Source organism: Ixodes scapularis, unplaced genomic scaffold, assembly GCF_016920785.2.
Source record: "Ixodes scapularis isolate PalLabHiFi unplaced genomic scaffold, ASM1692078v2 PGA_scaffold6__148_contigs__length_123643588, whole genome shotgun sequence".
Taxonomy (NCBI): domain Eukaryota; kingdom Metazoa; phylum Arthropoda; class Arachnida; order Ixodida; family Ixodidae; genus Ixodes; species Ixodes scapularis.
The window spans coordinates 21,082,444-21,154,333 of NW_024609881.1; the positions used below are offsets into that span (position 1 = coordinate 21,082,444).

General features: G+C 49.0%; 1 protein-coding gene and 1 long non-coding RNA gene across 2 annotated transcripts; both read left to right on the forward strand.

Moving 5' to 3' along the window:
- Positions 1-13,919: 13,919 nt before the first annotated feature.
- LOC115330460 lies at positions 13,920-22,550 on the forward strand. The gene is made up of 3 exons (XR_003920284.3): positions 13,920-14,068; positions 16,084-16,238; positions 22,149-22,550. It is a non-coding gene; the product is annotated as an uncharacterized LOC115330460 (long non-coding RNA).
- A 7,439-nt stretch (positions 22,551-29,989) lies between these two features.
- LOC115330461 (fatty acid synthase-like) lies at positions 29,990-47,629 on the forward strand. Its single transcript, XM_029992287.4, is given in 15 exon segments — positions 29,990-30,455; positions 31,151-31,308; positions 33,345-33,548; positions 34,201-34,530; positions 35,614-35,733; positions 35,877-36,232; positions 37,812-38,165; positions 39,068-39,311; positions 40,807-41,020; positions 41,022-41,041; positions 42,042-42,251; positions 42,990-43,231; positions 43,685-43,942; positions 44,789-45,046; positions 47,271-47,629. Coding segments are annotated over 15 exon segments (3,543 nt in total). The 5' UTR covers positions 29,990-30,102; the 3' UTR covers positions 47,493-47,629.
- The last annotated feature ends 24,261 nt before the right edge of the window (positions 47,630-71,890 follow it).

The following is a 71,890-nucleotide window of genomic DNA, read 5'->3' on the forward strand; positions in this document are numbered from 1 at the left end:
TCCACATAGATGGCGCCACAGAAAAAGAGAAAACCGAGGGGGACACAATCCGGTCGCTTATTTGGCTCTCGTTTCCCCACCTGTCTATCTTACACCCTGGAAAGAAGGCAGCAGAGAGGAGACGACCGCCATTTTTTAGCACCGCTGTCGGAGACTGGTCGGAGAAAAGCACTGCCACTGATCTCTATGACAATTGCTGGATCGCGCTTCCCCGCTTGTTCGCTGCAGCGCAAGTGAAGCCACCGGGCTTCACTCGCTTGGGATACGACTTGCCGTTTTTGCTAGCCTTTGCTGCGGTTTTCCAGCGTGCTGACGACACGTTTTCTACTCGTTCGTCGTCATTCGCCGAAGAAGTTTTTTGAAGACTCTGTGTATTGTTGAGACTTGCCGTTGTGAACACGTGGAAAATTTTACGAAAGTGCAGTGTCGCAGGAAAAAGGCACAACGCGTCGAAAGGAAGGGCTGGCGGCGTGTTCAAAGCTTCCTTGGCACGCCGAAGTGCCGTGTCTCTGTGCCTTCGCACGCTTGGATACCGACCAAGAACCGACGCCGTGTGTATGTGTTCAGCGAGTGCAATGTGCGTGAAGCTGTTCGTGCCTCTGGATCAGCGTCTTTTCCTCTCGCGGTTTAGGAACGAGCTTAATCCAGCGTCCACTAGCGACGGAAGATGGGGGAAGGTACGTCTTTTTTTCGTCCTTAGACGATTTACACAATACCGTGCACAACAGCTCCTCATCACTGATCAGTGCTGGCTTATTATCAACCTACTTAATTGCACTTGACGTTTGAGCGCGGCTCGCCTAATTGTAATTGGTCAACAGATTGCACACGACCATATCGGCCGCGCTTCAAAGATTTTCATTCTCGCCGTCTTGTACTTTTGCTTTCGAAAAACCCCCTGGCTCCACAACGTTGCCCTATTCGTGCTCCCACGGAATCTATTAGAGTAGATTTGGGACATATATGGTTAATATAGTACATAAGAACACGTACAGATCTCCCCCTTTTATTGATAGCAACTCACCGGAACAGCTGGACGATCCAGAACTCCATGGCCGATATATATAAATTATCTAAAGGCATCTACGCGCGACACACATTCAGAACTTTGGCGCGGCGTCAATTCTTGACCGGTATCCAAGCGTGCGAAGGCACAAAGATGCATCACGCGGCGTGCCAAGGAAGCTTTGATCACGCCGCGACACCGGCGACACGAAAACGTGTCGCCGGTGTCGCGGCTTCACGCACATTGCACTCGCTAAACACATTCACACGGCGTCGGTTCTTGGTCGGTATCCAAGCGCGCGAAGGCACAGAGACACGGCACTTCGGCGTGCCAAGGATGCTTTGAACACGCCGCCAGCCCTTCCTTTCGACGCGTTGTGCCTTTTTCCTGCGACACTGCACTTTCGTAAACTTTTCCACGTGTTCACAACGGCAAGTCTCAACAATACACAGAGTCTTCAAAAAACTTCTTCGGCGAATGACGACGAACGAGTAGAAAACGTGTCGTCAGCACGCTGGAAAACCGCAGCAAAGGCTAGCAAAAACGGCAAATCGTATCCCAAGCGAGTGAGGCCCGGTGGCTTCACTTGCGGGAGCGGCAAGCGCGATCCAGCAATTGTCATTGAGATCAGTGAGCACTGCTGAGCCTGCTGAGGCTACGCGTCGTCTGCTACGGGCCAACTTCTTTCTCGCCTGAATAAAAGTTTGTGGCCATACGCCGAAAAATCTTCATTTATTAGCTTGTTAACCCACCGAGGAATAACAGAATGTCATTTTCTTCCCAAGCCAGCGATATAAAAGGCAATAATCGAGATTTTGATGCCGATCCCACGCATTCCGCCGGGAGAATGATCGAAGATGGCGCCCCTCCGCACTCAGCTGGAGCTGGGAGCAAGGGCTGGGAGCAGCAGGGAGTTCACGCGCATGCGCTCATGCCTCTCGCTCTACGCCGCGTGCTGATTGGCTTCCAAAACCGACGCGCCCCACCACGGCGAAATACCGCGCATGGCACTCTGGGAACTAGTTGGCCACTTAGTTTCGGTTTCGACTGAGCAGCCTCATCTCATGCTATCACGCCGCGACCGAACGCGCTGCTTGCGTTTTCGGTTATCTGACTTTTCACCAACGTATAATACACTCATTCTCGAGCGATACAAAACGAAGACCGGGGCACTTTCCTTGGTTCCCGAAACACCGGATATTTTGCGTGCGTATGCGAACGTAGTAAGTCGTGGCTTAGTCACATCACCTCACGAGTGCATAGTACCAGTGAACTAGAGCTGAAATTTGTTCATATGGAGCCTTACACGTATTTTTTTTTTTTGCCAAACGTCCGTTTCTTGTTACTTCATTGGGCGAAAAGCAAGCCGCATCCTCACAGGGTATCAAAGTTGAGCCCAGCGTTTACGCATAAATTTTTAAAGAAACGCAATAAATTCGACCTCACTACTGCACAAAATTACTATGATGTCTTCCTCGTGTCATCATATATCTCCCACTAAAATTTTATGCTGATAGAAGATTAACTTTTTGCAAACGCTGAGATCGGCTAGCTACGACAGAGGCCCTAACAAGCATCCCCTACTCCTCGCTAAGCCTTTTTGCACGAGTTTTTACTGACGCTCAAGATCTGTGCCTGAACGGTGTGTCTGAAATTATCTCGGCATACTCAGGCAGAAAGAAAACAAACACAACCGTCAGACACGCTTTGTATTCGTTCGAGCACTTGTGTGAAGAATGTCGCACCGTGCGCCGGACGGGCGTGAACCCCTGTGCGTTGCGAATACGGGTTCATGCCCGTCCGGCGCACTTCCGGCGAACGGTGCGGCATTCTTCACACAAGTGCTCGACTTTTGCTTTCTTAAAGCGGTCTGTATGCGCGAATTTGCCTATATGATTGCAGGATAACTCTATGCGCATACGCGATGTTGAATATTAGTGGAAAGCAAGCGGGTGGGGACTTCACTTCGTGCAGTGCTGCGGGTCAGTACAGATAAGAGATAAGAAGTGTGTTAAAATTGAGCTTTTCAATGGCGCCTCCGAGGTTTACCTCACATACTCAGGCATATTAAGAAAAACAATAATTGCAAAAAGTAATATATTTCGTCTATGGATGCGCAAAACAAACAAACTTCCTGACCAACAACACTAATGTAAAGGCGCGAGTTCGATGTATGCGTACTAATTGGTTGCTATAGCTTGTTGATTCGTACACAAGCAAGATCCCCGAGCTTCGCAGCGTCGAGATTCCCAGCACTGGCTCGTCCACATACCTCGATTGGAACGCTAAGAGGAGGGCTGAAGTACAAAAATACAACAAGCATGTGTTAAGACAAGCTATACGTCTCAGGCTTGTGCTAAAGCTTCGAGGTCTGGCAATTTAGGTTAGTTTAGAGACCACAAATGAGGCTCTCGGGACCAGAAAACGATCTCTTGTCGACGTGTCGATCGAAACCGAAACCATGCCTCCCTCCTCCCTGGCCAACTAGTTCCCAGAGTGCAACGCGCGCCGTGTTGCATGCAGGGCTTTATGGAAGTAGTCTATTGGGAGGAGAGCGTTACGGCAACGAGATCATAGACTCCCCATATACGGCCATACGGCTCTGATCATCCCCCTGACGATAACGCCAGCCTCCGGACAAAAAGCGAGTTGTGCGGCAAAATCTCGATTATTGCCTTTTATATCGCTGGCTCTGGGAAGAAAATGACATACTGTTATTCCTCGGTGGGTTAACAAGCTAATAAATGAAGATTTTTCGGCGTATGGCCACAAACTTTTATTCAGGCGAAAAAGAAGTTGGCCCGTAGCAGACGACGCGTAGCCTCAGCAGTGCTCTTCTCCGACCAGTCTCCGACAGCGGTGCTAAAAAATGGCGGTCGCCTCCTCTCTGCTGCCTTCTTTCTCTTTCGCTCCTTCTGCGCTCTCCTCCCTTTCATTTACTTTTCTCCTCTCCGGCGCCTTCGTCGCTACACCCACTGGCCAAACTATGATGGGGATGAATATCGTCTCCGGGAGGAGATAAGGCTCCATCCACGCAATACGTCACTTCCGGCGCACTACGATCAACTTCCGGTCTAGCCTCCCATTGTGCCCATTGTTTTTCCATTGGGAGTGTCTACATTAGACCTGTGCGCCGGTCAGAAATCGGCGGCGGCGGCGCGCCGGTGTTTGTACCTCCGGCGGCGGCGTGTTGACGACGCGGGGATCAACGGATCGGCGGCGGCGTGGCGCGGAAGAGGGAGGGGAGGGGTGGGGGGATGGGGGAGGGGGTGTAAATTAGAGATTGAGGGGGAGAGAGAAGAGTCGTTTGAATTTGGAAAGCAAGATGCAAATACCATTAAAAGGAACACACCTTTTTATTTTATTTTTTTCTGGAGAGGTATGGACATTGCCTTCGCTGTGAAGAGTGCGTCCGTTAGAAGAATCAGGTACTTCGGCGTCTTGTTTATTCTCGTTTGTAAGAGAATATGTCGCCGGCTGGCAGCCGCGGTGCAAGATCCTCCGCAAGACGAGGACCGACGGCAACAGGCATTTTATCACCGCGTTCCGCCTCACCACGCGCTTGTCGCACGCCCCGTGCCTAACAAGTCGACCGAGCACGTCCTTCGATTTATAGAACTCGTACTCATTCGGTACGCCGCAAGCCGTCATCACCGACAACGACAGGGTCCTAACCTCTCGTTCGGCTTCGCGGTACTTCGCCGACAGGCACATTCAGAGCATCCCTAACAGTACCTTAGGCTCCCGAAGCTAACGGCTTTGTCGAACGCGCCAACGGAAAAATCCTTCCATGTCTGCGCGAAAGAAAGTCAACGGCGACATCGACCATTGGAGCGATTATCTCCAGGCAACCAGCTTTCGAGTAAACCAGCACCCGTACGCCAGACTCCAGAAATCACCGTTCGAACTCCTGTTCAACTTTGTCCCACGTCGACCAATGGAATTTTCCTCGCTTCCCGACGAGGTCGGTGACGTCCGCGCGAACTGCGACGCTGCAAACGCGAACCACGCTTACCTTCACGGCATGAAGCGTTCCTACGATGCAAAATATCGACCAGCTCCATACAGCGTCAGGGACAGGGTATGGTACACGAACGGCCTTCCTACCTCGAAACTTGGCCTGCTTTTCCACGAACACTTAAGAAGTCATCACCAACGTGAACAATCAAACCTACACCATTTCCAGGTTTACCCCGCAAGGCACACCGGATTGCCGCCAAGCTGCCGCACGATAGCTCTTTTTTTTTTTTTTTCACAAACAACCTGCAGCGATTGACGTTGATTTCAACCAACTCGCCTTGCACCGCAGCAGATCCTCCGATTACAAGCGCATCACGCCGACGCCGCCCTCCACGATGGCTAGACGCATAACAGAGGATCATGACAACATTAACAAAATGTGCGAGGGCGCAAGGATTTTGAGCTCGGGAGTGTAAGCAAACACGCTGGCGGGAAAGACCCGTAAGGAGAGCCTCCCCTACTCGACCGGATGGGAGCTCGACTTCGACCCCCGATGCTGGATCCCTGCGTGGAAACGAGAAAGAAGGACCCCTAGAAACACGACGTGACACGAACAAGCCAGGCGTGTGGATCAAAATAAAATACGTTTGAAAGAAGCCTGAAAACAGACGCGAATATAGCCCTCTTATCAAATTATCTCACAAAGTTTTCATTAAATCGTTTTACGGTCTACAAAACCGTTCAGTCCGTTATAGCACTTTAACAACACAGGCGAGCTGGTGAAGAACTTCCATACTAACGGGAGACACGAAACGATAAAAATAACGCACTAGACAACAAGGGTTAAACACGGCTTTTATACCCGTTTTCACGTCAAGAACTCTAGTAAAAAGAGTCCGACTCCTTGCGAACCACTACTAATTTCCACCTTTATGTGGAGAATTAAGATATATGTAGCTGGATTCCACTATATGTGTTATCAAGACGTACACGTTCCAGCGCCAAAATCATTGCTTCTTTCTTCGACAACCAAATCTCGTAAGACTTTGCGTCGCGTATACAAACATATCTTTGTTTCGTGTATGTGCTCTCCCCCTTTGTAATGCCTTCGGGCCCTGAGGGTACTTTAATAAATAAATAAATAAATGCTCGAAACTTCCTTTTTTCTTGAAAAAACGGATGTAGCTTATTTGAACAAGGAACGCTCCTCACCACCAAAAAAGAACTTTTAAAAAAAAGGGTATCACTATACACCCTTTTGTCCCATATAACGCACCCCAAAACTTTAGTTTGACGCACAGCGCACAGACGGCCATACATTTAACAAGGGGCTTGATAACGGAGCGATATAACTTCTGAAATAGCTAAAGTACGTATCAAAGACCACAGAAAGAAAGCACTGAGGTTTGGATTGGACTGAAGAACCCTGCTGCGATGGCAGGGTTCTTCAGTCCAATCAACAAGGACCGCACAACCGTGTCAACGTGTACATAAGTCTCGTTTAAAAAAAAAAAAAAAGAAAAATCTCGGACAACACTGAAGCAATTCACGACCCGATACGCACACCCTGTTTTTTAATAAAAAGAGAACCATCAAAGTCTACGGCAGTGGACTCAAAATGAAACTCCAGAATGCTGATAAAACTATCTACATCAATCTCAGTGGCAGACTGCAACTTCACTAGATTATCATCACACCACCTCCTGACCTTTATTAACAGCTCCGACTTATCCATAAAGTAACATAGGTCCTTGATGTCTACAGTTGTCACATCGCACCTTCTCCCATGATGTGGATTCAATATTTCAATCAATTACTCAGAGTTTTTGAGTGACAATGGACTGTTGCTCCACTTCTGTCAGGCATTTCTAGATAAAAACAGACAATACCTTCTACCAAGCTCAATTTTCGTTCACAACCATTTTAACAATTACACCAGGATGGGATTGTTACAGTTGTGCTGAAGGTGTAAGGAACGTACGTTCAATCCGGCTCCTGTGAAAAAAAAAAAAAAAAAAAAAACGGTTGTAAAGAATGTTGTGTGTGTGCCTTACTACCTTAATTGGAATCTCTCATAACTTTAAATCAGTGAGTTTTCAAAGCTCAGCACAAATTAGAAAGGTTAACCTCCTTTTCGGGTGATCCTCAGGGGTGCCAGAAAAAAACACATGCACAACACGTGCCGGAACTATTGATGGCGTCCGCCTCAGTTATCTCTCTAACAGTCTTATGTTTGTGCCTAGCGAGAACAGTGGAAGAAGCAAATAATGGTTTGCACCTGCAGTCATGCGTGGTTTCAATCGACTTTGCAGAAAAAGAGATAGTGTATTTGCGGTCCGCGGCGGGGCCACGGATTGGTTGAGATGTGGTGCGGTGACGCAGTGTGTATCTACGCTGAGGCTCTTGGATTAAATCAGTTGACAGTATCTTCCTCTGTCTAAGCCTTAAAGCGCAATCCTGTTTTCTCACGCACAATACCAACTCGCCCAACAATCAGCAATGGTAGGAGAGTTCTGAAGGAGACTATGCGTATTTTGACCTCTGGTAATTGAGTAAACACACCGTCCTTGGCACTAAACAGTGACATGAGGCGTTTTTTGTTTCTGTTTTCTAAAAATTGTAAGGGCTGTGCTGGAGCTTGAGTTCCCTGTTATTGCATGTGGCTGGTCAGCCCTCAAGCGAGGTCATCAGAGTGACTGATTGGTGTGAATCATTTAGATATGTCTGAATCATGAATCATATGGGTTCTGTCTGAGTGTCCGGCTCTCGGTGACCTAGTGAAGAGTAGGTGTTTCTTTTTTGGTGGTGAGGGTTTTGAGGTATGTGTAACAACGTTCGTTGTTCAAATAAACAACGAACAGTGTTTGAGACTTGTTGTTTTGTCCGTTCTTTTTATCGTTCCGTGTCTCCGTTTTTTATGTAACTTCTACATTAATGCGGAGGGCAAGTTCGTCATCTTCTTGCGCAGGGGGTAGCGGTGACGTCAGAACGCCGAGCCCTGATTGGCTGATCGCGACCCCCTATCTGAGCGTCGTCTGCTCCTTTGCAACGTCGTCTGCTCGCAACGTCGTCTGCATCTGTCTTACCTTTCTGCGACTTTCGGAAGCGCAGAGGCCAGATTCACGAAACGATCCTACGCCAAAAATGTGCGTAAGAGAAAACTTAAGAACAAATTCGTATTCACGAAACGAAATTTTAGTAAGTTTTGCGCAGGTTACGACGAAATCCTACGACAGCTCCGAAGCTGTCTTACGCACTACTTACGATCAAATCAGCATGGCCGACAGCGTCGCGGCCGCGACGACCCACGGACATTTATTTTTCTACGTGCGCTTCTGACACGTCCCGACTTCAAGCAGCAAGAAAAAAGTAAAAAGTACTTAAAACAGACCTCGACGAACAAGAACGCTGGATCCACAAACACCCGGGAAAAGCTCCAACGGCCAGGATTCCACTGAACGCGACCAAATGAGCTGGGCAGTTAGGCCTAGCAGGCACTCCGCGACTCGGCGACCGTCTGTCCACGACCGGCTGGCGTGCTGAATCGAATATGCCCGCGCGACCCTTGTGAACCCTTCTCGTATTATACTTTGATCGCTGACCTGAATTTTAGATTAAGTGGTCAATTTCTTCCTCTTGTTATCTCCTTGTTTCCCGAGGCAACGGTGACTCTCGCCGGTGAAAAAGCGGTGAATCTCCGACAGACGCAGGGAAGGTAAAGCAGCCATCGCTTTGACTAGCAGACGTAAAGCAGACGACGTTAACTGCGCCAACCCGCCGACGCCGTTAAAGAGTGAGGGGTCTCGCCGCACACGAATGGAGGGAAAAAGTATTTGGGAGGGAACTCGCGTACACTAACACGCTCACCTCTCGGTTCTTAGCAAACAAACCTCGGCGCCTCGGGACACCTCGCCAGTGAGTCCTTTGACTTCCCTTCTTGATGCGCGTCTGCTAGTTGTTAAACAAAAACAACGTACCGCTCGAGTTATTTCGTCTGCCCTCTCTTAAAGGCGAAGTCGAGTTCGCTCCGAAAGTCGCAGGAAAGGTAAGACAGACGCAGACGATGTTGCGAGCAGACGACACTGCAAAGGAGCAGACGACGCTGAGATAGGGGGTCGCGATCAGCCAATCAGGGCTCGGCGTTCTGACGTCACCGCTACTTCCTTTCTCATGCGCAGAAGACGAAAATGAGCCCACTTGCGAGGCGTATTGATATATTTACAGGAGTAAAAATGAAAGGCAAAAAATCTTTAATTTTTATGCATAATATAGTAAGTAAAACTCATACAGAAGCAGGGAAAAAAACACCAATACCCCCTCCCCCCCCCCCCCCCCCCCACACACACACACAAAAAAAAAAAAAAAAAAAAAAAAAAAGATGGTGGCGCCGGCGGCGCGCCGGATTTATTGTGCGGCGGCGGCGGCGGCGTGCTGGCTCTGGGGACTCCGGCGGCGGCGCAGGGCGGTGGGAGCAAAACAGGCGGCGGCGGCGGCGCGGCGCGGCGGCGCACAGGTCTAGTCTACATCCACGCGCGGGGATGTAGCCATGTCGGGAGGAGATAAGGCTCCATCCACGCACTACGTCACTTCCGGCGCCCACGTCACTTTTTTGCGTGGACGGAACCTTTTTCCGTCTTCTCTCCGTCCACGCAGCAATCAACCTACGGTCTTGTTTTGCCTTGTGCTCGGTGGCCATTGCTCCTTGCGTTCCTGCCGTGCGCGGACTGCTGTTTCTGCCTGGTCTTCCCCAAGCGGGTTTATCTGAAGTGTTGTTTTTATTTTTTTTTTTTTATTGTTTGCTTGGTCAAGAAAACTTTGCGTATTCACACGGTCGCGGTTCTGATATGCCTTCAGTTTTGGTTGCAGGGGGTTCGATGGTGAAATACTTGTCCCAGTATTTCACATCGAATAACCGGGTGGCTGTCGAAGTGCGGGTGTTTAGTAACATTAGGATCAAGGCTTTGCTTCTCAAAGTGTCTGACGACCTGCTCGATTTTGGCACAAACAACACCAGCGTTTCTGCCTGCGCGTACGTTGACAAGTACCGTCGGCTGGCCGCTCAGATTTTGGAACGCAATCCGACGACGCAGATCGCTTTTTCTTCCGAGTTGGGAGAACAGGTTCTTTTCGGTTGGAGTGTCAGCGTAGGCAGAGTGCCGATATCCAGGCGTTGAATGATCGGCACAGAGACGTGAACTGGCTCCTGCAGGAGTTCTGCCGCAAGCAGGGCTTCGTGTTCATCGGTGATCTCGTGGACGAGTGGCATCTGCGCATCGGCTACTGTCTTATTTGTCATGGAATAAACTGTTTCTGGAATCTTTTACCCAGTTTTCTCCATTGAATGCTCTCAGTATGTTTGTTATTCATGGGACTAGTGCATGTTTTCCCTTTTCTCACAATCTTTGTGTGATTGCAAGCGTGCGCGCAAGTCAAGAACGTACGAAGCGGTGGGCACGTACTTGTCCCCTTCGATACACATAAGCTCACATTGAAAGGCTTCGAACCAAGCCAACCACACACACCACGAAGCCTCTCCGCCTCGCCTCAGCAGCGATGCGCACATGGGCGAAGGCCCCGGGGGCCGCACCCGCACCGCCCGCACGCACGGATGGCACGCACGCCGCCCACACGTGTGTGTGACTCCTGGACAACATAAATATAAAGATATATATTGAACATGATTGTAAACCTGAGACTGGGGCAGAAAAGAGGACACACCAGAAGGTATAAAAAGACGAGGCAACGTCTCAATTGGTACTATTTTCATGCTGCATCATATTTGCTATTAGTCTTAGAAAACAGTAAATTATTAATGAATTGTCTAAACATTTGTAAGGTCACGTATGACATATTAACCTTAAAACAACAATGAAATATAACCTCTTTATTTTTATATCCTATATTTACTCATAAGAAGGTATAATATGTACATAAAGGCAAATTATCTCTTTATATTATAAGTCACGTGACCTTTTGCGTGGATGGAGCCTTATCTCCTCCTGCTCCTCCCGACTTGGCTACGTCCCCGCGCGTGGATGTAGCCTCGGCCTTTACTTTTCTCCTCTCCGGCGCCTTCGTCGCCACACCCACTGGCCAAACTATGATGGGGATGAATATACGGCTCTGAGCCGTCGCGGCCAACGGCGCCAAGGCGAAACAAAACCGTACCAACAGAAATTAAAAAAAATCACACAAAAACAAAAGAGAAAAATAACTTTTTTTTATATATTTTTACTTTAAAACGTCGCCTAAAAATCAACAAAATAACAAAACCGGAAGTGACGTACTTTTTTTCAGCCAATCAGCGTTTTCTAGTTTTACCGCCCAAAACGCTTGTAGCTGGTGATACCGGTGATACCCAGTGTTGCCAGATTGGGCTATATATAGCCAAATTGGGCTACACTTTTTTCTAGTTGGCGTCAAAATTTCGCTTTTGGCTATGTGGCTATTTTTGGGCTATTTCTAAGGGTGCGGCGAACTCTTGTCGAACCTCAGGTTCGACGTCGAACTTTGAGGTTCGACTAATTAATTTTCGAACTTCTAGTCAGTTTCGTAAAAAAAATGGTTTCTCTTTTGGCTAGTTGAGAAGAGAGAGAGGAAGGAGAATGGCTTCAAACTTCTACAAACTTCGGGGTTTTCACAATGCGCAGAGAAGCAGTGCTAGCAGAGTTCAAGCGGTCTCCCCACAGCGCAGTGAAGCAAATCAAACAAACAGATTGCACTGTTTTTACAGGTCCGGTAGCGCGTCTTCTACCCGGACGTAGACTGGACTCTCCCAACGCAGCTTTGGTACCCATTGCGAAAATTCTTAGGCATCGCCAACTTTAAGAAAAGAAACACAATAAAAAATAGCTTGAACCGGAACGGGGGACGCTCATATTCTATTCAAAGAAAAATAGACGGGTGGTTTATTGGTAAGAACCTTAGATATAGGGGGTGCTAGTTTAAAACTCCCAGTTCTGACTGTTCTGCTTCTACATTCTATTCTTTTACTGTATGGTTATATCTCCCGGGCTTCACAATACAGCTGTCCATGTATGTTTTCTATTTCTGAAAACCTACGAAATTTTCATCCTTCTGAAGCTTCTGAAGCCTAATGTACACAAAAAGTGGCGCATCTGAAGGTTGAAAAAGAGAATTTAACGTGTTGTTTTTTGCGCGTATGAAAACTTGTCAATAAAAGGCTTAAAAATCGTCGTTTTTAGTCTTGGCTATTTTGGGCTATATTTATTTTGTGGCTTTGGCTATATTTGGGCTATACCTCCCAGCCGTTTGGCGGTTTTTTGTTGGGACCATCTGGCAACACTGGTGATACCCGCGAATCCTCGATTTTCTGGGCAGCCATGACCGTGGAAGACGAGCTGGACTGCAGCGGAGTCTTTCCCTTGGAGAACCCGGTCGACATCGATAACTTCTCGCCGCCCTCCCTTGGATCTTCGCTGTCTTCGCCTCCTCTTGGATTTTCGGCCAGGTCTTCCCCAGGCGCCGATTCCGATAGCAGCTCGGACCTCTCCCTGCGGCCCTCGCCGTCTTCCGGCGATGGTCTCTTAGTGTCGTCTGATGAGTCCTCGTCCGGGCCTCCCCTGGCCGACGAGACGCAAGACGACTCGATCCGCCGGGTCCTAGTGTGGCTGGAGAGCTGCGATCCATCCCCTCTCATTCCGCCTCATTCCCCGGTGAGGCCGTCTCCCAGCTAAAAATTCCCATTATGCTTCGTCTCACCTTAGTATGGACTAGAGCACTATATAGCTCCTTCGGAGCAGAGTAGCGCAATCTAGAACGCCGCCTCTCGGCGACTAGCGGCGAACGCCCGGAGGTTCCAACTGCGGTCAGAAATGCATGGAGAACGTGAGAAAATCGTTGTTTCTCCAGTATTGTGGGAATGTACGGAATCGAAATCATTTTTGACATAATAATGGAACACTTTAGAATACTTTGCGCTAAGTTTTGTGCCCCGCAAGGACCTGACTTTTTTTTTAAAATTGCCTGAGCGGCATCATACAGCAGACGACACGGCGACGTCACACCATTCACGTGACCCGCTCCGGCCAACCCGAAAAGCCCATCTCCGCTGCGAGCAAAAATCGTCTGCTTCAAACGCCATTGCCTTGGAAATTGCCTTCTCAAAATTTGCACACGCATCCGATATTGTTAAAACTTTGATAAAGTGTTTAGTGCTTTACTAACTTCACGACAGACTAGTTTTGAAAAGTGTGAACTCGCCGTTCATTTTTTAATCAGCCGTGTTGTGTCGATCTCCATGTATTCTCCCATAGGGCGGGCCGCCTCCTGGAACCCTGAGTACCACGTGACTCGCGCCGAGCCGCTCTGTCGGCCATGTTGTCGGCAAAACACGGGGTTCAAAGGATTGCGTTACTCTGCTCCGTAGGAGCTATATAGTGCTCTAGTATGGACTATTGTTAGCCGCGAGTGCTAAAAGCGCGAGCTAGTCGCTTTCATCCTGGATTCCTGGTAGGCCTGCGATGGTGTTTTCTGCACAAATACTGCATTCTGCCGTGTGGTACATTCACACCTGCAGCAGAACTGCTAAGCGATTTTGCTACAGGTTAATCGCGAACAGTTGTGCTCTTCCATGTTAAAGTGACAACAAATAAGTGCCTCTCTGTTCTACTTCTCCTTTGGTATTCAACTGGTTGTATTTTCTACTACATTTTGTTCAGAAAGCCACTGCGAGGTAGGCATTATTGATGCATATTATTCAAAATAATGCTTGAGCATGAGACGAGGTAACAGAAATACTTCTATATGTGCCTGCTTTTTGTGTTTTTGCAAGAGAAGGTAACAGAAATACTTCTTTATGTGCCTGCTTTTCATGTTTTTGTCATTCACTGGCTAGACCACTCTTCTCATGGTTATTGTTTTGTTGGGTGTAAATTTTCCAGCCCAGGTCTCCGATGCTTGCGGCTGATGGCTTCTACCTACGTGCATCAAACAGCGGGCCTGCACCTTCGCCGAGACAGCAGTAAAACAGTTCTGGGTAACTGCAGCGACTGGGTCACCGATGCCGTTCCACTTCCTGCACTGCACTCCGCGTGGGTCAAAGGGCCAGCGTATGCCTTTTACGGGTTGTCGCCAGCTATAGTGAGTATGGCTTAGAATCACGTCATGCGAGTGAAATGCTTGTCACCTGAGTGACGTCAGTGGGCGGGGGGGGGGGGGGGGGGGGGCGCCACCGCCGCCGTTGGTGGGGCTATGACCGGTGGTCTGCGATCACAGACCACCGAGCACCATTGCACTGTTCCTGGATGAACTCGCCGCTCTTGAGAAAGAACAGGGTGCTTTGGGAAGAGCTATGGTGTCTGCTTTTTCACTAGCTTCACTTGTTCCCTGGACACCTCCATGTGTGGTGGCACGTGGCAGTCATTGCTTAACCTTGCTTAAAGATCAACGACTGGACTGGTCAAGGGTGGCATGCCTGAGAGTGGGACAGTAGACGGCTGTTATATACCAACTTTACACTTCATTCACCCCTTAACTGACAGGGCACTGGAGGCTACATGCTCGGTGAACCGGCCGATTGTCAGTCTTGCATCACTTATCATGCCCCTTTCTCATACAGATGTGCAGATCGGACATGAGGCAATAAAAGCTTGGCCCACCAACCGCATGGCTCCTACCGCCCTGTCAGCGTAGGGGTGAACGAAGCGTAGTGGCGGTAGAGTTGGTGGGGTCTGCCGAGTGCTTCTGGCGTAGCAGCTCGGCGGCAGTGGTGAGTTACTAGACACAAAAAGCAATACCGCACTTTACTCTCAATGCTGCGAGCCATCGGAGCCAATCGAGTGCCGAAGGTGTGTCACGTGGCCTGTCCGTTGGGTGCAACGGCACATGGAGCACAGTGTCATCTGGCAGCGACAGAGTTGGATTGGCTCCGGTGGCTCGTATCGTCGGCTGCGGTACAACACAAGGTGAAATGGAGTAGAATGTGATGGTGTGTCGCATCACAGAAGGTGAGCAAAGTAAACAGATAAAAGTTTGATTTTTAGAGTGCTTATTTTAGGTTTTTGTTGCCTCTTTCAGTGTCCTTAAGAGCCCAAAGGCCTGCCCATCCCGACATTTGTAATCCCTATATTTCCGGACTTGAGTGGAAATATAGGGACTACAGAGAGGACCAAATCAAACTGTTCCAAATCCTGAATATAGGTCTACACCCTTTTCAGTAAAAAGTTTGAGAGGAATAAAGCTATTGGTGCAGGTCCGTGACCCTGGCGGGCGCTCTCGCTCATCCAGCTGAATCACATTCAAAATGAGGAAGTTTCACCCTTGTCTCAATGACGGGCTGTTTTTGGCACAGTTGTTTGACTGGCTGCTAACACACAAGCACAGTTTTTCAGCTTGCCAAACACCATGGCAGAGACTCAATGCTGGACATGGAATTTCATTCCAACTCTAGTAGCACTACAAGCAGCAAAGGTAGCCCTAGGATTACACTTGCAAAAGTTCTCCCACAGAATGTGTCCAGGACGTTGGTGCTTGATGGGCATCCAAGCGTTCGGGGGCACGAGTCACTATGCCGTCACTTGACGAGAAGTGAAACAGGCTCTTGTTGATCGCACCACGATTCTGATCAAAGCAAGTTGCGCTGCCTCTCCACAGTCCTGCACTTCTTAAAAATTATGTCTGGATTCTCACGGGTAATAGCTTGCATTTGTAACAAGTGTCACAGAGCTTTCTGGACAAGCGGCGATAATCAAGAATGAAACGTGCCCTACAGCTAGCTATAGCTTCGAGAGTGTTGCACATCGCAGTGTCAAACGAAACGGCAGTATCAGTCAACAAGACCGAGTACCGCCTTACGACGAGACTGAGCCCGCCACCAAGTTCACACCCATCCAAAACAGCGTGAAACTGGCAAACAATATTCTAACCCTAAAATTAACTTGGGCTGTTCGTACAGAAGGAGCACGCTTCAGAGAAAGCGTCGTGTGGGCACCCTTTTGTTCCGCAAAGCGTGCCTAGCCTTCAAATTTCTTGCGTTTGCTCTGATCAAGCTTTTGCACAAACAGTTTTTTTCCAGTGTATCGTTCAACAAAAAGTTACAGCTGTTTTGTACTGAGCTGGTTACAGGAACTAATGCCATCTGTAAATATCTCTCACAGCCGAGCTGTTTGAAGTCATCACAGATATAAACTACACATTGCGGCAACTCACAATCGCATTCCTGCCTGTCATGTCGAACAGCAGAGCGCTAATTTCAGTTTGAGGTCTGCACTCTTACTACAATGCAGATGGTGACAGCATCAGGCTGCACTCGGTAAGTTAGTTTGAGACCGGTTCTTCGTGCGGCACTCCGCGAGTGCGGTGCACTCTGGGAGATGACTCGCATAATGCCAGTGCGTTTGAAACGAGCTTGCTATAAGGCCCGCTACTCATGGGATAAGTTTCTCATATAGTTTTTGGGCAGCTGATGTGTTATTCCCCTCTCCACAGCGACGCGCATTGCTGGGTTTGGGTACGACTTGAAACCGACGAGCAGCTCCGACAGCTCTAAGGTGTTTGAAGCAGCAGGAGCAGTTCAGGGACACAATATTTCCCCATGACCTCCCTTGCAGTAGTGGTGATGGTGCGTTCAGTAGCGGCTCCCTCAGCTCCGAACGGAGTAACTCGAGTTGGAGTTCTCGGTGCACCTACTGAATGTCAAAACAAGCGCAGCTCTTCAGCCGCTGAGCACGATTGCTTTGTTTGACGGCTGTATTGAAGAAGTCTCTATAAGGTTGTTAAAGGAAAAGTGAGTGTCTGTTGTGGGAGCCACAGGTTTCCCTCCCCCAAGGGGACGTAAGCTGCGGACATGCAGATGTTGCTTCTGGAGTCGTCTGGCTTTAAAGGGGCCCTGCAATCATATTTAAAGGGACAATGAAGGCAATTTTGGAGATCTTTTTGGCGATTGAACTGGGTTCCAGGCACGTCTCGGACCACGTTGCCCAAATTTCAGCCGAAACCGGCGCTTGTGTGCCGCGCAAATCAATTAAACAGTCGTGGTAACAATCGTACCGGGATCGACTGGGACGACGCCCCAAGAGTTGCGGGAGAAGCCGGGAGAAGCGGAGCTCACGTGACCGATGCGGGGCCAAGGAGCGCGACGTCACAAGAGACGCGTCAGCGATTGGTCGAAACGAGAAACGTGCCCTCGGTCACGTTTTGGTTCGCGATTTTTAGAAATACTGTTCTACTTTCCGCTTGAATAACCATCAAAAGTATAAATCGGATCGGAAATGATTACTAAACCGTAAATAAAGCAGCATCATTGTTTTTTTTTCTTTGCTACGCTGGACGCAAAACCGGCAACGAGCAACTATGGGCAAACAAATAAAATTAAAAAAGAACACGGTACTCGAAAGGTTTTGCAAAATGGTAGCTGTAGATGGCTGTTCTAACGGTCGACTGAAGACCAGTATTCGTTCGGGCGACGCTATTTTTCACGTGTGGGTTGCTGTTCGTGTTCTTTGACGACGAAAAGAGGAAGTCCGCGGAGGAACCGGATCCCGGAACGGTGGTATCGCTGCCGCTTTCCCTTCGGCATCTTCCCCGCGTCCGTCCTTCGGCATGCGGGCCGCTCGTTGCCGGCTGGGTGGTCTCCGTCGGGTGATGGCAGAGGCCGCCACACACGTGCTCCCGTTCCGTTGGTGTTCGGTCACTCAACGGAAGCTCGAACTCGCTCGCGAGAGCGGTGTTCGTCCATGTTGTTGACAGAGTCGGCGCAACGACCGCACCACCGCGCTGCTATAACCCACCGCGGTAACCAGAGTCTCGATCTCCTAAATACTACCGATACCGACTATTCACACTTGACGTCACTCCCTACGTCACCTCCGTTTTCGGAGGCCCAGAAACGAGACTGGAGATGGTTCAGTTTCGGTTTCTTTACTTCTTTTGTAGGCACATAAATATGCGTCATAAATACGCGTCATAAATGTCTACAAAAAATTGGGCGGCATGCTATGTTCCCAAGAAGAATTAAAACACCATTTAAAAAAATTAAATAAAATCGTCTTCATTGTCCCTTTAAGCGTCTACCTTTTTTGCAGTTTCCACGTCTTTTGGGGTTCGGGCAAGCCAGCGGGCACGGAAGGAGTAACTAAATATCAGTGAATCATATTTTAACCGAACGGCGCCGAAACCTCCTCCACCTACGAGGGCGACCCACGTTGCCGAAACCGCGCAATATGTGACGTCTTTGGTCCTGGGCTTAACTACTGGTCAGAGCCGCTAAAAGCTCGTTTTTAGTCGAAACACAAAATATAAGTGGCGCGAACCGTTTGAATTATTTATAAAAGTAGTTTTTGTTCAGTATTTTACATCGGAAAAGAACCGAATGCAGTTTATAAAGTACTGAAACAAGAAATGACCCGCCGCCATACCCGCCACCAAGCGGTGGAAAAGGCGGCGCACACTAGAAAGGAGTACTGGGATTAGGCGCCGACACGGAAAGGTCCCAGATGTACGCGGCGGCGCTGCAGTCGTGTGGACAGGAGGATCTGACCGGCCCCAAGCGTTCCGGTGGCCTTTGGTGAGAAGCTTTGTCTTGCGGTTCGGCAGTTTCGCGGTATGGCAGCGCGAAGTAGCTCCCATTCTGAACTGATCTTTACCCCGCGTTTGCTGTCGTTTGTGGCCAATGAAGTGTCATGCCGAATTAGTGTTTAATCGCGCAGCAAATGCAATGAGAGCCGCCCTGGCTGTCCACTGCACACAGCCTATTAAGAACATGCTTTAGTGGCGCCCTCTCGCACCGTCGACACGGAGTGCGGCAGCCGTGAGCGCTCGCTTGGCTCATTACCCCTCCTCTAGTTCACGGCCACTCAAGCAACCAAGGACGTCACGAGGGAGGTTATTTTTTGCTTGTACTTGTAATTTTAATTTGCCTATAACTTTTAAAATAAAACGAATTTCGAGAAAAGAAAAGTTTCATTAAGTTACTACGTTCAGTGCGCTCAGGTTTGGTGCAAATTAAAAACCAGAAAAAAGGTCCTTGCAGGGCCCCTTTAAGCCTGCTCCTTCCGAATCATGTCAGGGAGAGAATGCCACCCTGCTGGCCTACTCTCGCACTCCTCCGCATGTCTCACATTTTCGAGGGACCTGCGAGATCGTGTGGGGCGTCTTCTGAATTGACGGCCGTCTGGCGATTAGTCCTGAAGTGTGCTATGGGCGACAGGTCATGCGAAGAGATCCTATGAGTGCTGTGCAATTTAGAACACCTTTAAAAAATCCCAAAGAAAGCTGCTTTTTTTTTTGTGGATGTAATGTGTTGGATTTTTCACTAGCCACTGTTGTTAAACTTCCAAAACTCTATGTGCCAGGAAATTGAGAGAGAGGAGGGGATGAGAGTGCAGGGATGTCAAAACGCAGAGCTCCGATTGGAACGATTAGTGGGTAGACCTAAAGCTAACTGCCTTTGTCTGTACTGCACATGCAGAACGTCGGTGTCCAGCGTTTCGCATTTGCATTCGAATGCGTTTGACGAGTGCAGTGGAGATGAAGGCAGCCTTTGTTTCTGCTGCACTTGTCGAACACGTTTGACTGCAGAACGTTGGCGTCCAGTGTTTGGCACTCGCATTCAAACGTCCTCGACGAGTGCAGTGGAGACAAAGGCACCTAGCTTTAGGTGTACCCACCAATCCTTCTAACCAGAGCTCGGGTGTCCCGACGTCCCCGCATGCTCTCTTCCACTCTTATCTCTCATTTTCTTGGCACATGCATCATGGGCAGATTTTAAGGATGGGGGACTAGGGCCCCCAAGGTTAACTTTTTTCAGTGAAAAATCTACATGTGCCAGCTTTTGTTAGGAAGAAATGATTAGTGGCTTCAATCCATACTTGAGAACCAAACTAAACGCAATAGACTACTTCCATAAATTCCTGCAGGCTTCACGGCGCGCGTTGCACTTTGGGAACTAGTTAGCCAGGGAGGAGGGTGTCATGGTTTCGGTTTCGATCGACACGTCGACAAGAGATTATACACGAAGTGTGGACTATAAACGGCCGTTATTTCATGTTTTCTGGTCCCGAGAATGCCATTTGTGGTCTTTAAACTAACCTAAATGGCCAGACCTTGAAGCTTTAGCACAAGCCTGAGACGTATAAATGCTTGTTGTATTTTTGTAGTTCAGCCTTTTTGTAAGCGTTTCGAGGTATGTGGACGAACCAGTGCTGGGAATCTCGACGCTGCAAAGTTCGGGGATCTTGCTTGTGTACGAATCAACAAGCTGTAGCAACCAATAAGTATGCATACATCGAGCTCGCGCCTTTACATTAGTGTTGTTGATCAGGAAGTTTTTTTTTTGTTTTTCGTGCGTCCATAGACGAAATATAACTTTTTGCAATTACTGTTTTTCTTAATACGCCTGAGTATGCGAAGTAAAACTCGCATGCGCCATTAAAAAGCTCCATTCGAACACACTTCTCATCTCTTATCTGTACTGCCCTGCAGCACTGCACGAAGTGAAGTCCCCACCATCACGTATGCGCATAAAGTTATCCTGCAATAATATAGGTACATTCGCACATACAAAAAAGAAAGCAGAAGTCGAGCACTTGAGTGAACAATGTCGCACCGTTCGCCGGAAGTGCACCGGACGGGCATGAATTCCGCGGTGTGCCAAACGAACAAAATTATTCAAAGCACATTTGACGGTTGCTAATGGCCCTAATATTTGTTATGTGTTTGCTTTCCTCCTGACTGAGTATGCCAAGATAATTTCAGACACGCCGTTCAGGCACAGATCTTGGGCGTCAGTAAAAGCTCGTCCGAGAAGGCTTAGTGAGGAGTAGGGGACGCTTGTTAGGGCCTCTGTCGTAGATATCCGATCTTAGCGTTTGAGAAAACTTAATCTTCTATCAGCATAAAGTTTGAGTGTGAGATATGTGATGACATAAGGAAGACATCATAGTAACTTTTGTGCAGTAATGAGGTTGAATTTATTGTGTTTCCTTAAAAGTTAATGCACCAACGCTGGGCTCAACTTTGATACTCCTGTGAGGACGTGGCTTGCTTTTCGCCCAATGAAGTAACAAGAAGCGTATGTTTGGCAAACAAAATACGTTTAGGGTTCAAGGTGACCAAATTTCAGTTGTAGTTCACTGGTACTGGACGGGATTACTGACACTGAGCTCAAAGATGCACTCGTGGGGTGAGGTGACTAAGCCACGTCTTACTACGTTTGCATACGCACGCATAATATCCGGTGTTTCTGGAACCAAGGAAAGTGCCCCGGTCTTCGTTTTGTATCGCTGGAGAATGTGTGTATTGTACATTCGTAAAAAAAGTCAGATAATCAAAAACACGAGCAGCGTATTTGGGTGTGGAGTGATAGCATGAGGTGAAGCTGCTCAGTCGAAACCGAAACTAAGTGGCCAACTAGTTCCCAGAGTGCACTGCGTGGTATTTCGCCGCGATGGGGCATGTCGGTTTTGGAAGGAGTCTATTGCAGCGCCGCCATTTCTCCCGCAGCAGCCACTAAGGAAACTACAGGGCTACACTTAGTGGTTCCGTCGAGTCACAGAAGAGCCAGTGGTGCTAAAGTTCCTTTATAGGCTCCGTACGGGAGCCAGAGTTGCGTGTTCATCCCTGTAGCGCCGTCTTTTCTGCACGGCATATGGAGCCTGCTCCTCATGTGACTGAATTTGGCGAATGGCAGCACAGTGTGCTCAAAAGCAGGGGAACGTATGCCAGGGTGCGTGCAATGTGTACTTTCGTGCACGGCATTTGAGTCTGCTCCTCACATGATCGCATCTCGGTGAGTAGCGGTGCGGCGGTATGTGGAAAACAGTCATACAACTATGGCTTCTGTAAAGAGCCTATACAGGAACTCTATGTGGCGCCATCTCGCGGGCCATTTTGGAATAGCTAAATAAAACAACTTGTATGTTTTAATTTGTCGCAAAAGGGTGGCGCTGTTATCGTATTTAGTTTGGTCTTGGTGGACGCCAGCAATCCAGGTTCCAAGAGCGAGTTTTCCAACTGAGCGTTTTAATAACGTTGGTGTTTAGTGACATAACAAATATTAGGTTAGCAAAACAGATCTGGGCAACATTTTGCCCATGATATCATCTCCCTTTCTCCCCAGTCTGCCCCATAAATTTGCCCCTGCTCTGCATTGCCCTGCATGTTCGGGTCAGATATTGGTTCCTGTTGACCTGATGGACTCCTTTGTTCTCTGCATTCATCATAGGTTACCGTCGTGAATCATGGACCAAGACTGCACTCTTAGGCCCACTCCTTTTTGGTGGATCAGGTCTTGCCATCTTCCCCTTTCGTGGCTTCCTGTCGTAATTAAATAAATTGTCATATTTTTTTCTGATGGTGGTGCATACCTCTTGCCACACTTGACAAAAATAGTGCGGTGAATCCATGCCACAGATTACTGTGAAACATGGAAGAAGGTAATTATTTAGAAGATTAAGCTCCGAAAAGTTTGATGGAAAGACGATAGATATACCCCGTTTAATATTTGTGGCCACATCTCTGAAGTATTTCACCTTATCATCGCATCGGCTTTTGACCATTCACACTTGCACGGAAAAGCAATCGGCAAGGGTTTCCAAGTCTGTTCTGTTTGCATCTAATTACTGAAACAGTGAAACAAGGTTTATAGACATTACTACACTCGGCGACAACCTTTCTTGGCAATGCAGTGGAAGGTACGTCCCGCGGCCCCTCTCTTATTTTGAGTGTACGCAGGCTCCTCCTCCCCCATTTCCGGGGAAAGGAGGAGAGCCTGCGCACACTCAAAATGGGAGAGGGGACGCGGGACGTACGTACTATCGTGGACACTGTTAGCTATAACACGGCAGCGGCGGCCGCCCCGTGCCCCCAGCGCCCCATAACAGGCGCCGTCCGAAACTCCGCGCATGCGCCGTGTGGCGTACTCGCTCTTCCCGCCTGCGAGCTCACCCTCGCTTTGTCGTCTGCTAGGCACAGAGCAGACGACGCCACAGCGCTCGCCAATTTTCGCTGAACATGGTTCAGTGAACCACCGCGTATGAGGTGCCCACGGTTGATTCCCCGACTCCGCTGGCTAAGGATAATCATCGTATACTAAATGTAACATCACGGTAGATTAAATTTTTTTATGAGACAAACTTGCAGTTATCATCCGTTTCACTTTAGGTCTAAGTGCTGCGGACGCTACGACACGATATGACCCACCACGCAGCGACAAAAGCACTTTTTGCACTTTATTGGGTCCCCCGGGGATGCACTCCGTGACGTTGCACCTTTGCCGCTATTTGATTGACTCTGTCGTTTTGAAGCGTACGCTGCGGTCGGACTTAAGGTGAAATGGACTATAACGGTCTATTTCTGTATCACACCTGCTGCGCTCATGCTGGTTTGCGAACGCATATCGGTAAAAATGCTGTTTCTGACAAAGCAAAAAAAATTCTTAAACAGAGGTTATGCCCTAATGACTCTGCAATCTGCCCCAATACAAATCGCCGGTTGAAAATGAGTTTGAGACCAGTTCGCTATAGCGAGGGTACCAGACGAGCAGGGGTTTACTACAGTTGATCGAATGCCATTTCATCGAAGCACGTTTTAGAGAACGGGCTCGTTTTATGGAAGCAAGGTTTAGAGAAAGAAGGGACTCAGTTTAGAGAAACGCCGTTTATCGAAAAGGGAACAATATTTAAAAACGGCTTTCCTGCTTCGCGCGTGTATCACTGGTGCGCGTGTTAACCCAAGCCCCCTGCTGCGCTCCCGCCGCTTCGCGGCGGCAGTCTACAGCGGCTCATTACAAAATTGTTAACTCACCTGATTTACCCGTACACGCCGCTTCGCGGCGGCCGAATTCGCTAAAAGGAAGCTCATCGCCATTTTCTCTAAACTGGGTTCTCTACAAATGGATTCAATAAACTGGGGTCGGTAAAGCGGCGTTTGCTAAAACGAGCTTCTCTAAACCGCATGACTCCGGACGAGCAGCACTGTAGCATCGCCTGCTCTCCGCCTATACTTCGTCTCATCCTACGATGGACTAAAGGCCAAAGCTACGGGCAGCCAGGTCCAATCACGTTCCACGATAAACTATGGCATGCTTAACATTGATTAAGGATGAACGAATAATGCTCCTCATCAAAATGCGCTGCACCATTTCTATAGCTTCGACACTGCAAAGAGCCTGTATGTCGTGGCTTTCTTTCTTTGCAATGTAAAGTTGATGAGTCACTCAGTAACGTTCATTGAAGTGAAATACAAGGCGATTTCTAAGTGGCTCTTGATTGGATCTGGTGGTTCATAGCTTTTGCCTTTAGTCCATCGTAGGATGAAACGAAGTATAGCAGACGGTAAAGCGAGGGTGTGCTCGCAAAAGGGAAGAGCGAGTCCGCCGCACGGCGCATGCGCGGAGTTTCGGACGGCGCCTGCTATGGGGCGCTGGGTGTACGGGACGGCCGCCGCTGCCGTGTTATAGCTAACAGTGTCCACGATAGTACCTTCCACCAAGAAAAGTTGTCGCCAACTCATGTTTACAAACAAACCGGAGCGCCCCTAGCGGACGTCACCGGCGCCGCGCATGCGCCGTGGATGGTGGGCAAGAAGTCCGCCGTCGCCCATAAACAGACCATTGAATTGCGTTGTTGTCGGCGTCGGTGGGAGTCCCCGTGCTCTTTTTCGCGTTGGAATTGTTGATTCTACGTCCTCCTAACAATGTCTGACTACTTGAGCGGCTTCAGCAAAACTATCCAGGCAAAACTTTGCGTGGACAATGTGACGTGCGGCGATTCATTTCACGTGGACGCCGCAGAATGGGCGCTAAAGCCTGACTCCCACGTCGAGATTCTGCTCGCTATTTTCAGTCGCGACGTCGCTCGGACTGCAAAAGCGTGGACCGTAGCTGAGATGGTGGACATCGATACTGAAAACCTCTAGTAGAATCGGGCAATACAAGTCGGTGATGGACACTGGTAACAATGATTAACAACTTCTTGTATCTGCTTACACTTAGCCGACTTACCTCAACCAACCTTCAAAAATGTTTTGAGGCCTGCGCTTAGTTCTTATCGCAATTACCGGGTCAACGTTTGGTTTACGAGCCGCTGTCGTTTGAACGAACTAACGACAAAAAACAGCCAAGTTTGAAAGAGCAGACGACAGTTCGAACGCACGCGCAATGGAGTACGGGCAAGAAGCACCGCGTCCCGCGTCAACAAACCATTCGAATGTCACGTCGTCGGCGTCTGTGTGAGTCTGCATACTCTTTTTCGCGTTGGAATTATCGATTCTACGTCCTCATCGCAATGTCTTGCCACTTTAATCGCCTGAGCGAAATTATCGAGGCTCGTTACGCCACTAAACATTCCGTAAATAATTTGACGTCCGGCGATTCATTCGCATGAACGCCGCAGAATGGACGCCAAAACCATGATGAGATTCTTCTAGCTATTTTAGGTAGCGACGTCGCTCTTGCTGCAAAAGTGTAGAAGGTAGGGCGACGATCGACGTCGATACTGAAAATCGGAAGCGGGAACAGACCAAGCGTAACAAATCGGTGATGGCCACCGGTACCAATAATTAACATGTATCTACTGTTTACACCGAGCCTACTTAAGTCTTTTGAGGCCTGCAATTACTTCTTATTGCAATCACCGAGTCAAACTTTGGTCTACGGGCCGCTTTTGTTTGAACGAGCAGACGACAAAAAGCAGACAACTTTGAAAGAGCAGACGAAAGTTCGAACGATCAGGCGGCCGTGTGAATTTGAAGACGCACTGAATCCGTGGGTGGTCCGGACAACTTGGGGGTTTTCTCTCGGTTATGTTGGAACAAAGCAAATACATCTGGCGACTACAAATTGTGGCCCGCACACGCAATCGTAGTTCGACAGCGTCAGGTTTGCCCTTTTCACGGCTGCTATCCACGTTCTCGGACGAACGGAGGGTGCAAAAACACATGAAAACTGATCTTCAAACTTTCCCAGACTCTCTTGGTAAATTCCCCATCGCAGCATTTTGACGAGAAGGCAGGTTTTTTGTCTCGTTTCTTCCAAAGGAACACAGGAATGCATGTCTGGCACGGCGACTTCTGCCCACCGCCCGAGACCGGATGGATGGATGGATGGATGAATACCGCTGAGCCCTTTGGATCGGGCGGTAGCTTACGCCACCTAGCCATTTTGTTTTACCATTTAAGCTTAGAATATTTAAATGTGAAATCTATATTCACTCCGCAGTGCAAAGAAAGTGAGGCTATGAAACCCCCTTGCCATCAGTGGATAAGAAAATACCTAGTTTTCTCTCGATTTCTGCCACCATTCACTTACTCTTTGCTTGGTAATCTCTACAGTCTTGAAATCCACTCTCCCTTCGCTGTCTCTAAAACCCAATGACTTTATTAAATCTATGTTGTCTTCGGTAGGCATAGGGTGAAGCCCTTTACAGTAGAGTATCAAGTGCTCAGCCGTCTCGTCCTCCTCTCCACAAGCAGTGCACACTGTATCAATTTCCTGGTACTTCACTCTGTATGTTCTGGTTCGCAGAACACCCGTTCTTGCCTCAAACAGCAATGAGCTTCCCCTAGAATTGTCATAAATGGACCGGAAGTGCGTCCGGCGCGCCACCACCGCGGCGTGACGTAGAGAGTTGAGTTGGTGTATAGGCTCCTTGCACAGACGTCACATCGCATACTTTTGAACACCAACTAAGAGGAGGAGAGGGAAGCTGCCTTTGTAAGAATTTTGAGTGACCGGTTAATCTTCTATAATCTTCTGGTAGGAGAATAGCGACGCCTGTCCAAATCCGGGTGGCACAAAGGAGGATCCTGATAAGAGGGGAGCTCCTTCTTTCCCTTTTCTCTGGAGGGCATCGGTATCTTGTGTTTGCACAGAAAGTAGTATTTCAGGTTCAGATTGTTCTTCGTACAGCGTTAGCGCGAGCTCGGTGGGTCGTCTCCTTTGAACTGCTTGAACTTTGTTCACGTTTCTTTTCCTCCCAAACCCATCACACTTTCTGGTTAATTTTACTGTTTTCAATACCTGCTATTTTGCTAGCAAATATCCAGAATCGTAGGTACCATGCAGCTCTACCTGCACTATTCTTTTTATGTTGCGCAATTGCAAGAACCGCTTTTGTTTTGAAATGTATTATTTAACTTGCGGCGTTCTATAATATCGTTAGGCAGCCCAGTTGTGTTCGCAAAGAACACTTGGCTAAGCGGTGGCGGATAGCACTTGTGTTGATGAAATGTTTTGCTTCCGCATATCCGGAAGGCATCGGGCAGCTGTCAAGTATCTAGTGACGAGCCGAAGCAAGACGGTAATGTTGGTGGTACGAAACTGAATAGTACCCTTTCTTAAATATTTATTTATTTGCTTCTCAGCTCGGCACTGCCGCCTATACCTGTACAATACCTTGGAAGATTATGCAAATACGGAGACAAAGCTGTACAGTGGTTATACTCTGCATCTGCACTCTGAATAACGTGATGTCTCGGTAACCACGCACGCTTTGTTACAGAGAAATTTGTTTCGCTACCTGCTAGGCATTACTGAGGTGCTTTAGCTGCGTGCCTTTATTTTATGCTAATAGAATGTACTGCACCAACCCATCCTTGGAGCAGTTGTAGAGGAGCGCCGTTTAGTGAATCCATTCGATCGTCGTAAGCAAATCTGAAAGACGCTAAAGGCTACTGCACGATTCAGTAAGGCTTGTTGACCTATGCTTTGAGCACCCGCTCTTCTTTGTTAGGCCGTAAACCAGGCAGAACGTAAAATTATTGTGAAAACGGCAGGGTTGTGACATGCACGAAAACTTGTCTATCATACTCTGAACATGCTGGCCGCCCAAGCGACCGACTTGCTGACTGACCGGCTCGGCTTTGTCACTGGCGAAGGCGGAACAAGCAAATGCTAGAGCATGCAGCCAAGTTTGGTGAATTGCGTATTTCTAAAAACAAATTTGCTAAAAGGTTGTTTGTCGCCATTCTCTTAAAGGGCAACTCCGGCCAAAACTCGAAATAAATTACTAGTATCGCTGTAGTGACACAAAATACGACCCCAGCCAAAATATTGCCGCGCGCCAAGTAGGCAGCGCGGCCGTAGCCTAACGGTTATCGCGCTTGCCTCCCACGCGAAGGGCCAGGGTTCGATTCCTGGCCGCGACTACGCATTTTTGTCAACACTGTAATGTGATGTTCTGGTGAAATCGAGAACCGTCTAGCTGATTCGAGGTCAGAATGTTCTACGCGTCGAACTTTCCACGCCGATTATTCCAGAAGCCCACGCATGTACATAAGGGGCTCCACGTGGCGAGCCACATTCAGTCTCGCCCCAGCGTTCGACTCTGCTGCCACGCCGACTTCGACGCCCGCGACGCTTTATTATTATCTTTTGTACTCTTTTATTTTTGGCACAAGTTCGCCACATTAAACGTTTATTTCTTCCTGTTTATTTATTGTTTTTTTAGTCACCACCCGTGACATTTTGGTGGAGGTGCTGGGTACCGCATGTCCGTGCAGCGCAGCCCTCCGAGTTCCCGCAGTACAAGTCCAAACCCAAGCTCCCGAGGACCCAACGAAGACCAGATCGAGACTCGATCAAGTCGCCGCACCTAAGGGCTACACCCGGAACACGGACTTCTGCCACCCCGGACCAGGCAGCCAACGAAGCCGACGATGGACAACCAGTCGCCGCAGAACCCGTCCGCCGCCTCCGTCGTATACCTTCCCGTCGCACCGCGGACTCCGACGCCATTCCACGGGGAGGTCCACGAGGACGTTGAAGATTGGCTGCAACATTACGAACGAGTTGCTCGCCATAACGCTTGGACTCCGGAGCAGTGCCTTCAGAACGTCTACTTCGCTCTGGAAGGCACTGCACGCATCTGGTTCGAGAACCACGAAGCGTCCATTTCGTCGTGGCAAGACTTCCAGATGGAACTTCGAGGCACGTTTGCCAGCCAGCAACTACGTCAGCGGGCCGACGAACTGCTTCAAGCAAGAAGCCAAGGGCCAAACGAGAGCGTCACAAGTTTCGTCGAGGACGTTCTCGGCCTCATGAACCGCGCCGACCCAAACGCTCCTGACGAGAAGAAGCTGCGGTTCCTGATGCGAGGGGTGAAAGAGACCATCTTCGGAGGCCTTGTCCGCAACCCCCCAGCCACCGTCGAAGATTTCGTCAAGGAAGCCACAAACATCGAACGGGCCCTTCAAGCACGGGCCTCCCATTACCAGCGACTTCCCGGCGTCGCTGCCTTCTCGACTTCCCGGACCTCCGCGACATCATCCGGGACGTCGTGCGGGAGGAAATCAGGAAGCTTCTTCCTGCTGCCGCAAGCCCGGATTCGCCCTCAATCGCCGTGATTGTCCGGGAAGAAGTTCAGAAGGCGCTTCAGCCACAAGCTCTTGTCAACGCCGCTCCCGAACAACCGACGCTGAGCTACGCCGCGGCTACCCGACGACCACCGCCCCCTGCCTACCCGTACACCGCGCCACCCCGACGTGAACCTCCAGCACCGCAGTTTCCCCGACGCCAGGAAGATCGGGCGCACGCCCACCCAGAACAGGCAGCGCCACGAAAGACCGACGTGTGGAGGACAGCGGATCGACGACCCCTGTGCTATCACTGCGGTGAAGCCGGCCACATTTACCGTCGATGCCCCTACAGACAACTGGGGCTGTGCGGGTTCCACCCAAGCAACCCGCGCCCAAGATACGACGAACGCCCTCGCGACATTGAGGAGTACCTCCGACGCTCGCCCTCCCCAGTGTCGTCTCTCCACCGTGAAGCCCGCTCCCCATCGCCACGACGTTCAGCGTCCCCAGCCCAACGACCCCGCCGAGAGAGCCTATCTCCCCTGCGTCGCCGGGAAAACTAATTGCGGCAACGCCTGGAGGTGACGTTGCCGAAAACGACGGAAGCAAACAGCCTCCAAGAACGCCGGAGCGCTCCCACTCTGACGATCGCACATCCGCAACCGGATGTCTTTACGGAAGAGCAAGTTCCGGAAGACGCCAAGAAGGTTGCCTGGGACGTGGCATCCCCGTCGAAGACCACCCTTCCCGAGGCCGACCTCCTGGTAGCCCGTGATGCAGTCGGCAGCAAGGCACTGGAGGCACTCACGGATGCGCTCGCGGCTCAGTCGAGGGAGGGTGGCTTTGTTCTGCTGTCCCTGCGGACTGCACTCACGCCCGCCGAGATGTTCCTGTCAACTGTGGGCAAGGTGCCGCTCCGGGTACACTCTCGAGACTCTGTCGAGGCTGCCTTCAGGGAGCGTGGCTTCTGGCTCGTGGGCCTCCGATCCAACAATGTGTCTGCGCTCCTGCTGTTCAGGAAGAGGCCGGCCACGCCGGCTGGTGTAGACAAACAGGCAGTGATCCGGGTTGGAAACGGCGGGCTCGGCTGGGTGGAAGAGATCAAAGCCAAGGCAACTGAGTACCAGGAGAGGCCGGTGGGCGAGAATGTCTGGCTGGTGGCTGAGGACGTGGGCACCAGCGGGGTCGTTGGGCTCACCAACTGCCTCAGGCAGGAGACTGGAGGGGACCACATCAGGTGGGCAGTCTACGTTGCAGAAGAAAACAGTTCCGGCAGTGTGCAAATTTCCAAGAGGGGTTTCGGTTGAGCGTTGGAATTCCACAGACGGCTTAATTGCACCTAACTGTGATCTTATGAATTGTAGATTTAGCTGGCAGTTAGGTTGGAAGTCTCCTGTTTCTTTGACACAAGCATAACAATGTTATTGAGACTTCTACCTTCAAAACATGCTACAATGGGGCTCAAACACAGCTTATACAGTTTGGTACATCACACAAGTCTGTATAAGTAATGTGCAAAAAAAGGTGTAGATGTCATGTTCACAATGGGTTGGGCAGTGTACTTAACCGTAACGTACCTAACCATTGTGTACCCAACGGTCTTCTAACCAACCATTGTGAACCCAACTGTTTTTGATCTGTCTTTGACCTGTCTTCTACCTCTACATTGGACCTAGCTGTCTTTAACCTAGCTGTTGTTGTGTCCTTGACCTAGCTGTCTTTGACCACGCTGTCTTTGACCACGCTGTCTTTGACCACGCTGTCTTTGACCACGCTGTCGTTGACCACGCTGTCGTTGACCACGCTGTCGTTGACCACGCTGTCGTTGACCACGCTGTCATGGTCCTAAACAAAGTGTACCTAAGAACAGTGTACTGAACCATGGCATACCAAACTGTAGGTCACCTAACCTTAGTGTGGTCTTTTCCCCAGGTGCGTCTTCAATGCCAGCCTCAAAGGCGGCGCAAACCCAGTGGCCAACTTCCAGCCAGCCAGCTCGGAGCACAAGGAGCTTGTGGAACGGGACCTGGTCATGAACGTCTACCGCGACGGAAAGTGGGGCTCCTTCAGGCACACCGTGACGCAGTCACGTGAGTGGGGCTCCATGTAGCTTTTTTACTCAAGAGACTACAGTATTCCCTGGTGTCCAAGTTGATCAAAGTCGGCGAGAGCTTTCTCGGCTTCTGATTGGATGTTGTACCATAGCTTGCGCATAATCACCCAACATTACATTTTTGAACCGATAACGAGTTCACAGCTGGGCACATATTTTTGGTGAGAATGTTTAACAGCGCATACAAATAGCGAGAGAAGATTGTGCCGCCTCTGACGTGTTTGTTCTTAGTCGAACCCATTTATAAAGAACCCTGTCGGACACGCATTTTTGTTTGACATATCCCGTGATTCGCTATAGCAAAACTGGGCATACCGCAAAGTTTAAGGCCGGGGCTTCGTAACGGTTATTTTCTTCACACTACGGTAAACACTCGTTAATGCATTCTTCAGTGGACCACGAAAAACATTTATGACCCCCGAAAAACCGATAATGTTCTAGGCAGGCTGACAGCTGGAACAAAATGTAGCTCTTGAACTGTTTATTCTGCGAGGATGTTTACAGGATGTTTGCCCCGAAAGAAAAAATTTTACCATTTTAGCTGACCTCGTATCTTTTTCGTCTGGACTTAGATCCACAGTCTGCAGCATGGCAATTGTGTCCTCGAAAGCAATCTGATGATGCTGCTGTGAAGCCATGGTCCAAACAAAACCAGCAGAACCGTACAGAGATGAAAAAGAGAGCTGCGCATAGCAGCCGAGCCGCAGCGAGGATTACCGCTTTCATGCAAATGCCGCCACCTCTCCTGCCACGAATGCCCCGTGATCGCAGGCAGAAGTTCGACGATCGCTAAAATCTACTCTGCGCCAAGGAATCGTTTCCAGCTTGTCGAAGAATAACGAAGACGGTTGCCATTTCCTGCGGAAACCGGATTAGCACGCGGAAGTCGAGCGAAAGAAAGACCTAACAAACAAAACGTGGCAAGCGGCAGTTAGGAAGCAGCCGACTCAGTCTCTGAGTAGCTGTAGGCACCGACAAAATGAGAAGGGCAGGGCACGTCTTTCGAACACCCAGCCTTCAGCGCTAGTTCTTTGCCCTCTGCCGTGCTCTGCCGCACACGCGCACGCTCGAGGTGCACGAGACGTCGGAGCATCGTCAGAGGCAGGGAGCTCACGCTGGAGGCTAATATGTGGAAGCTCCTCCCTACCGTTCTCACCTTGTCGCTGACTGTAGTGAACGAAGCAAGAGTGCACAACTCCTCCGCGCAGGGTCTGAAATACAAATGGCTGCATTTCAGGCCCGCACAGCAGAACGACCAGACAGCCGTCGGCTTCAGCCGCGTAAACAAACATAACTCGACCCCGAACGGACGACCGACTGCCTAGCGGCGTAGTACGGTAAGGGAGAAGGTCGCTCGTTACGACGGCACCTGGGCACAAGGTTCTACCGCAAGAATGGCAACATTAGGGCCTGACTCCGCGGGAATTGGTTTTGGTGCCAGAGTCTCGCCCGCTTGCGCGAAAGGGGTGCACGTCGAATGGTTGGTAATCCGTGCTCCGACTCGATTTAACAGAGATGATAGCCCGTAACGGAGATGACATCCTTGGTCTCTGTGTTACTATCACCGGAATATTAGTGCAAGCAGGTGTGCGTGTTCGTGTTTTTTCCGTAACTTCTCTAGGTGCCACTTGGTTGCCGGGACACTTGTCGTGTATAGGCTAGAGCCTAGACGGAAGAGACGGTCCATCTCAAACCATGGGTAGCTTTTTCAATTTCATGGCAAGTGCCTCCTAATGCCAAGTCCGCATGCACTGCGCCTGGCGAAGAGGAAAGCAGGCGGAAATGTTTGTTGTCGATCGACGTTCCAGTCGCCGCCTCAACGCTCGTATTGCAAATGCGGTCTGTAAACCACGTGACCCCGATCAAGCAGTTGAAAACCCTCCGTAATCTAGGCTCTCCAGTATTGGCCTTTCCCCGCTCGCCAGTATGCCGAGCGCTCCTGGGACCAAGTGCAATAAATACCATCGCCATCGAGAGTGGACCCAGTCTCGACGGCTTACTCTCGGCCCGCAGGCGGCGCCCCCCGGCTGTGGACGGAGCAGGCGTTCCTCAACGTGCAGACCCGAGGTGACCTGTCGAGCCTGCAGTGGTACGAGAGCCCCCTGCGGTACCGGCCGGCCTCGGACGACCGGGTCCTGTGCAGCGTCTACTACGCGCCCCTCAACTTCCGCGACATCATGCTGGCCACGGGCAAGCTGCCCCCGGATGCCCTCCCCGGTGGGTGCACGTCGCTCGCCAACGGTGCAGATCGCATTTAGTCCTGAGGGAGAGGTTTGTCTCCCGCGTTGACAGCCATAAATACATCCTTTCCGAAGTTCAGTTCGGCCACTCTGATCACGGTCGTCATCCAAAAAACAGTATGCTACCATAACGAGTTCATATTCGTGGGCTCGGTAGTTATCGAATTTCTCGCATCGGCCTCTTTGGCAGCAGTGGCAGTCAGTGCCATACCCTTTAATTCAGACCTTTAATGCCTCTTAGAGTTGAATTCGGAGGAGGAGAGCTTACTGCCACAGAGAAGCTCTAAAGTACCTCCGGTTCTAAATTGGAAACCACAGGAATCTCTCGCAAGCGGATGCACCAAAATGAAACCGAATAGTAAGACTTTTTGCCTTCAATATTTTCTTTCGATGCTTCCAAACCTGAGCAGCTTGGATTCACTGTACGATCTCCTGCTAGATAATTAAAAAAATCCCGTGCATTGACTCTTTCTTCGAAAACAAAACCCTACCTCTGGGAAGCACCTCTTGGGGAAAAAACTCGACAGTCGAAGGATTAAAGAGCAACCGTCTGGGCTCTGCCAGTTGCACATTCTCCCCTCCTCCCGTTGACTGATGAGAGGGGTCACTCATTGCCTCTCGGGGTGCAGGCAACCTGGCGACGTCTGACTGCGTGCTGGGGCTGGAGTTCTCCGGGCGGGACCCCTCGGGGCGCCGGGTGATGGGCTCGGTGGCGGCGGAGGGCATGGCGACCGTCGTGGCGGCCGACCCGGGCTTCCTGTGGGAGGTGCCGGCAGACTGGAGTTTGGAGGAGGCGGCGACGGTGCCCGTGGCCTACTCGACGGCCTACTACGCCCTGCTGGTGCGGGGCGCCATGCATCCCAAGGAGGCCCTGTTGGTGCACTCGGGCAGCGGGGGCGTCGGCCAGGCCGCCATCTCCATCGCCCTCTCCATGGGCTGCACAGTCTTCACCACCGTCAGTGGGTGGGACCCTCCGCACTTAAACACCTCGTGTAGCGGCTAGAGTCATGGGTTCCGACGCCGGCGCGGTCTCAAGACACAAAAACCAGAGCGAAGAAAGAGCAGAAAAAGAATGCGGACGATAAGTTGGACGTGCTCGCCTTGCTGCAACGAGTCGAAGTTATTCGATTGCTCGTCAACTCTATCTGTTTCTAGACATTGGGCGATGCCAGCGTTTTCCTGCAAAGTAAGCTAGAAAAGAGTTGGGTACAGAACTTGGGGAGGATGTTTTGCCGACGGTGTTTTGCCTGCTTCATTAGCTCGCAAAAACTTCTATCATATACAAATCACCGTTAACATGTACACAGTCATTAAGAAAATAGGTATCTCGCGTCTTATTTTAATAAACATTCGAGAAAAAACAAAACTTTGTATAGTCGCCCTGTATATAGTCTGCACTGCATAAAATTTTAACTTTGCAGCATGCATAGTCTATTCATAATGTAACACCCAAGTCTGTGGTGCGGGAACATGAAGAATCTTAAGTCGAAGAAAACGACTGTAGAACGTCTGAACGACTGTAGAACGTCTCGCTCCTTGTATACGCCCGGTGCTGATGTCACAGAGTTCTTGACGGGTACACCCTTCGTGGACACAAGCGAATCACTTTGATAACAAAAGACCCATTCATCTAAACTGTACAGCCTTTTTTCACAATGGCTATGACCTTAAGGCACTTTCTTTTGCAATTAACAATGAAACGCTCTAAAAAAACATTTGAAGGACAGTCTGCATTACATAAACATACTGACCTTGTGCACTGAAGTTAAACACCAAATCGCCCATCCCTTCATAAAAAAATGTAAAAATTATGTAATTACTTTTTCCACACCAGTCTCAGGTGTTACTTTGGATTATTTATTGCCAGCTCGCCTGCACACTCGGTTATTTCGTTAATGTTTTTCACAGTCCAGGAAAAATATGGTTATGACCCATTACATGTCCTAGCACTGGAGGGGGTGCGAAAACAGAACCCGCGGTGTTAATAGAAGTGCCGATCCCTGGCATCTATATTCACGGTGTGCGCTCGGCGTTGCCTGCAGGTTCCCAGGAGAAACGGGAGTTCCTGAAGCGGCGCTTCCCACAACTCCAGGACCGCAACTTCGCAAACTCTCGGGACCTGTCCTTCGAAGAGCACATCCTCCGCGAGACCGAGGGCAGGGGTGAGTCGGCATTTTGCATTTGCCCCGCACCTCTGCGGCACTTTCGATTCCCGCGTTTACCGGACGAAAGGACGGTGCGTGAGAAACTGCCAGCTCCGGGAGCTCGTGCGAGCGGGCCAAGAACCCTCTCCCTGCACGCCCAGGGGTAGACCTGGTGCTGAACTCGCTGGCCGAGGAGAAGCTGCAGGCCAGCGTGCGCTGCCTGGCCACCCACGGCCGCTTCCTGGAGATTGGCAAGTTCGACCTGTCCCAGAACAACGCCCTGGGCATGGCGGTGTTCCTCAAGAACGTCAGCTTCCACGGCATCCTGCTGGACGCCCTGTTTGGGGACGACCCCCGGGTGGCGGCGGACAAGCGCCGGGTGGCCCAGCTGGTGCGCGAGGGCATCGCGTCGGGCGCCGTGCGTCCCCTGGATGCTGTCCGCTTTGCCCGGGACCACGTCGAGGATGCCTTCCGCTTCATGGCCTCCGGCAAGCACATGGGCAAGGTGGTGCTCGAGGTGGGTGCCCCACGCCGCTCGCCAGATCGTTCTGGCCAGTGTTGCCGCGGCACTTTCTTCTTCATACAACCGTCCCATTGGTTGCACAAAACTTTTGAGACGCGTTCGAAGACATGTGTGAAGCAGACGTCATACTTGAGGCGAGTCTGCAGCAAATATTGTGTCTTTTAGCACTCGGTCTCAAGCTGTCACAGTTGCGACTACTCGCGACTGAGTGCATTGTGACCTCTCGCGATATCTCGCGAGAGGACGCGCTGCCGCCATCTATGAGGTAACCCTGGAGCTGCGTGTCACTAGAGCGAAGGTTTCGCAGCATCTAGGAGGTCCAATATACATCCACTATGTATGTAAAACGGTTGCTTCTAACATTGCCAAAAGCTCTTCAAACCAATAACGAAAGAATGATGCTCTAAATCAGTCGTTCTCAACCGTTGACGTTTTGCGGACCCTTTGTGGGTTGGCGGAGGTGACAGAGGACCTCGTTCGTGGTGAGGGGAAGGGAAAGGTATATGATAATTATGATAATGATTTAATAAATGTATATACCTTAGAGCTAGTGTAAAGTAGACTTCTCTCATTGGCATACATAAGAGAAAAGTCGCCCTAAAATCCTCACGTTTCTTCTCTATCTGAGCAAAAGACTGCCTCTATTCCCGGGTTTGACTGATGAGGCAGGGCGTCGCGGACCGCTAGAATGTCTTCGCGGACCCTAAAGGGTCTTCGGACCCCCATTGGAGAACTACTGCTCCAAATGAAGGGCAATATACAACAATCTCATGTTCCTTGGCTAGCCGATAGATGGCACCATTGTGCTTGCTCGTCTTTGGAGAGCTTACAGTGAAGAGGTCGCATGGTTTACATGGGCCGCATTTGCAATACAACCTGCGAGGAGGTGACGGAAGTATCGCTCGTCTGCGAGCGTCTCTACCTTTCCACCTGCTTTCCTCCTTGCCACGCGAAACCACGTCGCATGTGCACTTGCCATCAATCTCCGGCATTAAATAGCAAATGCTCCTCGTGGTTTAAGACAAACCCTCGCTACTTTTAGGCTCTATTCTCGTCGTAAGAAATCGCGAGAGGTGTAATGCACTCTGTCGTAAGTAGTGTGGGTGTGTGAACAGACCTTTAGGCTGCACAATAGTGCACAATGCGCCCGGCTGGAACCATACTTGAGTGTGTGAACCGGCCTATGGGGGGGGAATTCGGATGATCGCCATTTTGTCGCATTTTGATCTGCCCTGGAGCGCCGCCGTTTCCTTCGTTACCCGACTTGTTTTCACCACATTCGGTGGACGGTCAGAGGCGCTGCTGTCTGCAGTCAAGTAAAGCTCCTCGATGTGCCAAAAGCCCTCGGAGCTTTTGCACAAGGCCTGTGCCTCGTACGGGAGAAGGAAATGGCAGTGCAGCTCTGAAATGAGCCAGCCTTGGAAGCGAATGGCGACCGAGCTGTGGTGTCTTCCTGCCCCCAGAACAACCTCGCGGTTTTCGATACTTGAAAACAATATTTTTCGGGAGTCGGAAGAAACGGGAAGCATGAATCTCGCCGAGGGGCCTTACGACCGGACGCATCCTCTCCCAGGTGCGGCCGGAGGAGCCCCAGCGGCAGGCGGTACCGGCCACTCCCCTCTCGGTGGATGCCCACACGCGCACCTGCTTCTTCGAGGACAAGAGCTACGTGGTGGCCGGAGGCCTGGGCGGCTTCGGCCTTGAGCTGGCCGACTGGATGGTGGCCCGGGGCTGCCGCAAGCTACTGCTCACGGCCCGCTCGGGCGTTCGGACGGGCTACCAGCGCCTCTGCCTGCACCGCTGGCGGCTGGCCGGCGCCAAGGTGGCCGTGAGCCGGGCGGACGCGGCCACCGAGGAGGGCGCCAGGGCGCTGCTGCTGGAGGCCGCCGCCCTCGGCCCCGTGGGCGGCATCTTCAACCTCGCCATGGTGGGTGGCGCCCAAATGTGGCAAACGCATATTTTGTCGAGCACTGTCGCTTTTGTGCGTCAATGGCAGATGAGAATAGACCCTTTTCGAAATTTAGTGCATTTTGCGGCTACAAAAGCAGCTTCACTTTCGACAACCTAATGGCAGTCACGACGCTGTATTTTGTCGGGCGTCGTCTCTTTCGCGTGTCGATGGCAGACGAGAATGGTTCTTCGATCGAGGGACTTTTTTCGAATGACAAGTGCCTTTAAGGGGGTTGTCTGCAAACTACAAATGAAAGGCAACCCAACGTCGTCCTAGCATTCTTCCAGCTGTCGGAAAACATAAGTGTTGCACCATTGTGTCGTTTTTTGTTGCCTTTTTATGCCCCGTGCTACTTACGCTTGAAAAGGAATCGTCGACAAAGACCAAATTTGCGCAGATAGGTGCCGACAGTGGTGTTCCTACTATACAGTGCCCTCTATAAATTGCAGCAGCGGAAAGCAAAGGGCAGGGGTGAAAACGTCTGCATGTGCAGAGGCTTACTGGACAGATGTGAGATTGCAGGCAAAGCATTGCCCGGATCTATTTTGTTGACCTAATAAGTACCATTTTTTTTTCGTAAGAAACTGGTGTATGTCGTTTTTTCGTAAAGCAAGTTGCCTTTTGGAGATTTAGAGGGTGATTGGTCGACTGCGAAGGACATGAGGTGGCGATTAATTGCATGTGGCGATTAATCGCCGCCTCATGTCATTTCAGCCACTGCATCTGCTGCAAGGCTGACGGTCGCTTCTCCCGCAACACTTGCAGTAAAGACTTTGGTCCGTCGCGATACTCTTCTCTACAAGCGGAGCATAGACTCTAGTTGCAGTGAAATGGAAATGCGCGAGCCGTTCCTGAGAAGGGGCGTGTGTGGAGCGCAGGTGCTGAGGGACGCTCTGCTGGAGAACCAGACGGCGGAGGCGTTCGAGGCGGTGTGCCGCCCCAAGGTGGCCGGTACCTTACACCTGGATGCGGCGTCCCGGGAGCTGTGTCCCCAGCTGGACCACTTTGTGACTTTCTCGTCGGTGTCGTGCGGCCGGGGCAACGGGGGCCAGACCAACTACGGCTACGCAAACTCCGTCATGGAGCGCGTCTGCGAGAGGAGGGTGGCCGACGGACTGCCCGGTGGGTGTCTCTTGCTCCGGGGCACAAGTTCTCGGACTTTACGATCTTGAGGAACTAGGGTTGTGCGAATGTTCAATTAGTGGTTTCCATTATTATGTTGTACTATATCCGCTTGGAGGTGAACTGCAATACTCATGCTTATCGAAGCATTGATTGCGGCGGCTTGGCGGGTGTTGCTTCGTTGCGCTGCACAGGTACCGGTTGAGAAGTGCATTCCACGGGGCTGACCCGCTGCAATGAACACTTCGAAAAGTACAAATATTTCAGTTCATCTCGAGGTGAATGTCGTTAGAAACTATTGGGAAATTTGAACATTCACACGACAGTACCTGAATGGCAGCTGAGGAACTCCTCCTAAACTCGGCATTGATGCGATAAAGTCGTCCAGAAGTCTACGAATACCGTAAATAGTAATATGTACGCAGGAGAGACTGTTTGGCTGACAGGTGTGCATCAGTGGGTGGCTGAAATTTTCCCAAGTAGTGCTTAAATTTGTGCAAAACATTGGCTTAGGGCCAGGAGCAGTCAGCGATATGGTTTGTGGAACCCGTGAGGGTACTCTGGGGAGCCCCCGAGTTCCTCGGAACCTCTATGCTCTAGGACACGGTGTAAGATACTGTTCTGTGCATCTATTGAAGATAACACGCTGTGCTTGCAATCTTTTTAAAATTTCAGCTAGTCTGTCTCCTTCATTAAAATTTTGATTGTGCACTTGTGCACTGCTGGGCCAAAGATGGACACGGTGGTTGTTGCCACGATGGCCGGAACTGCCGCAATCGCACCAAATGTCTTTCCTGGCACGAGATGTTTGAGAAGCATTATGTTAATGTCCTTTGTAAATTTAATCTTGCTACACTTGTTCAGAGATGTCTCAGTGACAAAAGTCTCAGCCACTGTGTAAAATACTACTCTTTAAGTGAGCACACTCAGCACGGCGAAAGCTTCGCCGCGATTGACTGCATAAAGTCCTCTTGGTACGTGCCCGAGTAGCATATGCCAACATCGCCACCGTTGGTCTAACGGTGCAACTGAGTAAAAGGAACAAAGAAAAACAAAAAAGTTGTGGTGCCATGGCACCTGGGTGCAAGCACTTTCTGCTCTGTGCATCTGCTTTGACCTCGAAGGACGCCGGCTCGAACGCTGCTTCAAAGGTCTCTCCGCTTGAATGCGTTTATAAAACAGTTCTTGCTGCTGTGATCGAGGCATGAAACTAGGATAAATAGAGAGCTTTAGAATAATGTATGTAATGATAGTGCACATTGGCGCTAATTTTAGCACTAGTGGCGTGCACAGGTGCGATGCCCACACTTCTATATCTTGCTTCGTGGTCCCGGAGAACGTCAAACAATTCTTGTACACACCCGAAACGCAAGATGCGCAAAGTTTGAAATCTGTGCCGAAATAGTGGAACGATCTAGCAAGTTGGAAGTGACATTTGTGCAAACTGGATGCGAGGCCGGACGACTCCTGCTGACCTCCGCCATCCCCCCCCCAGGCCTGGCCATCCAGTGGGGCGCCATCGGCGACGTGGGCGTCCTGCGGGAGACGATGGGGGCGGACGTGGTGGTGGGCGGCACGGTGCCCCAGCGCATCGGCTCGTGCCTGACGGTGCTGGACCGCTTCCTGCGCCAGGGCCACCCTGTGGTCTCAAGCCTGGTCAAGGCCGAGCTCTCCTCCGGGAAAAAGGGCAAGGACAAGCAGGACCTTGTCCTGTCTGGCACACATCCTCGGTAAGTCCTCTCCCTCTTGCTCCTCGTGGGAGGTGCCGAGGCTAGTTCACGCACTTGAGACTACAGAAAGGAGCGGTGCGACAACTTTTGTACTTTGCAAGAATGCCGTTTAGAATTAATCCCTTAAGGGAATAACCTATGAAACGTGCATTAGTTTTTCTTTTCATGCAATGGTAGTTGCATTTTTTCACACAACTCGCAGCCAGAACAAGCAGCCCCGTGATCTGGAGCCGATTATATGTCGCCAATGTTCATCGCAGTCAGATGCCGTTAGCATTTCAGCTATTGCCGTCATTACAGTGATTGGACACAAGCCACTACCCGAATGCTCGTGGAGCTATCGATTGATGCGAGCCCAAATCGAGAACTCTTGCAATGCTCGGGTCGAATCTGAGCTGCATTCAAGTATTCCCACCGGAGGGCTACGCGAACACTGCGACCTCTAAACTACGTCGTGAAGTTTCGCGAAGGAGAGATTGAAAGAAAATGCTTGTTTTTATTCTCGAAATTACACCGTAACAAAGAGGTTTTTTGGTCAACGGCGTTGCGTGCTTGCATATGCTTGGGTATTCCTAGTGCAAGTGAGCTTGTGTAAAGCAAAAAACATTGTGCATGTCGCATTGCGACCTCTCGTGATAAATTACGAGAGAATGCGCCGCCGCCACACTGGTGCCGTCAATGAGGGATCCTGGAACTGCATTTTAGTAGAGCGAAGGTTTTCTGGTATTTCTGAGATGAAATGTACATAGTATCCATGAGAAATGCTAGTCTATACCGTTGTCGAAAATTAATCGAGCCAAGAAAGAAACAATGATGCGCGAAAAGAAAGGAAATATACGGAGATGCAAAGTGCTCCACTGGCTCTTAGGCAGTTGCAAGTGTGCGAACCAGCCAAGCGTTGCCCTAGGCGGCGCGGTGGGGCTCTCGGAACGCGTTCCGTAGGGCGAATTGCGGTGTCGTTGTGGCGGCTTAACTGAGCTGGTGCTCTCTCTGACTGCAGGTGTGAAAGACCCCTCGAGCCTGAACCCCTCCCTGACCCTGGGGGAACTGGGCATGGACTCCCTGATGGGCGTCGAGGTGAAACAGACCATCGAGAGGGACTACGACCTCAACCTGTCCATGCAGGAAATTCGACAGCTCAGCATCGGCCGGCTCAAGGAGATTGGCGGAGGGGCCGCGGCCGGAGGTTCCGCTGCACCCCAGGGGGCAGGTGGGCCCCCCCCTCCCAACTCTCGCGACACGCAGAGGCGCTTGGGGCGGCGAGATTGCCCGCTCGATCAAAGCGAAGGGACGTCCAATTAGAGGGGCACTCCGGAAATTTTAACATGGAATGTGTTTTAACTAAAATGATCAAATGAAAAAAAAAAAAAAAGCCTGAAAAAGTTTGCTACTCTCCCCAAAGATTGCCGTGGAAACGCGTTCTGCATACGCAGAATTTATCCCTCGGATGCAGACAAATTTTCAACTTGACCACCCAGACTGGCTATCTTTTTTGACCTTTACTCTTTTCTTCACTCTGTTTGGGATCTCTAAATTCAGAACGTCACTGGAAGGCGGGCTTGCTGGCCGAGCAGGCAGTCTAGAAAGGCGTGCACAGTGCACGTTTCGTCCGTGGTGCTTCGAGCTTCAAGAGCATTGCTTTGACACCATCAAAATTTGTAATTAGTTGGGAAGAAGTAATACTATCCTCTCTGGTCATTTACGAAGGAGTACAAGGCTGGGCTTCCATGCAACCAAACGCAAGTGCCTTAACCTTAAGCATTTAGTGATGGATTGAGGAAGGCTTTGCCTGGAAAGGAACTAGTTTTGCGAATGTCAATCGAAGGAGCCAAGAGCGATCGTACACAAAGAGAACGACGGTCAAAAGAGTAAAGAGCATTCCCGCGTATCTTTTCTTGCCATAGTTTGTGAATGCCGTGCGAGGCTCACGGGCTCTTTTGCCCCGCAGAGGACTCGTCGGTGTCCGAGGTTCCCCGGTTGACGCTCATCGAGAAGCTGGTGCCGGACCAAGTGGCAGTGGAGATGAACGGGCGCCCCGGCGGGCTGGTGTTCCTGGTGCATTCCATCGAGGGCCACGTGGGGGCCCTCTCCGAGCTGGCCCAGCAGCTGCCCATGCGGGCCGTCGGGCTGCAGCGCACGCGCGACATCCCCGCACACAGCATAGAGGAGCTGGCCGCCATCTACCTCCAGGTGCGCCCACACAGCCTGCCCTCCGCCAACCGGCACGCGCGTGGCGTCGACCGAAGGAGCGCCTGGGGCACTGCCCAATACCTTAGTCGCGGTCATGCTGCTACGGTGCAATCCACTTGTAGCGATACCACGTACAATAACGTACCGCTTATAAAAATTGGTTCTGGACTAGGAATGCTGTTTCTGGTCTAGACACGACGACAATCGGTTCTGACGATTGAATTTCGGGGTTTTCTCATTGTCGTTATAAGTTGACTGCACTGTGATACATCGTGCTCAAACGTGCCCGAGGTGTGCACGCAAATAATTCCTTCGCGTTTGCGGCGGCCACCGCGTCTCCTGTACTCTGCATGGGCAGCGTGACTGGAGCTTAAAGGAGCCAAACAGTTCGAAATAACGAGTGTACCATAGTCCCGCCTCCGTGGTCTGACGTGTCCCTCTCCCTCTGTGCAGCGGCTAGTGGAGGTGCAGCCCCAGGGGCCGTACCACATTGTGGGCTACTCGTTTGGGGCCACGGTGGCCTTTGAGCTGGCGGTGCAGCTGCAGGGGGCGGGGGCCCCCGTGGGCAGCCTGGTGCTCCTCGACGGAGCGCCCCAGTACATCGGCGTGCACACGGTGCACCACCGCAGCCGCTTCACCGACGCCAACGAGGAGGAGGCCTCCCTCTTCTGCGCCTTCCTCATGCAGTACCTCGACATCGACTTCCTCCAGGTGGGTGCCCCTTGCAAGCTCTTGGAGGGCAAAGCTTGACCTACATTATCCTACCCTAACCCTTACCTAAACTAGAGTGCCTGGAAGATTCTCAGACTGGTTATTATGACAATAAGCTCCACAACTGTGGCACTTTGGGGGAGAGGGCCTGTCAATGTGGAGGCAGCATCTATGGTGGTCTGCTTCTGCTGTTAACCGTGGCAAGGGTGTCAAACTTATTTGTTGCGGAAAGAGAGCTCTACTTCGAAATTTCGCAAAGAAAATCCCCTACCAAACTAAACCTTTATCGATGGAAGCCAGAAAGGGTGGGAGCCTCCAGAGAACTTTTGTGAGACCCTACGAGTCAATATAGTTCAGTCTTCCATAATCGGAGTTCGTTCGGAGCACGAGTCGGCAAAAATATGGATCCTAGAATGCGTCTGGGACTTGTGCGTTTAGCGTCCTATTCTGGTGGTCCCGAAGCAGCAGCAAGTGGCTTAGCAAAAGCCGGATTGTCGCGCTGCCGGATGTCACGATCCTGGTAGTTGGACGTAGCAGTCCCGCCATAAGGCATGAAACCGCGAGCTTTGTCGCGTCGTTGCAACCCTGGCTGCCGAAACTTCCACGGACTTTCAAGCTTGAACAACTCGCGGCGCAACAAGCGTCTGCCTCCTCCGCTGCCATGACTCTGTTGGATCGTGGCCGGCGACAGTGGGGACACCTTCACGAGGTTGTGGGGCGGGAATCGAGACACCGTATTGTCGGATGGGGAGAACGCGCACCGGTCAAAGACACATTCCAGGCACCGTAGCGAGAGGTCTTGCGGAGAGGTGCGTTTTGTGCAACGTTCCCTGTGTGCGGTCGCAGGTGAAGCGGCAGATGGTGCAGTACCCGACGTGGGAAGCGAAGCAGGAGGCGGCCACGGACCTGCTGCTGGCGGGCATCCCCGAAGTGCACCCCAGCCGGGAGGACGTAGCCCTGGCCACGAGCGCCTTCTACGACTTCCTCAAGTGCGGCAGCGAATACACCCCCACGGCCAAGTTCCGGGGGGACGTGACCCTGGTCAAGGCTTCCAGACCCCGCAAGATGGCCATGCAGCTGCCCCCCGACTACGGCCTCTCCGAGGTGCGTGGCGGTTGGCACCGGGTCCTGCCCGACTTTGGGGTCCGCGCAGACGCGCCTTAAAGGCCGACGAGCGGCCAGAAAGGGAGAAAACTCAATTCCTCCTTAGTTGGAGGAGGGGGAAGACCCTCCTCCTTTCCGCAGGGAGTAGTTTGGACACCCGCTCCTGTGGGGAGAGAAGTTTGCGAGAGAGGATGGAGAGAAGGGAACTGGTTATGATCTCGGCAGAAATTGCTCTTTAGGTCGGCTTCTAAGCCGCAGCCACGTTGCTCGTACATGGCACAAAAGACGCATCTTCACTGCAGATGCAATGAGAGAATTACCTGCGGACACGCCTCGAGTGTATCTTGTGTGCACCGTCCTAGAAGGAAGAAGGCTCTATCTGCAGACTGTCTTTTGTACATAAGCAGTTGGACCGCAGCGTCGAGGCTCGTCCATACACTTGTGACTGCTTTCAACCCGGCACGTTGCGGCCCTTTGCGATCCATTACGATTGCGTGAGAGACTTCTTCCGATAGCCGTGGATCACTCTCGATTTATGTTTATTTACCGGGTTTTTTTCGCACTGTCATTCTTTCACTATTGGTTTGGAAAACTTTTGACAATTTTATAAAAAAAACATTTCTCTCGATATGTTTGATCTCGTAAATACTGTAAAAGCTTCGATCTCATAAAATGCAATTCCAGGGTTGGCTCATAGATGGCGCCAGCGTGTTAGTGTATTTTCTGGTGCGGGATATTCCGAGAGGTCATAATGCAGTTGGTCGTAAGCAGTCGCGAGTGTGTGAACCGGCCTTTAAGTGGAGGGTCCGAGGCAACGGCATTAAGGACTGAGTGAGTGCCCACCCAAAATTTGGAGATGATATCGAAAAAATATTTTGCACTAGCTCGATCATGCTGGCAAAGACTGGGGCACAGAATCTGTTGAGCTATCACATGCATAAAGTATGTGGGTTGTACATGCTCATGTTTAGAGCTAGCTCTACCACTGTTCCAAAGTCCTGAATGTTTGCCACATTCAGCTTAACTTAGAAACATCGCTATCTGGTCATAATTGTCGGAAAGTTGAGCATGTCGGTGAAATGATCACGGTCTAAGAATAGATACAGGGATCTATTTTACTGTTTTATTTAATCTGTAAATATAATTTCCATAAAATTCCAGCAAAAACCAGCATATCTGCTAACTCATCCATCAATAAAAATGTGTCCTCTAGGTTTAAGGAACCTACTAAACACAACTCTAATAAACTGCAAAAACAGTCATCCACTAATGTTCTAAAACCCTACTCTCAACAGTGGTTTTTTAAATCTGGATTAATTTACAATTAAGACAAATAAGGTGGGCCTGTAATAACCCTGAGCATAATTTGCGTACCCATCGCGCCCAGCCAGGCGCTTTCCAGGTCAGCCGCTGCTCCCAGCACTCCGGTGCAAAGCGGTGAAGCATGACACATGCACGCTGCTGAGACGAGGGTAGACATGGGTGGCAGAAGTGCCAAGTGTCATGGCACGAGGGCATGTAGCAGAAGCAATAATCGAGTGATCTGGTCAGGAGTACACGACCCTGGTTCTGTCTTATCACGCTAGCCACAATCCTAGCATTTTTGCAAAGTTTTCTCGGAAGTTTTAGTTCTCGACATTGCCGACATCGTCCGCGAATTTGGACGACGTCGGCGATCAACCGGCCAAAGCGATTTATGTTCTGCCCGGTTGATTTGCAGCATCGAAGCACGACATTGTGGCACTCGTCGTCTCCTTGTGCGTGGTTCTTTCGTCGGCTAAACTAGTCAAGTGCAGCGAATGTCCCGTGACTTGCACTTTTCTTTGCCTTTAACAAAACATTAGGCACGACCGATAACAATGTATTAATGTTTTTGCTTTAAACCCATCTCGGCGCAGGTGTGGCGCAATTTGCCTTTCCTCTCTCCTTTCGTCACCCGGCCCCACTCTGTGTGCGTGGGTATCACATGGTGAAAGATAAGCTACGGCTGGACCAACCAGCATGCAGCTTCTACCGCACTGTCAGCTGAGGGTTGAATGAAGTATATTGAATGTGGCTGTATTGGAAGCAGTAGTATGTTGGAATACTGCGAGGAAATGAGTCTGGGCCATCTTCGTAGAACTTGTCCGAAGACACCCTCTCCTAATCTAGGATTGTCGACACATTGTTTCCAGAGGCCGATTGTTTCCCGGCATTGGCTGAACGTCCTTCGTTGTTCTCGCAGTGCTGCGAAGGCAAGGTTCACATCCACGTGGTGGAGGGACTCCACGAAAACTTCACGCTGGGCAAGGGGGCACTGGAGTGTGCCAACTTGGTTGCCCAGCAAGTCGGCACGGCATATCTCGGTTCGACGCCGGGCCGGCCTGCTCATTCCAGAGCGGCGGCATCCCCAGGGCGCTGCAGCGCAACGTTCCTCGCTGCCGCTTGGCTGTTTTCGTCGTGTTGACCCTCCGGTGCTCCCCCCTCCTTTTGTACAGCAGACAGACAACGCGAACAGCATTTTCGCCACCACTGTGTATTTATGTATACTCATATTGTATTTTTGTTTATTGTGTTGCCCCAATAAAGAGCTATTGAATCGCATAATGTGTGTGGCCTGCTGGGACGTGTGGTGCATATCTCCGACCTCGAAACAAACCACCGTAAATATACTTCCAGGAACATTTGAGTTTGTTACGAGCGCATCACCTTGTGGACGTGGGTGTTTGCTGCAGGCGTGGTCGCCAGTGCTTCCTTCTCAACATCTTCTCTTAATGAGACTAGCACAGCTTGTGTGAAGCCAGTGTCTTGGAATGATTGGTGTGTTCTTATGTGTTTAACATTATATATCTTGTGCTGTCATACACACACAAAATGCGTTAATTGTTGTAGGGGGACACCTAAACGGCATTAAGTAGGCGTGGCATTCATTGTGCAATGTTCAAGCCGATTGGAAGTGCTGCTGATACCTTTTTTCATTGGCAGTTGTGGCATGCAAGGGTCTATAGCAAACAACCTGGTTCGGTCAAAAATGCAAGTTAGTGACACAAGTGTGTGTGACTTGTGTTGAAATGTAACTAAGTTGTAGGCACAGCTGCACCTCACAAATGTCTCGCTGCAGTTGCTCGCACCATTCTGTTACTTTTCAAACATCCCGCGATGTCACCAAGCTGTGCTGAAGCAATACGCTTACTTTACACGTAGCTGCACTTGCGCAAAATGTGAGGAATTTGCCCAACATTGTGCCACAAATTATTTTCACTCCATCAATACGCTCTAACATCCTTGCACGGACAGATCGTTAATGTAGGCATGTGCATACATTTGAAGCTTTAGATCAATGCTTAGAGTTTAGTATCAAGGTCCTTAAACTACTTACTGGTCTGAAAACTCGGCAGCTTCCATCCTAGTAAACTTTGTCAGTATAAGCAACGCTGATGCAAGTGAAAGTAAAATGCAAAATGAAAAAAAAAATGGGCAGAAATATTTGCGGACCTGAAGTGTGCCAGGGCTACCGGATGGATGGCGCCACCGAGTTTGTCGTCGACCAAAAAAAGTGTGAATAGAGCGCGATGTAACACCTCGCAACCGAGGTGTGGTGGGGGACGACAAGGCTGGGGCATACCTGTGCTGCCGCTGGTGTGTGTGGATGGCCCAAGGTGGGTCAATGTTTTGTAATGAGCCATCTTCAGACTCTCGCTGCGAAGCGGCGTGAACAGGGGGCTGGGCTGGGTTCACCAAAACTGGCGAAGGGGGACGTTGCTGGCAAACTTCGGCTGCTAGGTATTACGTCGCGGCGTCGCTCCCTACAACCAGCCAAAGCAGTGCGGCCTCCGTCGCTATGCGTCTCATTGCCTAGCCTCTCGAAATATGCACCCCACCGCCATCTGTTGGTTGTGGTAGGCCTGATTGTAGGTTCTTGAATTAAGACGGTGAGGGCAAGCTGAATCGCTCCCAGTTCTCCCCCTTCAGTGGGAGTTGTCTTGTGAGTGTCAGTGCCATACGGGGTAGTGTGACCATGGATATTGCCACTAGTTCATTGTGGAGGGTGGTGAAAGCTGAGTCGGTATATATCGCCAGCTTTTCATCCGTATTTTCCCACAGTAGAACTCTGGCAACGTGATTTCTCGCTTGAGTGGCCTGTCGATCTGGATTGCGTATGTTCGCATTTTTCGAGATGGGCTTGGCATCTACCATGTTTACATGCACTACCCACGGTGGCTCGTCGCGGAGCAGTACTAATTTCCCCCTCTATTTGGAGAATTGAGATTATATAATATATGTATATATAAAGAGGTGCACATCTTAGGTTATATATATGTTATCAGAACGTACATGTTTCAAATGCCAAAGGCATCGCTTTTTCCCCCAACAGCCAAATCTTGTAAGAACTATGTGCAGCGTAAACAGTGCGCAAATCTTTCTTTTTTCTTGAGGTGAAAACCGGTATAGTTGGAGTAGCTCAAAAGTGACCTCCTGCAATTCATTTTTTTTATTTTTTTTAACATTGTTTTTGTTGCATTTTTTGGGATGGGGGTTTAAAAATATGTTTTACACAGCTTGACGAGTCCTTGGCACCCCTACAAAACAAGCAGACAATTACAAAAGTCGGAAGTAATAGATAACAAAATATGATAACACACAATAGTTACACACTCTTACCATAACAGAAATTACTATGTGCACATTGGTAAAATGTTTGATATATTGTTTTTGGGTACACAAGGAATATTGATTCCATTTGATGCGATGCTATTTAATAATTCGGGAAGTAGGTGACCAAAATTAGTTTCGCAATTTAGGAGTACACCATAAGTGAAAATGACCGGCTTGGTGAAATAAAATATGGGATCGTAGGACAGCTATTTTTAAGAAAGTTTACTGTTTAATGCAGCTTGATCTGTTAATATTAAATGTTCGGAATAAATAATTGATACGTCGGGGAATACTTTTCGAAGAGGCGCAGTGATGGGGTCGTCCAAGAGGCATTAGCAACTTCCCGAGTAGCTTTTTCCTGTTGAACTCTAATCCTGTATATCCCCAAACAAGATGTGTGAACCATAAGTGAGTTTAAAAAAGCGATTTGTAATGTTGAAGTTTTACATTGATAGATAAAAGGTTCCATATTTATTTAAAACACTGACAGTTTTTGACAATTTATTACAAATATGATCTATGTGTTGTTTCTACGACATATTTTAGGGAAAAAATACACCAAGAGTTTTGGCCTTATCGGTGTACTGTATTGTTACCATAATTCAGAGTAGCTCATTTTATCTATGCTCTTGAGTGCAGTTGAAATATCACAGCCTTGCTTTTGTCAGCATTTACATGAAGAGAATTTCCCAGTCCGGACTCCAAAGTCCTAAATTGGAGATGTCAAAATAATGACAAGAATACTTTGACGGGGGATGTCAAAATGTTTCTGAAAATAATTTTATGCCTTCAGGAACCGGCGTCACAGACGTCTAAATAATATTCAAATTATTTTTTTTTTAGTTCATGTCAAAATTAAGGATGTTGCAAACCGTTGGAGGTTCGAGTTCGACCAAGCTCGACTCTTTTGAACTTCTTGGAAAAGTTTGACAAAGGTTTGATTTGGGTTCGACTGCTATGCGCATGCACGACAGGCTGGCCGGTTAGCTTCGGATTGGATGGTGATGGCTAAGGGATAAATAGACTACTTCCATAAAGCCCTGCATGCAATACGGCGCGCGTTGCACTCTGGGAACTAGTTGGCCAAAGAGGAGAGTGGCATGGTTTCGGTTTTGATCGACACGTCGACAAGAGATTACACACAGAGCGTGGACTATAAACGGCCGTTATCTTATGTTTTCTGGTTCCGAGAGCGTCATTTGTGGTCTATAAACTAACCTAAATGGCCAGACCTCGAAGCTTTAGCACAAGCCCGAGACGTATATAGCTTGTCTTAACACATGCTTGTTCTATTTTTGTACTTGAGCCTTTCTGTTAGCGTTTCGAGGTGTCTGGACGAGCCAGTGCTGGGAATCTCGACGCTGCGAAGCTCGGGGATCTTGCTTATGTACGAATCAACAGGCTGTAGCAACAGATAAGTATGCATACATCGAGCTCGCGCCTTTTGATTAAGAAGTTTGTTTGTTTCGTGCGTCCATAGAAGAAATATTACTTTTTGCAATGACTGTTTTCTTAATACGCCTGTGTACGCGAGGTAAAACTCGGAGGTGCCATTGAAAAGCTCAATTATAACACACTTCTTATCTCTTATCTGTACTGACCCGCAGCACTGCACGAAGCGAAGTCCCCACCCACTTGCATTTTACTAATATTAAACATCGCGTATGCGCGTTAAGTTATCCTGCAATCGTATAGGCACATTCGCACATACAAACCGTTTTAAGAAAGCAAAAGTCGAGCACTTGTGTGAAAAATGTTGCACCATTCGCCAGAAGTACGCCGGACGGGTATGAACCCCTTTGCGGTGCGCCAAACGAACGAAATTATTCAAGGTGCATTTGACGGTTGCTAATGGCCATAATATTTGTCATGTGTTTGCTTTCTTCCTGTCTGAGTATGCCGAGATAATTTCGAACACACGTTCAGGCACAGATCTTGGGCGTCAGTAAACGCTCGTCCAAAAAGGCTTAGCGAGGAGTAGGGGACGCTTGTTAGGGCCTCCGTCGTAGCTAGCCCGTCTCAGCTTTTGCGAAAACTTAATCTTTTATCAGCATAAAACTTGACTGGGAGATATATATGATGACACGAGGAAGACATCATAGTAACTTTGGTGCAGTAGTGAGGTCGAATTTATTACGTTTCCTTAAAAGTTTATGCGTCAACGCTGGGCTCAACCTTTATACTCCTGTGAGGATGCGGCTTGCTTTTCGCCCAATGAAGTAACAAGAAGTGGACGTTTGGCAAACAAAATTTGTGTAATGCTCCAGGTGACCGAATTTCATTTGTATTTCACTGGTACTAGACGGGATTATTGAAATTGAACTCAAATATGAGGTGACTAAGCCACGTCCTGCTACGTTTGCATACGCACTCAAATATCCGGTGTTTCGGGAACCAAGGAAAGTGCCCCGGCCTTCGTTTTGTATCGCTCGAGAATGAGTATATTGTGCATTCGTAAAAAAGTCAGATAATCGCAAACGCAAGCAGCGCGTTCGGTCGCGGCGTGATAGCATGAGATGAATCTGCTCAGTCGAAACCGAAACTGAGTGGCCAACTAGTTCCCAGAAGGCACTGCGTGGTATTTCGCCGCAATGGGGCGCGTCGGTTTTGGAAGAAGTCCATTAAGGGCAGCACTGATTGGTTATTTCAGTTAATGGAGTACAAAAAATGAAAGCCGTTTACAACTCCCTGTATCGCCGAATTAGAGCGCAGCTCTTGAGGAGGAGGAGGAGAAGGTATGGAGAGGAGGCTATGCCCCTTCTCTTCTGCTCGTCTCCCATTTAGGGGAAAATTTTGCTTTCATTTTAGCGGAGAAATTTTTCCGCTAAATTTAGCAGAAAAAGTTTTCCGCTAGGTTTAGCGGGGAAATCTGTCTGCTAAATTTAGCGGGGGAATTTTTCTGCTAGATTTAGCAGGGAAATTTTTCCGCTAGGTTTAGCAGGAAAACTTTTCTGCTAGATTTAGCGGGGAAATTTTTCCGCTAGATTTAGCGGGAAAATTTTTCTGCTAGATTTAGCGGGGAAATTTTTCCGCTAGGTTTAGCAGGGAAATTTTTTAGCTAGATTTAGCGGGGAAATTTGTCCGCTAAATTTAGCAAGGAAATTTTTCCGCTAAATTTAGCAGGGAAATTTTCCCGCTAGATTTAGCGGGGAAATTTTTCCGCTAGATATAGCGGGGAAATTTTTCCACTAGATTTAGCCGGGAAATTTTCCCGCTAGATTAAGTGGGAAAATTTTCCGCTAAATTTAGCGGGGAAATTTACCCATAACGCACTGCGCAGTTACGCCGACGCCACTCAAGCCGGAAACGGGCGCCTAAGAGGTGCACTCTAAAAAAATAAGTTATTAACTTCTTCAGTGATTAGAATTGGTTTCTTTTCATTGCAACTGTTCATAAAATAAAATAACCCTTTGCATAAAAAAAATTCTCCAAACCTAGACATGCTTGTATCAAGGTCTCGCCACACTGTTTGCAAAGTCGAACCGGGTGAATCCACTGGGTGAGTCTAGTTTAAAGTTTGAAGGTTCGTTGAACTGGTTTGACCCAGTCAAACCCCGAAAGCCGAAAGTTCGACCTAAAAATCCGATTCGACAAAAGTTTGCGACACCTGCCTATTCTAAAACTCTCTGTTGTCATAGAGATGAATGACATTAAATGATCTTTAAAGGACACATGCAAAGGAAAAAAACATTTTTTTTAGACAGCTTAGATGGAAAAAGAATGTCATAAAACGATTTTACAACGAAGAAAAAAAATTTTTAGAGCTATATTTACGGCGCTATACGAATTTGTAGTTGGCGCTCGCGGGAGCCGCCGCTGGTCACGTGGTAGGCCCGCGCGCCGCCGCGCTGCGTCGCCGCCGCACGCTGAGCGTTGTGCGAACGCCGCTTCAACGCGTTTCTCCACGCCGCCGTCGCCGCCGCCGCACAAGTTCGTCTGCTTCGGGGCGCCGCCGCCGTCGCCTGACCGGCGCACAGGTCTATCACGTCACCGGCGACTAGAGAGAACTTCGGCGCGCACTTTATTGGATGAAATTTGGTGACGTCACGACCAATAGGAGCACGGAAACAGACGCGGTCTCCTCGGTCTCCTCAACGCCCGGAGAAACATCGTGCCTGACGAACCGTCGCCGAACGAAAGGTGAGTGGTTTGAGTTTTCCTGCGATGTGATCTCTATGTGTGTTCGTTCCACGCCTCCGAGCTGTTTCTTCGTTTCAGATCTATTTGGCGCCGCTGCCTACATTGTTTGAGCCTGCGTTCACGATTAAAACAACCATCGCAGAAAGCTGAAAGCCCGCCGAAGAACGGCTGACTTGCGAGCTAAACCTAATTCAACAAAACCATTTGATCCGACAGAATAATGTGCTTTATCTTACATTTCATGTTAACAAAGAACTGCGCTGTTTGTCTTCGTCCCTGCATGTTTTATTCTTTCGTGTTTTTCAAAACTTTACCAACCCGCGTCCAATCGAATGCTCCGATCACAACAAATAGTTGGTCGTGCTCCGATGGCCCTTATCATTAGCCGGTAAGGCAGTTACGTTTTTCGTTTCCATATTTTGACCCAAGTAACGTCATATTCTCAAACTGTGAAATTCTATCACCACCTCTAGTTTCACATTCTGGTGCACCGTGCACTTGCAGCTTCCTGCACCCCTGCGAGGTTTCCTGCGATCGTACCCTGTATATGATTGATTTCTCGCCGCACGCGAGTGCTCTCGAAGGCGTGCTATACACTCTGTAACATACGTTGTGTGCAGAAAAGGCACAGGCCCGAGCACAAAAGCGCCCTTTTTGCACGAGCAGCCGTGCAAAAAGAACATTCTGCGGAGCTACGCCCTCGCACCCGTGCCTCGGCTGCACACAACTTATTAATAACCGAGCCGTTCTCGTTTTTGTTTTGCATATTACTGTGAAAGAAGTGTCATTGTTGTTTTCTTCTCAAACAAAACTCACACGCTAGACAAAAGCAAACAGATAGGAGTCTGCACATTCACACCCTTTTCTCCCTCGTGCGACAGGTTATAGCTGGTCGCGATTCAACACAGTTTCTTTTGAAGCTGATGGTCACCACAAGGCGTGAAAGAGGTGACTTGCAGCTTTGCCAAGGCAGCAGCAAGACACTACAAGCCTTCGCATTAACTGGCTAGCCAGTGCCGCTCTGTTCTGAACAGCACTGCGTGCCATGCAGAGGGTTTGTGCAAGCTCGCTGGGTGGCGACGCTAGCCACGGTAAGTGCATCCTATGCAGCTTTCTTTTAGGGATATATGTGGCTTGCAGGCCATGTCGTGCATGTGCCACCCGAGGGACAGCAGTGCCAGTGGCAAGGCTGTGCTGATGGTAATCACCACTGCACTGTGTTTTCATTCAATAACTACTGAAAAGGAACCAAGTACTTCCGAGAGATTCTCAGCTGTGCTTTGATGAACTCCAGCTCGCTTATGAACAGGTGGATGGCACAGCTTGCCTTTCCTAATAGACTTGATGTCTGTGTTAACAATGCAACGAGACTTCTTTTTAGTTTGGGGCGTTGTTTCTGCTGCGGATGACTAGCGTTGCAGTAGAGAAATATGCAAAATAGTGTAATGCTTGCATTAGTTACCTATAATAATGGCGGGAATAACTGACCTACATTTCCACCGACTGCATTTCTCAGAGGAATAGCCTGGACTAGATAGCTCGCTGTACTACGTCCTTCCTCCTTAGCCTGTACAACTCGGCGTCTTTTCCTGATTGTCTTATGTGGCTGCTTCTGTGTTTGCCTAGGCACTCGGTTGAAATAGTGAAAGCTGTCTGCATCGCACATAACGGCCATGAAAGCCAGTGTGGACGTAGCTGGGGTAGCCCCCAATATGGCTTCTCTAGCTCGACACAAGTAATGTTCCTACCACTGTCGTGTTGGCAGAAAAAAGACCTGCTTAAAAAATCCAGCGATTTTTTGGGCAACCCCACCTAACCACATTTTCGAAATCGCCATCTTTTACTCTTTCCGGTATGCTATTTACTATTAAGAAACTCAAAATAGTTATTATGAAATCGGCTAATTAAAATGACGCCAATACCAAGATTCAAATACCGTAAAATACCGGGAAAGCGCCTACTCAAACTTTGGAGATAATCGCAAAAGGATGGGGGATGGGCGCTTGTCTGGTCATCAATTTTACATATAAATGTACTGTACGTATTTGCTCAGATCTCACAAATTTGGTAATGGGCGCTTAATGTGGAATGGGCGGATGCGCGCGGTATTTTACGGTATACTTTCGCTTTTCATTGCCGTGACATCATGGCAGGCACGTAGCCAGGATTTTGTTTTGGGGGGGGGGGGGGGGCCTGTTTATGACAAAGTGCTGTATGAGGGCGAGGGGGGAGAGGAGGTCCCAGCAAAATGGAAGATTTCGGGGTGGGGCCCAGGTCCCATGGCCCCCCCTGCCTGCATGCCTGCGTCACGGGATGGCAGGCTTGCGGTTCGAGCGGGCTGTCTAGAAATGAACTATGCCGGGCATTTGTTTCGTGTTGCACGGGAGCTGGAGCAACCTTCCAAGACATTGTTTTAAAGCCATGAAACAGTTTGTGGTCAGTTGAGAACAAAGTCTACATCCCAAAAAGTGAACCCCTGCTTTCCCATGATGTCACTATTTCAATGTTGCCAGTAGAGCTTTTCACTTTGAAGAACGCAATGATGACCCTACATGTAAATTCTGTAACTTCGCGAAAAAAAAGTTATTTTGGCCAAATATTTGGGTTACTATTTTAGCGATGTTCGTTGGTGTGTTAAGCAAGGTTTTAGGCAAATCGGGGACAATGAAGAAAATGCCGGAGTACTTCTTTAAAGGAGAACTCCGACTTTTCGAGCTACCTAATCCAAGGGCATAATCTGAATGCGGATGGCTTCCTGATTCCGAAATGCTATCTCATTCTCCCAGATTCACTCTAGTTAACCGAAACATCATTCTCCCTTGTTTTTCCCCAGTTTTCCCCGCCGCCCAAGCGTCACGTCACTTTGTGCAGCAAGGCGTGCGGCCGGCAATCGGGTACACCCGCGCCCGCCTTTCTCGCGTCTATCAGCAAAAAAATCTGGGCGTTCGTGCTGTTTAAAGTTGATAATTATATATATTTGCACAAAGTATGGCCTTGGTCTATGTGCATAACTATAAGAAAGTAAAAGAAAAACGGGAGCAATTGGAATTTCGTAAAACCATTTTTGCAACTCGCTACGCTCAAGCCGCGCCTCGCTAGTTTCGTGATATCACTGGTAAATCCATTCTCTTTTTATTAGAAGATGGCTGGTGAAGAAAGGTCAAAGAGTCACGCAATAAATTTTTTGTGAATTGCCAAAGCACCGCGGAAAATGCTCGGAATGTGGGTACAGATGCCCACATGCTCATATGACCTGAAGGAACGTGCCATTTGTTTTAGATTTTCTTTTGAAAAGTTACTGTTGCAGGCGTCAGCACGTGTGACTACTCTTGTGGCATGAATATGCTCCTTGGTGCTTAAGTAATTTAGCAAAAGATCTGTAAACCATTTCTGAAAAGCGCTTCTGGTCGATGCCATTTTCAGCGTTCATGCGTGTGGCACATATATTGCTTGCCTTCCAAAGCGATGAACATGTGTATGCTGGGATGGGACCTAAGACATGTTGACTGTGATTATCGTAAACAATGAAAAGTATAGAATGGAATGAACTGCGTTCGTGTAGATCAGGTGGCAGGTTACTGGTCATGACGATTGTGTTAAAATGACGATTAAAAGAACTTCGCAACCACCAAGCCAAACATCAAGGTGCAGGGGAATGCGTATAAAATACACAAATACACTGTTCATCTCTAAATAAAGAATATTTGCTTGAAGATACAATAGTGTGCGAGGTACAGAAAGACATTATAAATCTTTTAATTCAAAATAGGGGAGGGGGTAATTCTATGTAAATTTCTTTTTTAGTTAAGTTCGTTTGGCACAATTTTCATCAGCTGTAAATTTGCATGCCTCCCCTTAACAACATTAATATTTTCATAATTAAAAGAAAAAAAAAACTTTTCAGCTCTATATAAAATTTCTTCGCAATATAATAAATTAAAGACATTTTCATCACTTCTTCTGCAGCGAATATTGCACGCCAACCATTTGACAAACCAGGCAAGGATCTATCGTATATTAAAGGGGTACAAAAACAAAAATCGAAATATTCAAATTTCGTTCAGAAATGAGTCAAGCATGACAGAAAATAACCGTAAATGATAATCACACGTTTGTATTTTAAACGGCTGGCTATATTTTTTGTTCCAAACCGTGCACTCGAGCAAGCGCTCGAAGAGAAGCGAACGGAGAGCGCGATGCGTCATGGGATATCCGGCGCAAGCAAAAACAGAAAGAAAAGATTCCCCGCATTGGTGGCGTAGCAAGGCTGGCGTGGTTATGAGCTTTGCCTTTGGTGGCATTGTCAGCGTTGTGGTGGTGTCAATAGTGTCAGCGCGTAACAACCAAGCCGTTCGAAGTACCCGTGGAGTGACGGGCATGTGGCTGGCCCAAGGAGCACATAGCTTCCGCAACACTGATAGCTTAGGGCTGAACGTTGTGGGGAAAGCAACTTTTTTTCGAGTTTTGAGCGACGGGCTAATCTTCTAGGGGGACAATGGATGTGTCCGGTTGCACGAACGAGGGTCCGAGAAAGAGGGGAGTCCTTCCTTACAGTCTTCTTGGATTGTTTGGTACAATGCGCGATTTGTGAGTTGAGCTAGGAGGAAAGCTAAGAAGGAAAATGTTGAAATGCCAAAGAGTGGCGCTGCTCCGAAAGAGTCTATGTCACGACTACATAGCAAGTTTCCCAACGTTGCTAAATTACCTCCCAAATAGGCTCCGCATGCATCCAGCAGGTGCACATTGAAAGATTGTTTATTTAGCTTGAAAATTAGTTTTCTTGTGCCTTTCAACGGAAGACTGGTGTTTTTGAGGTTAGGGTGCAAGCTAGAAAATGAGCGCTGGAATTTCGTTTTCCTACCCTTTAATGGAGCTCAACACCTGATCCATGAACCTCTGTAACAGCAGACAGGAATAGCAATATGTCAAAAGTCGTGTCTAAATTCAGACTTGAACTTCGTTTATATGTTTCTCTTCTCGTTTTCAACATATCGGCCGCGTGAGTGGAACTCCTAGAGTCGCCCGAGCTAGATTCGACGTCCCAAACAAATATAGTGTTTCTCAAAAATTAAAAAAAAAAAAAAAAAAAATCACTGAACTAATTGTGAATAACAAATGTGACTTTGCAAAATGTCGACTATAGTGCTAGATTCTGTACTATTTTTCTCAGTTCTTAGCGCTCTTCTTTGGACGGATGTCGTAATGTTCACAGCCGGCTTGAGTTTGCGCTTGCCACTCTTGAGCTGCTGAAGGATACTCAACTCGCAGCATGCGGCTATAAAGTATTTCGAGCAAAAGTGAAAATGTTTCATGTGACACTAGTTCTCTCGGCACACAGCTCGCGCAAAAGCACCTTGACATGGTTGCCCTCCATTGCTGCCGGGGAACGCTTTTTTTTTTTCTCCCACGAAAACAAGGGCAAAAAAGAAGCTTTTTCCCGGCACTGTTTCTATAATCTATAGAGGAGCACAGATTGCAAAGGAACTTTCAACCTTGAAGCTGCGAAAAAGATTACCTCGATCGCTGGCGTTCGGAAAGCCACTTGGCGGCTGCCCGAGTCGCTCGTCCGCCTGCACATCCGTGACGTACGCGGGTAGGGAAAAGTAGGGATTTTTCATTGATGCCAGTAGAGTGTCGCCTCCTGGAACCTTCCCGGCCGGCATAACTTGAAAGTTTAATAACTTCACAGAAATATATATATTTTTTTTTTAATATTTTGGTTATCAGTTAAAAAAGGCTTAATGATGCGGTCTGCAAATTTCCAGCCAAATCGAAGTCTACCAAAAAATCGACTTTAAAACATAGAATGCACATAGTACACAATGGAGAAATTGCTTGCCAATCATTCTCTTAGGAGTGTATGTCGAGCCCCTTCGAGGCAGTTTGCTGCCGCAGCGTGCACTGTAATCCCCCCGAGAAGAGAAAACAAAATGTATGACCAGTAGGATTTCTTTGTTCCAAGGCTTCTTGAGGCAGGAAAGGCTAGTGAACCAGTATTGTTGCTTCTTACTGCCTGGTACGAGACTCAAATCCGACATGCAGGGAAGTCGAAAGGCCTCTTGAAGTGCCCTCTTTCTGCTTCCTTGTGCCTTGAGTTTTAGCTGTGTCTACAATTTACGCTCGCCTGCATGCCTACTCTTTTGGTCTCTTGGTTTTAAAAGCGCACAAAAGACGAGGACAGAGTAAGAAAACAAACGACGGACGAACGCTTTTGTTTGTGTTTGTGTTTCTTACTCTGTCCTCGTCTTTTGTGCGCTTTTAAAACCAAGATGAATAACTACCAACTAGCCCAACTTTCCACCCTACTGCAGTTCTTTTGGTCACTTTTTTGTTCACTGTGTTACTGAAGTTTTCTGTCCTTGCTATCCCAGAATTGCATTGTGGATGCACAGAAATACAAGGTGCTCGACGCCTGCGGCTCTTTAATATTGCTTTTCCCGGTACCACGGCATGAAGGAGGTGGCCTCTCTCCCTTCCAAGCAGCTGCGATATACTACAAGCACTGGGTTACAACTGCAGCTAGCCCAGGGGTACCATTCTGCATCCTGCACTATATGTAGTTCCGAGAGCCATATGAAAAGGCAGGTGTGACCTTTTTAGGCACTGTCACTTTGTTTTGTGCATTTTCTGCCGCTTTTTCGGGGCAACTTCTTTTTAAGATTCAAATATTAGAAAACGGACTCAAGTGAGAGAGGGGGTTTTCTGAGAAGACTGGCTTCTTTGCTAAACCGTTGGGACTGGTATTATATCTATAGAGTTCATGTACACCTTACGTTATGTACTTTTTCTTTAGTTTTATTTTACTCGGTACTTATACTTCGATGTTACACAACAGCCACTAAAAATGAGGGAAAAAAAAAAAAAATGTTGACTTGTCGGTTTTCTTATTTTGTTTTTTTGCAATATGTTGGACGAGTCAATGATGTGGTCGGTCATTCATGTTATTTTTCCTACACGCACGTCCAGCCTATGTTTACATAAAGCCCCAATTGCCCCTTAGCAATAGAAATAATCTGTGCGACAGACTAGGCGGCAGCATCGTGGACGGAAACTGGCCTGATTGTATCTGCCATGTTTAGAAACTACATTTGATGTCAGGTTATGAATTCAGTGGCAAATTCCCCCCAAAAGAATCTACATCACTCTGCCAGCCAATCGCTGCCGTCAGTTGTCGTGACGTCACGTCCAGCAAAGAAACTGCAAACTAGTATTTTTTTTTTTAATGGCAGGCCTCTGCTGTTGATGCGACATAGCACGTCAACACTCAAGCAATTCTTCCACTCTTGACCTCTCCGGTTTCACCTTATGAAGTCGTGACGGTGTCTGCTTTTGTTTGCAATATTTCCCATGTGTCGAGGTGAGAAGGCAGCGGTTGTATCGCCAAGGAAGTAGCAATCAATCTGTGCATTTGCTCCAGCGGCACAGTGTTACAAACAGGACTCTTTCACCAAGGGCAAAGTCTAACGACTCGCCCTACAGTTGCCAGCATCGTGCAGCCGTGAATGCGTAACTTGTCCGAACGCTTTTATGCTTTCGTCTGTGTACAGTGACAAAATGACTCGCTGAATGCGAAATGCCGTACAGCAAACTACAGTAGAGTCTCATTAATTCAAACTCCAGGAAGTCACAGATTTTAGTTTGAATTATCAGAAATTCATCTAAATATGATACTAGATGGCATTATGATTTGTTACATGGATAGCTACTCATACAAAGCAGATTTTTGCCAGTTTCCTCTACATAGGCCTAATTATAAGCAAGTACTGGCATAACACATTAGTGAAAGAGCCGTGACATTAAGTTTATTCATCCGGCAAACAATTTGTCGATTGTGGACTGTTTAGTCAGCACATACGATCTCAAAATAAAATTTTCAATACCAGCCAACGCAAGTAGCTCTTTACGGGACTCTTCCTTTGCAGACAGAAACTTCCGGAGCTGAGCGATGTGCTCAAAGCTATGGCTGTGATAGTTGGTAGCAAGTCATCCCTTTCTTCATTGTCATCTTCACTCTCACTGCTGCACTTTGCTGGCGTTACTTCCTGTACTATGTCCTCTAATGAGTCATCACGACAAACACATACATCATCGTCAAGACTAGCATATTCCGCCAGCTTGGCGTTCACATTATGTGCTTCAAGGCCAGAAAGCATGATGCCAGTGAGCTGGTCCTCATCCTCGATGTCGTCTTGGTCATCATTGCTAGTCTTGAAGCACATAATGTGAACGCTGTTTTCTGCTAATGTGTGCCCGCTTGAGCCCCGTTGAGTGTGCTTCTTTATGAGCACCGGTGCACTGAAAGCACGCTCTGCAGGTATTGCTTCTCTGTGGTGCACCGGTGCTCGGAAAGAAGCGCATTCAACGGGGCCGCGAGAACAAAAAAAGATATGAATTAAGCGTAAACGCCATTCGGATTAAGCGGCTTATAAATACATTAAAAACATAGCGGGACAACCAAAGTTTTCAAATCTGTTTGAATTATCCGGAAGTACAAAATATCCAAGCTTCAATTATTGTGAGCCTATTGTATCAATCACTTTCTGTAGCAACTTTGTGCTTAAAATCGCAATAAAGTGATTTTTAGGCAGAATTCATTTTTTCGGACTGCTCGATTATTCTGAGTTTTGTGCTATCCCCATCGAGTCCGAAATATTGGTCGGTGACTATCAAACTTAAACACAATGGTTACACACCACAGGTCCCGAGGACCATGACATCAATGAGCTGGCTTTCACCTTGTTCAAGGCAGCAGCGGAACACTATGGGCGGGACCCTGGGTCGACGCACCAGCCGGCTCATGGCTGCTGTCCTGTACCCTGCACGGCACTACGTGTGGCTTAACTGGCCAAGCAGAGGGTCATCGCGTGACTTTTATGAGGCGTCGCTAGCCATTGTAAGTATATTTTTTGACACTCATGTCTGGTGATGTACTTTGGTGCTGTACAACGGAATACATTTGGTGGCAGTTCAGTCTTGCCAATTAGGCCATTTTGAAACGGAACACATTTAGTGGTGGCTCGGTTTAGGTTTCCTGGCTTGGCAATCTTGCAGCAGTGTCTAGACTCAACACAAACCTTTTTGTACTTCATTGTCAGGGATAGTGTAATTTCTGCAATACTGTCGAAGCAACTTCTGCACGCGAACAAGATGCAAGACGAAGCCACATGCTTGTGCCCAGTGCTTGTGCCCAGTGTACTTCACGAGTTCATTTCGGCGTTGCCACTCCACGCGTCCATGCACTCGCCGCACCTTGAGAGTCAAGTGTGCACCACAATGCACTCCCGTCATGCAGCACTCAGGAGAGGAACGAGAGCAGACAACTGGGGTTTTTCCGCCATAAGAGACGAGAGAACCTAAAAAAAAAAAGAAAGCACGTTCCACGGGCAACAAAATCGGACGCGAGCTGTGCTATTCATTCTGTGAAGCAAGCAATCGACAACCTGTGCTTCATTTGCAAGTTTTTAGTCATTTTGTTGCCAGACAGACGTTGAATTACATCAGCGGATAAGGATAGGTTCAAAACAAACGTCAGCTACCGCGAGATCTCTGTCGCAATCCGTGCGGGGGTGAAAAGTTGAGACGTTAGTTGACAAACCTCGCCCGCCCCCCCTGTCCATCACCTGACCCCATTCTGCGAATGTGGCTATAAGCAAGGGAGCGTGATCATGTGGCAAAAGATTCTCAAGCGCGACTGGCCCATGGAGCACATAGTTTCCACAGCACTGTCAGTTTAGGGGTCCACGGAGGATATTTGTGCGTAGTACTGTAGAAGCCACAGGCCGGAGTGGGGGGGGATTGGCAAATTTCGTCCGAATGTTTAGCCAAGAGCATCAAGGAGCTAATTTTCCAAGGGAAGAATGGTGATGTGCGGGTACAAAAATAAGGGTCCAAGCACTGTGAGCAAGAGGGGAGTTCTTTCTTTTCCTCATCTTGAACTGCTAGCCGTATACTACCTTTAGGTCTACCCACTAGTCATTCCAACCAGAGCTCTGTGTTCTGACGTCCACACACATTCTCGTCTCCCCCTCTCCCTCAGTGTTTTGGTGCATACTCAAATGCTCTGCATCATTAGCAGATTTTTTTTTTTTTAAGGAGGGGGAGTTTTTTTTTTTTTTTCAGGTTAACTTTTTCTTAATGAAAAATCAACATACCCCAGCTTTTCTTAGGAAAAAATTATTAGTTTTTGGTGACATAACAAATATTAGGTAAACAAAACACATCTGGGCTGCATTTTGCCCGTGAAATAAGTATCTCCTTGCAAACTCCCCCTTCTCCCCTCTCCACCCCACCCAGCCTGACCTATAAATTCGCCCCTGCTCTTCATTGCCCTGCATGTTTAGGTCAGATATTGTTCCTGTTGACCTGATGGACTCCTTTGTTCTCTTCATTCATCATAGGTTTCAAACCGTCCTGAATCGTGGACCAAGCCTTGCAAGACTTCACTCTTATGCCCTCTCCTTTTTGGTGGATCGGGACTTGCCATCTTCCCCTCTCGTGGCTCCCTGTCGTAATTAAATAAATTGTATTTTTTTCTCATGACAGTGCACACCTACTGGTACACGTCACAAAAAGAGTGTGGTAAATCCATGCCACAGATTACTGTGAAACATGCGAGAAGGTAATTGTTGTGTTCCGAGGCGGGAGGAAGGTCAAAGCCCGGAGCCGCAAACCAATACCCGCGAGTCCTTTATCGAACCTTAAGAGTATCTGCCAGTCATGCGCATCTCGGACCCTCACACGTGGCCCAGCCAGCTCACCGTCTCGCATGCCGCCAGTCTTCGTCTTCTTTATACGACGCCTCCCCCTTTCAGCCTCATCGTCCATAGCGTTCCGGTGGTCGTGAAATTCTCCCACTTCGTGTTATGGTTGCTTGAGGATCGTTCTCCCAGTAACCGGCCGGCTGGCTGTCGCTGTCGGGAATCGCGGGCTGGAGATGGTGCCGTGTGCGTCGTATCGTTCCTTGGTCGGTTTCTACAAGGTAAGACCAAGGTGGTCCGGCCGCTCCCGCCTGAATCCACATTGCTGCGTGTGGGTGTAGCTCCCTGCCATTTCTTGTGCGGTGGCGCCTATTATAGTTAGACGCCTCTCTTGTCTTCCGTTTCCTGTATCATTGCCGATACCTCCTGGAGTGTTGCCAGAGAGGTACTGGGCGCCGTTGGAAGAGTGGAGCGTAACTTGTGCCCCATCAAAAGTTCGGCAGGGGAAAACCCTTTGGGCCCAGGGATGGTTCGGTAGGCCAGAAGAGCTTGTGCTGAATTCGAGGTTTTCTTCGCAGTCTGCACCGCTCTCTCTGCTTCTCCGTTACTCTGGGGATAATACGGGCTTGAAGTAACCAGTTCGACTCCCCACTCTGGCGAATCACCGGAACTTGGTTGAGCCAAACTGGGGACCGTTGTCGGAGCGGATGACTTCTGGGCAACTGTGTCTAGCGAAGTTCTGGCTGAAAACCTTGATAATGTCCTCTGTGGTTGTTCGAGGTATTTCTTCAAGTTTGAAGAACTTCGAGTAGTAGTCGACGATGACTATATACTTCTTCCCCCTGAACTGGAAAAGTTCCGTTCCAATTTCCTGCCAGGGACGATCGGGTAGTGAAGTCTGAAGAAGGGGTTCTGTATGTGGTCGTCTATATTGCTGACAGGTAGGACGGCGACTCACATAGTCATGTATTTTCGTGCTTAAGCCAGGTCACCAGACGGAGTCTCTGGCTCTTGCCCGGCATCGGACAACACCCTGATGGCCGCTGTGCAATCGCTCCAAGACTTCTCCTTGCAGACTAGGCGGGATCACCAGCCGGTCGTTACGCATTGGTAATCCCTGCACAACCGAAAGGTCTGCGGCGAGACTCGCGAATTTGCTTAAGTTCGGAGGAAGTTTGTTCCTTGCCGGCCATTGTTTTTCGCTGTATTCCATAACCCTTGATGTGGTTGGGTCTTTGGAAAGTTCTGCCTTCAGTCTGGACAAAAATGAGGTAGAGGGTGGAAGGAGCTCCAATGTTAGCATTTCATACTCGTGAACCAACGCTTCACTGATCTCCACGGTGTGCCTTGAGTCTGTAGACTGGCGTGTGGTCGGTAGGGGTTTCCTGGAGAAGACATCCGCGGTGAACATCTCTTTGCCCGGTACGTGGGATATTGCAAAGTCATACTCAAAGATGCGCATCCTCAGACGCTGTAGCCTTGGTGTCATTTCGTCAAGACGTTTCGTTGTGAACAGTGGCACCAGAGGCTTGTGGTCTGTTTCAATGTGGAATCTCTTTCCTACCAAGTAGGTCCGGAAATGTTCACAAGCCCATACGATGGCCAAAGCCTCCTTTTCAACTTGGGCGTATCTCTGCTCCATTTGTGTCGTGGCTCTCGATGCGTATACCACTGGGCGTCTTTTGCCGTTTTCCTCTTGTAGCAGAACCGCCCCCGGTGCAAACGAAGACGCATCTGCCGACAACGTAAGTTGTGCATCCGGTTTATAGAGTGTGAGCACAGGAGTCTTGCATAGGAGATCTTTGATGTTAAGGAATGCTTCTTCCTGAGGCTCGCTCCAGAGCCAGCTAGCATCCTCGTGTAGCAGATCTCGAAGTAGCTTAGTTTTCTCGGCTATGTCGGGAAGAAATTTCCCAAGGCGGTTGACCATCCCCAAGAATGATCGCAGGTCTGCCAAGCTTCCAGGTGCCGACATCTGGACGATCGCTTCCATTTTCTTGGGGTCTGCCGCAATGCCCCTGCTGTCCAGAAGGTGGCCCAGAAACCTGATGCTCTTTCTGGAGAACTCACACTTTGAGGTGTTCAAGGTCACTCCAGAGTCGTGGAGGCGGCGGAGTACCAACTCAAGATTTATGTTGTGTTCCCTTTTGTCACGACTGAAAACTAAGATGTCATATGACATACTTGTCCTGGGATTCCCTCTAGGATCCTTAGCATCTCCCACTGAAAGGCTTCGGGCGCTGTCGCAATGCCAAATGGGAGTCTTTTGAATTGAAACTGTCCCACTGGTGTGATAAAAGTCTTCAGTTCCTTTGACTCTGGGGCTAGTGGTGCTTGCCAGTAGTCGGCATTCGCATCTAGTTTGCTGAATACCGTCGCCCCGGCGAGTCTTGCCAAGCTCTCCTCTACGGTTGGCATGATAATCCGCTACGGCACCAGTTGCGGGTTTAGCTGTGTATAGTCCACGCAGATACGAAGAGAACTGTCTTGCTTTTTAGCCACCACCATGGGTGCGCACCATGCTGTGGCATGGTCGACTCTTTCAATAACGTCCATGTCTTGCATCCGTTGCAATTCCTGTTGAGTGCTGGGTAGCAGAGTTAGAGGTACCCGTCTCGGGTATGTGATTGCGAATGGTCTCGCATCAGGGTGAAGCGCGATCTTGTACTTGGAAAAGCAAGGGGTACTTTTTACGGAGGTGGTCATACTCCGGCTTGCTTTCAGCTTTGACTTCGTTCAAGCTAGGTAGCACCTGAAGGGCTTCAATTGCAGGCCGCCCCAGCAGTGGCTGTTTTAGCTGGTCGGACACATAGATGATTTCTCTAGTAGTGCGCCCATTCCAGGTTACCGTCGCCGTGAACTTGCCTAGCGTGTTCAGCGGAGTGTGGCCTGCTCCATAAAGATCTGTCCCTGTTGTCTGCAAAGTTGCAAATGTTGTCGCGTCGCACATATTGGGAGGGATAGCTGTGACGTCCGCCCCCGTGTCCACCTTGAATGTGATGTCTTGGTTGTTTACTTTGGCTGTAATGTACCAGGCTTCCCCTGGTACTTTGCCCATTGCTTGAGTGTACCAACTCGCTGAGGAAGACTTCATTCAGTCCTTGTCTGTGCTCTTGTATACTGAAATTTTCTTGAGTGTGTTTGGAAAAACAGACGCTCTCAAAGTGGCCTAGCTTTTTGCAGGCGTTGCACTTCTTGTCTTTTGCGGCACATTGAGACTTGGCGTGTTTCCGTGAACTGCCACACCATCGGCACGTCCATGGCAAATTATTAGACAGGGCTTGGAGAGGCAACATGTTCGGACGTCGAAAGTCCTTGTTCTCGCTTTTTGTTTTCGGCTGTCTTCCGAGTTCTTCAAGAACGTCGCTGTCTGTCCTTGTGCTGCGTAGCTCAGTCTGTTGGCGCTTTACCGTCTGATGATCAAGCTGCCGTAGTCGCGCGCTGCAGTGTAAGCTTAGCATCGAGCTGGAGTTTCTCACTTAGTTTCCTGTCCAGGAGTCCGACGACAATGCGGTCCTATATGAGCTCGTCCCGTAAAGGGCCGTAGTCACAGGTATCCGCCAATCTGTGCAATGCCGTGATAAAGACCTCCACAGGCTCGTCCCGCTCTTGCTTTCTAGAATTGAACTTTGCTCTCTCAAAGATGACGTCCACCCGCGGAATGAAGTGCGTGTCGAACTTAGCTTTGACTATGTCGTAATCGTTCAGCTCCTCTTGTGTCATCTCGAGCGAAGAAAGGACATCCTCTGCCCATCGCTTAGATGAAGGTTTTCACCTGAGTCGAAGCGTCGCAGATATGATCCGGTAGCGGTCCCACTGAATGATCCATCCCTTCCAGTCGCTCGAATTCCTGAAATCCAGCTTCTCCGGTAGCTCGACCGCAAAGGGGTTGAAGAAGGAAGGTCCTCCGCTGGCCTGGGAGATTGAAGCCCTCGAACCGTCTGCGTTGCTAGTCGTGGCATAGATCTAGCAGCGGCTCGAATCTTCTTTGCTGGCCGTTCGGTCGAACTGCAGAGTTTGGTGCAGCTTCTCAGGTCCCGAGAAACGATGGAGGATTGTTCAGTATCCCACTGCTGCCACCATGTCGTGTTCCGAGGCGAGAGAAAGGTCAAGGCCCGGGGCCGCAGACCAATACCCGTGAGTCCCTTATCGAACCTTAAAGGGATTGTCCGGTCAAATTTTGTATTGGAGAAAATCATTGAATATCATTGTTATTGCCTCGAGAAGCATCGTACGTGCAATATCTGAATTTTATATGCCCCTCTGCGTGAGTAATTGAATTTATACTGCTCCAATCGCATTCTAGCGTAAGCGCTGCTTTCGTTGGCAACATTGAAATTCTGACGTCACAAAACACAAAGCGAGCAGGCGAGCATTTCTGTCTCGTCGTTTGCCTGCAAGTGAACGCCTCAGCGTGCTTCGTTTTTGTTGTTGTGCTCGACTTATTGCGTGGTTGGGTGAGATTTTTGTTGTGCGGTTGGGTGCCACAACCACCGGGCAGCACATGTGAGCCAAGACATGACGTTCCACACTTTTCCGCGAGACGTGCAGTGACGAGAAAAATGGATCGTCGCTGTGCGTAGGGACTGGGTTCCCGTCAAGATCGAGATCCCGCTTATGCAGCAATCACCTCACAGAAAAGAGCTACGAGCTGAGCTCTAAGCGGACAGAAGGCTCGTAAGCTGAGGTGCGATGCTGTGCCAACGATATTAAACTACGTTCATCCACTCCTCGCCCAAATCGGATCAATCAATATGATTATGCAGCGAAACCGAAACTGTCACAGTTTCGATTCCCCTTTGACGGTTCTCCCGCTGGCCCTCTACAACGACTGTGAACAATATTTATTTTTGTTGAGGCCGGTCAGCCGGCGCGGTTGGCGCGTGTGCCCAAGTTGGGGAAGAACGAAATGAGCTCAGGCGGACACAGAGTTTGAACAATGAACAATATATTTACATGAAAAAAAAAATATATATCTATATATGTGAACATAAATTTCAAGGTTTGGCGCATCGGCAAACGATACGCAACAAAAAGAAAACCCCAAGGTTCCACAGGAACTTCACTAAGTATAAAATAGAAAGAATTCTTTCTATTTTATACTTAGTGAAGTTCCTGTGGAACCTCGACGCGCTAAAGCGATACTACGGTTCAGAATACAAAAAAAAAAAAAAAAATGAAACAAGGGAACCAAGCCACGGACGGAGAGCAAATCGAAATAAAACGTCCGCAAAAGCGAAGTCCAAAGTGTACGGACGGGTCTTACTGAAATTTGGTGTCGAAGGGGCATCCTCAGCCTCTCGGCGGTGGTGAACTGGCAGGAAGACCGCGACGGTGACGATAATAAAGAAGACTCAGAAGATATCGCGTCGCCGGGACGCCATTCCCGCCGACTTCACCCCGCAACCATGAACGTCTTGCCCCCTTGACGACCCAAAAAGCTCTGCGCAAAAACCATCGGCTGATTCGGCTCCCCACGAGAACCGTCCCCCTCCACGGCGACGTATTTCGCGCCTTTGTCGGCGCCGAAGGCACCCCCGGGGGAAAGAAAAGGAGAAACAAACAAAACCGGGTTTCGTCTTCCCGTTTGTGGTCGCCGCAACGCAGTTTGCTCACTGAAAAGGCAAATTGGCGAAGGGGCATGGCGAGCAGCACAAAATCGCAAAGAAAAAGCTCGTGGGAGAGTCGGCCGGTGCCAGAGTTTATGACAGAAACCAACAGCTAGGCCGTCTGGAAACAATGCCAGAAGTTGTATTTAGCACGCTTGCAGCCCGATTCTCTTTGACCCGTGTGTGAAAATGGAGCGTGACTATACGATTAATTCACCAACCTCGCCCAAATCAATTGACGACATGCATTTGAACGATTCGCCGTTTGCCTTCGACCCGCGGACATCGCCTCTGAGGAAACGTCCCGCAGCCTCATCACAGATCCAGCGGATCCGCCGACATGTGTACCCAGATGCCGCTTCGTGTACCTAGGTGCAGCTTCAGAGGCGAAATCTGCATCCTTTGTCACCTTTGCTTTGCAAGCACCCCTAGTTCGATCGGTGGCCGTCGCAGCTGCACAGTTCTTTTTGCGCGAAACGGCATACGTTTGCTCGAAGCTTATGGCTGTTTGCCAGTAATATCCCGCTAAAAGGCGTGACTTTTTTTGCACATGCTTAGGAACTGCATTCAAAGAACAGTATTTCAGTAGGGTACACCCTAGAAGATTATATAATTCGAAACAAAATAAAAGACATCCATTGATCAACGCTTGTTATCCCGACCATCCGACAAACCTTTGCGTTCTGTGACGTCACGCAGCACCTACGGATGTCAGCCATTGACACTGGCGAAATTCGGGGTGCAGTTTCGTACATACGCTCATGAAAGGTTTAATTAATAACGGGAGATCATATATCAAAATAAAAATAACGTTTGTCTACATGGAGGCTCCCTTGACGCAACGAGCGCAAAAACTTAAGTACTTCCGGTTTCGACCGGACAATCCCTTTAAGCGTATCTGCCAGTCATGCGCATCTCGGACCCTGACGCGTGGCCCAGCCAGCTGACCGTCTCACATGCCGCCAGACTTTGTCTTCTTTATACGACAGTAATTATACAAAAGATGAAGCTCCGAAAAGTTTGATGAAAAGAAGATAGCTATCCCCGTTTAATTTTTATTGCCACTTTAGCATGCTACGTCCGAAGTATTTCAGCTTATCATGGCATTGACTTTTGACCATTCACACTTTCAAGGAAAGGCTATCAGCAAGAAGGGTTCCCAGGTCTGTTCTGTTTGCATTTAATTACTGAGAAAAGGTTTATGCGGAGTGCAGGTTCTGCTTTTTTTTTGCAGGGGTTGTAGTGACGTCGAAATGCCAAGCTCTGATTGAAGGATGGTGGGTACAGAATGCTAGCTGCCTTCAGGTCTACCCACTATCCTTCAATCAGAGCTCTGCATTCTGACATCACCACAACCCCTGCAAAAGAAACGGACGAACTTGCACCCGACATAGACATTGCCAAGTGTATTTCAACACGTCTAAATGCCTAAACTTTAGACTATTTTGTCACCATGATTTTAATGAAGTTTTGCTAGGTGAAGTATGTTTTCCGGAGCGTTTGCAGGTGCCATACATAAATTTAAAGAAAAAACAGACTACATTTGTCCTCGAAGTTTTTACAGAACACACATCGCTATCACCATCACTATTTTTATTTTCCAAGATGGCCGTTTTGTTTCGTGAACATTCTGTGACTTCGGCGATTTACTTGATTTACGAACAGCACTGCCCAATCGGTACGTTAATTTTGGTGGCTATTTATCGCGTAATATCGTGGGTATCTTGTATTTGTACAGAAAGTAGTATTTAAGGTTGAGATTG